At 42.2% G+C, this 72,089-nt stretch overlaps 1 protein-coding gene across 5 annotated transcripts; it reads right to left on the reverse strand.

Moving 5' to 3' along the window:
* Nucleotides 1–8,579: 8,579 nt before the first annotated feature.
* SPATA18 (spermatogenesis associated 18) lies at nt 8,580–51,642 on the reverse strand. 5 transcript variants are annotated; one of them, XR_013635723.1, is made up of 14 exons: nt 51,276–51,642; nt 42,965–43,070; nt 42,731–42,846; nt 40,853–40,971; nt 31,778–31,873; nt 21,797–21,931; nt 20,807–21,044; nt 19,501–19,659; nt 18,746–18,921; nt 16,218–16,341; nt 15,771–15,860; nt 13,323–13,368; nt 10,961–12,817; nt 8,580–9,131 (listed from the first exon to the last, which is right to left on the reverse strand). XR_013635723.1 is itself a non-coding variant. In XM_073342067.1 (13 exons), the coding sequence occupies exons 1-13, from the start codon at nt 51,360–51,362 to the stop codon at nt 9,076–9,078; spliced, it is 1,548 nt and encodes a 515-aa protein (XP_073198168.1). In that variant the 5' UTR covers nt 51,363–51,642; the 3' UTR covers nt 8,580–9,075. The 5 variants fall into 5 exon arrangements, 4 of the variants coding, with proteins under 4 accessions (XP_073198168.1, XP_073198170.1, XP_078708659.1 ...); XM_073342067.1 differs by lacking the exon at nt 10,961–12,817; XM_073342069.2 differs by having other exon boundaries at nt 8,580–12,817.
* Nucleotides 51,643–72,089: the final 20,447 nt, after the last annotated feature.

Here is a 72,089-nt window from a genome sequence, read left to right on the forward strand (position 1 = left end):
TGGGTATGTATATGATTATATGCAAGAATGCTTAAAGGTCACCAAGGCTTAACAGAAATCTTAGTCTCTCAATAGAATGCTTTCCTATCTCTTCAGTGTCGTATATCTCCCTCCTTGTATTTTATTGCTAGGAACACATGTATTGAAACGTTGATTTAATGGCCCATGTTATGATCATTATTATTAATCATAAAATCAGGGGTCACCATGGTACTGTACAAATAAGAGACAGTCCTGCTCTGAACATCTCACAATCTAAATGAAGAAAAGATGCAATGAATGGATGTAAGAAATACACAGAGGGAGAGTGGGCAAGGAGAGAATGAAGGCAACAGTAATAGGAACAAGTGGTTGCACAGAGATATAAATTAACAAGAGATAATAATGACACCAGCTATCCTTTCTGGTCGCTTGACTTGCCATTATCAATTGCATATTTCTCACTTGCAGTCACAGGGTCAAATCATCCCTAATCTGGGAAACCCCACAGAAGGGCTTTGAAACTCCAGAATTTGACCATCAGTTTCCTTTGAATTACTCCATCAGGTGGGATGCGGAGGCATGGTATGTCCTTCACAGAATAGGCAGGGAACATTGCTCTGAAAGTCCAGGGTGTCCTGAGAGCCACAGTGAGGTCCCACAGATCTCTAGACTTACTGAAGGCATTTGCATGGAGGCCTTTTTGTTTGTGACATCAGTCTTATATGTGTGTCGTGGAGATGATTATGATCTCACACAACTGATGAGTTTAAGGCATGAATAAGGAGCAGGAACAGATACTTTTGAGAAAAAACTATCAAGTGCTCATGCAATCAGTCCCAGCGAGAGCTGAAGGTCATACCATAAGTCATACAAAAGGTAAAATTTTTAGATTTGCAATAAGATATTTGATTTGACCTCTGACCCCTGCAACAAAGTATTACCAGCACACAGGTAACATATAGGCAGGCATACTTTTTTTGATGTAGCTTGGCTAGTATTTTTGTTAACTCTAATAGACAAATCATAAAGTAGCCTTATACAAACTCGCTAAAAATGCCGAGTCCACTGTTTTCTGGCCAGAAGTTTGGCCCGTGCTATATGCCATATTTTCAGTGTACCATGGCTTGTATTTCAAGTTTTATGATCATTCTTAGTCAGGCTTACTTCCTTTACTGGCAAAGGCTAGTCTGCATGTAAAATAGAAATGTTGTCAAAGAGAACATTGTTCTGCATGATTTCAAACATCCTGGATTTACTTTTACTGCTACTGAGCTGCCGTTGAGTAGGGTTGTTCTATGCACTTCATACAAGATGCCATCTCATGGTATTTGTTAATACACCAGGACCCTGATAACATGTATTTCTGTGCAGATGGCATTGTCATTTGCTTCTGCAGAAACTGAGGTAATTATTAACAATTAATTATGGTTGCTATGCTTCCATGTACCAGCTCCTCCCCTCTAAACATCGGAGGGAAGAGGGCCATAGGGTTCCCCTGATACCCATGAGATCCATAATAAAAAGAAGTTTAGAGAGGCAACCAATGTTCCCAAACAAACGATCAACCCAGAAAAACAGTTGTAAATGAATGAAGATCCCTATTGTACACAGCAGCAGCAGAAGACATCCTTAGACAAAAAGAAGTTAAATCACTCAAAATGCGTATTTGCCCTGGTCCATGAGGTAGAAATCAGCAGAAGGTGAAAAACAGAGATTGCTCCATAACAGGCTGCACTATTGAGGTTCATGTGGGGTAAAGGCAAGCAAAGAGCCTTGGCATATTTTTTAGGGAAAATACCTCTGTAAATCATAGGAGAAGGAAAAGACATGGCAAACAGATCATCCAGCTCTTAATCACAGTTAGGCAAGCAGCTGAAATAGATCAATACTGCAAGTTGCCACTTTCTTATCCTAGAAACTGACAAAAGACCTGACAGGCATTATAGCAAATCTCGGTGTTTTCCTTAGGCAGCTGTGATAGTATCTTTAATGATGAAAAGGAGAGCTGGTTGAAAATGCAAGTTTTAAAAATTTCCAACAAATTTTTTTTAGATTTTTCAACAAAAACAGTCATCCAAAATCTAAAAAAAGTTCAGTTTTCAGAAAAACATTTTGGTTTTCAAAACTGAACATTTTACCAAAAGCTTAAAAAAAAAATGGTGTTTTTTCATTAAACTCCATAAATGATGGCCAAAACTAAATTTTCAACCAATTGCCTTTTGATCATTGGGAAAAAAAGCTTTGACAAAATAATTTTGACCAGCTTTAATGAAAAGGCAATAGGAACATTACTCAGAACCTAATGTCAATGACAACTTGCTATCGATTTTCTCTTTCCAGCTTTTTAATAATCATCTGGTTTGTTGCTGCTGTTGTACCTAAACGTTCCTCAGGTTTTATCTTGTTCCTCATGGTCTATGTTTAACACATCAGTCAGCTGTCTGATTTTATATGTGTTGGTTAAACTCAGATATGAATATACACCTGTTTTTACTGCTTTCGTTTGTAACATTTAAAACTTTATTTGCAAACATTTATTGGTGGGGTTTTTTCCACTGAAGTTTTACTTACATACACACACACACACACACACACACACACCACAAATTCCATTTATACAGCAACAGTGCCATCTTGTGGGAAACAGTATGTCTATCTCTTGACAAGTTTTTCCAAAGTACAGTTATCTAACCTCACAGCCCCAAACCTTCTACCATGCTCTAGAATTTCCTTTAAAATGTATATTTGTCATGTTGACTGGAGGACAGTGTTCAAACAAAATCCAAGAGGAAAGTTGTGAGGGATTATTGCCTTCAATGCTCCTCTTCTCCCATACTTCCTATCTCTCAAAAAAAAACCTGGTTCCCTCTGGTTAGCACATGAACTACTCACATCTCTACAGACAAATATTGATTTAGCTGCCACATATGCAACATAAATTATGCAGATACAATTTTCCAGGGTGCTGTAGTAAGATTTCTCAGCGGCACTGGGGTATGGGCAGACACCCTTCTCTCCTTCAAACCAACCTACTTGAGTGGGACCCCAGGAAATGCAATCTGCATTCACCTCCCCATCCCTGCAGAAGCCTACACACCTGTGGAAGACCTAGAAAGCAGATGATTTTCTGAAATCTGATAATCAGGTCTTTTCCATCCTCTCCATGTCCACACTTCCCAATATTTCTCTTTGGATTATATCTCTTTGACTCGTTTGCTGCTGCACCCCTAGGTGCCACCTACCTTTTGCCATTTCCTCACTTTCCCCTTTTGGGGGATTTTCATCCTTTTGCCTGTTTTTGCATGTTTTGTATATTTTCCTCTTTTCCCCTGTTTAGTACCTCTTGGCTACCTTTTTCGTGTCTACAGAGGCAGAACAATAATGGCACTTTACACAGAGGAGAGCTCTGGAATCCTTTGCAATCTAAAATGTCATGCATTGTACACAGGGAAATGACTCAAATGAATTTGTTTCCTTCATCGCTGTCTGAAGAACTGAGGTGCCAGGGCTATGAACTGCCAACCATAGAGGTGCTAGGGCTCAGCTCTGGTAAGCCCTGGCAAAAATTAAGCATTTTGACTGTATGTGTAAAGCCCTTGATGTAGAAGGTAACTGATTGTTCTGAGTAAGTTTTCCTTTATGCTATTCAGATATTACACAGGAGCCTGCTGTGTGCATAAAGAGCTGGAGGAGCAATGCTTCTGCTGCTACTACCATGCTGTACAGGCAAGGCCAAAATTAAAGCAGGCCACAATCCAGATTTGGGCTGCAGTCCAGCATATTATACTATAATTCAGTGGAGTCATTCACAGCACAGCTAAGCAGTTTTTCTTCTTGGTCCTCAGATGAAGACTGTGTTTTGAGTTAGCTGTAAATAGAAACTGAATAGGAGCCCATGTTCTTAGCTAGTTTGCTTTTGCTGCCTAAGGACAGCCAAGTTCAGGGAGGAAGCTTAGCCCGATATTTATGTTGTGTTATTGTTTGAGTTACCAGTAAAGCAACAGGTCCATGCCAGGAAAGGGGTCAGACTGGACCTTAATTTGGGGTCTGTGTACTCTTGCATCAGTGAGATCAGCCTATTCACAGCTTCACCAAGAGGAAGCATAGATGTTGTCATCTGCTCTTCATAAACCTCTTTCTTGAGGGGTCACAATCACTTGTCCATTTAAAATAACAATAGATTGAAATGTGTTTTAGATTTGCATTTTAATCTAGATGCATTATTCTTTTACAAAGTTTAATTTAGATCAGACCTTGGTAATGTAAGATAGAAGGACTGTTTTGGGTGGGTGGTCAGTAATTCCATAACAAAATAATCTAGTGTTTTTCATGACAATTTTAGAGGTACTAGTGAAAACATGGAAATCTTGGTGTTTTGCCAAGAACAATTGGAATTGATATGTTATTTAGACTATAGTCAGTCATCTGTAAAATTCCAGTCTGAATGAGACAAACATATGGTCCTAAGTGGTATTAATCAACAAAGACAGATAGCGTTTCATTACAGGCACACACACAGAAAGTGAGCGCAACTGATTTGAAATTTTGAAGAATTTGAAATCAGAGGCTGATTTAAACTGTAAGGTCTTTCGAGCAGTAACTCTGGCTGCACTCAGAACACTGGTCATACTCCTATAATAAGATAGGAGTGGTTACAGCACAACCTTAAAGAAAGAGGATTTAACATGACACAATCTGATGGTTTTGAATTTAGAGAGGTCCATGACTGACCTACATTAGCACAGAGGAAGAATAAACTTTCCTTTCTGACAAAGGCAAGGTATTCTTGCTGGAATTGAAGGCTTTGACAGCGCACCTTTGAGAACTTTATATTATACCTGATAGTATCTCTCATTGCCTGACCTAGTTGCTTCCAAGGCTCAATGGAAGCCATGAATTTATTTTACTTCCGGGGGAATTCTGTCCCAAAAAATTAAAAATTCTGCTCAAAATAATTTAAAATTCTGCAAATTTTATTTGTCAAAATAACATTATATAATCAGGCCAATTTCAATTATTTTGATAATTTATTTCAAAATACCTGTCAGCAGGTATGTCTGTAAAAATAGAGAGACACAAAAAATTTCCTCCAGGGTAGAGTCAAAGAAATCCCTATGACATGGGTGGGCAAACTACGGCCTGTGGGCTGGATCCGGCCTATCAGGGCTTTGGATCCAGCCCATGAGACTGCCACCCCCATGGTTCCGTGGATCCCGTGCTGCTGCGGGAAACGGACGGCACTACGTCCCTGTGGCCCCCTGGGGAAGGGGAGGGCAGAGGGCTCCATGTGCTGCCCTTGCCTGCAGGCACCACCTCCCACCCTCCCCCCCCCCCCCCCCGCAGCTCCCATTGGCCGGGAATGGGAAACCGCAGCCAATCAGAGCTTCGGGGGAGGTACCCGCGGGTGAGGGCAGCACACAGAGCCCTCTACCCTCCCTCCCCCAGAGGCCACAGGGACGTGGTGCCAGCCACTTCTGGGAGTGGCACAGGGCCATGGAGGTGGCAGGGAGCCTGCCTTAGCCTGGCTGTGTGCCGCTGCCACCCTGGAGCTGCGCCAGGGAATCAGTGTCGGGCTGGAACCCGCACCCCGAACTTCTCCTGCACCCCACACCCCAACCCCCTTCCCTGAGCCCCTTGCTGCACCCTCCTGCACCCCAACCCTCTGACCTGAGCCCTGCCGCACCCCTCCTGCATGTAAAACCTATGCCGAGCCCCCTCCCGCACTCTGTACCCCCTGCCCTTCCTGCACACTGCACTCCCTCCCACACCCTGCACTCTCTCCTGCACCCCAACCCCTGCCCCAGTCCTACATTCATGGCCCTGCATGCAAATTCCCCACCCAGATGTGGCCTTCAGGCCAAGAAGTTTGCCAACCCCTGCCCTACAACAACCCAATTCTAGTTTCTCTGCCCTCTCCAGCCAGAACCCAGCTAGGGGGCCAGACACTCCTCCTCAGCGCCCCTCCTCCTCAGCCCAGACACTCACATCCCCTACCCTCCTAGATCCTAGGGATCCAGAGGAAAAAACAGCCTGATCATGGGTTCCAGGCTTGCACAGAGTTTCCTGTGAACTGCCTCCTTCCCTCAGGTCATGCTGGGAACTGCAGCTGCTGGGAACCCTCCAGTTCCCTCCCCCTCCCTGCAGCCCTGTCTTCTATTTGTGAGCTGGGTTCTGCCAAGTCTAGCAGCCCCTAGTGGTAGCCAACACCTCTACAGCCCATTTTGGGGGGTGGAAGGAAATTCTGCACACACACAAAGTTAATGTCTGCAAAATTCTGCATTGCGCCATGGTGCAGAATTCCCCCAGAAGTATTATTTATTTGGAAACTGCATTTAAGTTTGGTTTTGTACAATACATGAATCTTGAGAAATTAAATTTATAATTGAAATGTAAAGCCAATAACGAATTACACATAAAACTTAAGGGAAAGGAAACTGTCCACCCCCCAACCCTGCTAAATTGCAACATGTTCATGCCACCATGAGTGATGTCATAAAGCCAAGGCCTAACAAATGCAAATGAATCTGCTACTACTGCAAATCTCTTTGATTGGTAAACATTTTTAGTTTCTGATCATTTGTTGTTACGATCTTACCAAACTACGTGGCAAGTCATTTCTTATGCGTGTTGCAAACTTTTAAAATAAATATTTCCAGAAAGTAAATAAAGTTCCATTCAACATCTCAGTGCTAACTAATTGGATACAGTTGAGTCATTCCCTTTTGTGACAAGTATCAGGGGGCAGCCGTGTTAGTGTGTACCCACAAAAGCAACAAGGAGTCCAGTGGCACCTTACAGACTAACAGATTTAATAGATCAATAGAAACAGACTGAGGAACAAAGAAAATTGAAAACCATAGAAGATAAACACAAATGGGAATAACAAGGAGTCCGGTGGCACCTTAAAGACTAACAGATTTATTTGAGCATAAGCTTTTGTGGGTAAAAACCCCACTTCTTCAGACGCATGGAGTGAAGCTTATGCTCAAATAAATCTGTTAGTCTTTAAGGTGCCACCGGACTCCTTGTTATTCCCATTTGTGTTTATCTTCCATGGTTTTCAATTTTCTTTGTTCCTCAGTCGGTTTCTATTGATAGAAAAAAACCCACAGTGATGCAGACATTTTGCCTTCTTTTCCAGAAAACAGATTTTCAGTAATAAAAGAGAAAATATTCTTCACCTAATATTTTTTTCAGCATCATAGAAATCTCCAGATATTTTGATCATCTAACCTATAATCCTTTACCCAAAGCCTTCAAAGCATTTTACAAAGGTAAATTATCCTCATCTTAGAAGTGTGGAAACTGAATATTTTCCTCTAAGATATAATGCTGTGAAAAGGAAGAACTAGCTGTAGTTTCAAATTAGCTTTAAAATTATCTTTCCTTATAAAGTGTTTATTTTTAAACAAAGAAGTCAGTATATAGGTTATTGGGAATGAGGCCCTGTAAGATGGTCTATTTCACAGAAAGTGACACAAAGTTAAATAACATCTGCAAACTGACTTTTTTATTTAAAATCAGTTCTAATTTTCGTAGAGAATTTTGTTATAGCATTTCTTGCTTGCACAATCAGCTCTCTTAAAAGTCAATAGCCAGTTTTCAGATGTACCTTATTTGTGTTTCTACTTTGACTTCAAAAAGCAGAGTGCCAAGAACTGGTATAACAATGTGCTGAGTAGAATGTGTATTTCCTGAATAAACAACACATGCTGTGTCAGCAAAAAGGTGACAGATTTCCTCACATCATTTTCCAGTATCAGGAAATTTGAGTTCAACTGTGAATGCAGATATTTCTGTTTAAATGTAATTGCTCCATACTGCATGAACAAGAGATACAGTACAATCCAGAAACACAGAAAGCGCATTCAGCCTGAATGTACTGTGACAGGGTCGGGCCAGATGGCTACAGGAGAGTAATAGAAGGCAGATATATTAGCCCCAGGCTAAGTAGGTCCCTTTTCCCTGGGTAAGATAACAGGGAAGGTTCCAGAACAATCAGGAACCTTCTGGAGATAATTAAGACAGGCTGATTAGAATACCTGCAGCCAATCAAGAAGCTGCTAGAATCAATTAAGGCAGGCTAATCAGGACACCTGGGGGTTTTAAAAAGGCGCTCACTTCAGTTTGTGGTGTGCGTGTGAGGAGCTGGGAGCAAGAGGCACTAGGAGCTGAGAGTGAGAATGCAGACTGTTGGAGGACTGAGGTGTACAAGCATTATCAGACACCAGGAGGAAGGTCCTATGGTGAGAATAGAGAAGGTGTTAGGAGGAGACCACGGGGAAGTAGCCCAGGGAGTTGGAGCTGTTGCACAGCTGTTCCAGGAGGCACTCTAGACAGCTGCATTCCACAGGGCCCTGGGCTGGAACCCGGAGTAGAGGGCGGGCCCGGGTTCCCCCCAAAACCTCCCAACTCCTGGTCAGACACAGGAGGAGTCGACCTGGACTGTGAATTCAGAAAAACGGCCAAGCTGAGGGCTGCTGTGAAGCTCCAAGGCGAGCAAATCTGCCAATAAGCGCAAGACCCACCAAGGCAGAGCAGGAACTTTGTCACAATACCATATGCTAAAACACTTGCACACAAAATAAATTCCTTTTTCAAGTTTCTTTAATGTAAAGCCAGGCTATTTCAAATCAAACTAAGAACATAATTCTCTTGACAACTGCAATCAAAGATGAGTAAGTTATGACAAAGTTATATTATCTAAGGCTAAAGAAGAGAATTAATTGCTGATGGCACTTGTATATAAAGACATTCTTTGCAATACATTTAAAACAGACTGGCAAAAATGCAAAAGAAGGATTAAAGGGCACCAGCTGGTCCAGGAAGATGGAAGGGTGTTTACCACTTTGGGTAATTGGATAGCTTTTGCCTCCTCTGCAAAGTACTTCCTCTCCAGGTCCTCCTAGAGTGATGTATACTACCCTGGCCCAGCATCACCATCGCAAACTCCCACCCCAAGATAGGTGGAAAAGCAGCACAAGATTGCTTCTGAACTTGGATCTCCCACTGCATGATAGTAAACTGAGCCATCCATCTTGGTAATTCTTGATTGTATATAGTGATATTCTGGGATATATTAAAATCATTTGCTCATAGAGAAGAAGGGAAAGTGAAGGAGAATCCATATGTTGATGCCACAGTATCTCCTCAAAAATAGGTAATAAAAAAAGATATCAGATTTAGATTGGACTGTGGGGTGATCTTTTCTTCAGCCATTCAAAATCAGCTTTGACAGCGCTGATATACAGGGGAAACTCTTCAGCTATTACAACGTTTATATAAAACATACATTATGTCCACACAAATGCACTGGTCCATATTAAGTGCTGATTTACATCCCAGGCAATCTCATTTATCTGAGTGGGATTATATAGGGCTTGGATCAGCTCTGAATTTGGCCCAACACTTCAGGATTATCACTGACATCATGAATAACACTGTATTGGAACAATCGTGTAGCATAAACCCCACTGATCACATTCATTTTGCAGCTTACAAAAATCATGTCAGCAAACATTTCTGTATTTATGCCACCTGTATTATTTTGTTACGACTACCGGTGTGGCATTTACACTGATTTGTTATAAGACATTTGCTCTCCTTGGAGGTTTTTAATCCTTTATTAACATGTATGTGTGCTATACAATTCCTGTACGGTGATTCTTCCACTTAGCACTTGAGAGAAATTACAGAGCTCCCTTTTTATAAGGCCACTGTGCTTTATTGCACATGTAAGTCAATCATAGAGGATCATACACAGACATTGATCAGCATGTACAAATTGCACTGTTGTCAGGAGGAGTTGTGCATGTAGATAAAGGGCAGTATATAGCCTGTTAATGTCTGACTCATCACTAAAAAAAAAATCCCTTGTCTGACCTACTCACTAATTTAAATGACTATAAATGACCTGAAATGAAGCCCAATAAAAAAACATCATTCTCTTAATGGCATCATGCACCTTGCTAAATGCTATTGGCTCCACAGATCAATGCGGTAGAGAGTGAGAACTGTTTATCAAGCTTATTTTTTATTTAACTTTTACATTTTGCAAGGTATTTCTGAAGCCACTTTCTCCCTGCAAAACCTAGTGTGCACTCACTTTAATTCTTTTAAACTTTTCTGTTACTTTGAGACAAGTGACCAGAGTGCTCAGTCAGCTCATTTGGTGAATTCTGTATATGATGTGGTCCTCAAGTGTTTTAAATCTTTGTTTCTGAACTTGCATTTTTAGTTCTTTGTGGGATACTTCATCTAAAGGTATTGCTGAGGTGTGTCTCTAGGTCAATCATGGATCCCAGGCCATTAAATATGTTTGTGTCTCTTTTGTATGACATTTAATTTTCTAATACTAGGTTATGAAACTCTGCTTCTCTGTCAGAACAATATGTGTCAAATGACAGAGATTGTGATCTAGTGTGTCTTTGTAGTGAACATGTGGAAGTCAAATAATATATAAAACCTGAACAGTAATAGTACAAAAACCTCTCTCTTTGGCCTGAAACAATTATTAGATTCTGTAATATTGATTACTTAGGCATCCCGTTTTGAACATCTTGCCCTGTTAGGCACCTAAATCCATATTTAGACACCTGAAGAAGGGGTCTGATTATATCAGGCCACAGAAGATGGCTCACTCAATGATTACTTGTTCTGTTCATTCCCTCTGAAGCACCCGGCATTGGCCACTGTCAGAAGACAGAATACTGAGCTAGATGGACCTTTGGTCTGACCCAGTATGGCCATTCTTATGATCACTGACTTCAGTGCTGCAAGTGCTCAAAATCAAGACATTTATGTAGCGATACTAATCAAGGGATTGATGTGTAAGTGTACAGGATAACACTAACCTCAGCTCCCTGGCTGTAACTAACAATATAAGAACCTATAAGAAGGAACAAACTACTTTAAATGTTCATTTCAGAGGCTATATGTGCATTGATTTTAACAGACAACAAGAGAGCCCACCACTTACCTGAGCGCCTTTTCGGTGTGTCTCTCAGTTCATTCTCAGGACCTGTGGAAATGATTTTGCATATACCAGCCCCCATAGAGCTCTCACCCTCGTGTAAATCAGGAATAACTCTTACATTACATATGTATAAAACCAGGGTCAGAGCTAAATCAGGCCCACAGTTTGTGTATCCAGGCACCAACTGTGACATTATAGTTACAGTAGTGTATAGTGAAGTTGGGCTGGGCCGGTCTTAAAGTTTGTAAAGCCTCAAACAGCCCCACAGTTGTGGGGAGGAAGAAGGGAGTGTACGAAGTCTGCACAAGCCCCCCTATGAGAGGTCATGGAATTAATGAATGTAGGTGAATTTTTAAAGAGTTAAATACATTCATGACTAACAGCGTGTACAATTGTGAATTTTGTTACAATGAAAGTAATGAAATCTCATGTTTTGGGGCATAAGCTGATTGCAACAGGGGACAGGAAGGAATTCCTCCTGCCTGCATCCATTTACATTCCACAACAGTGAAGCTGAGTTATGGGAAATTTCCACTTTCCTCTGAAGCATCAGGTATTGGACTGAAACAAGATACTGGACTTGATGAACTAATGGTCAGATCTATTATTACACATCCTAGGTTCCTATGTAAAAGAGCAAGGCCCCAAGCAGTCACTTGTGTTGCTTGTACTTAAGGCTGGCCCTACAGATGAGGTTCAGGAGAGAAAAAAGAAAATCAGTTCTCTTAGAAACAAATATTCTGATATTAACATGAAGTTTTTACAAATGGACAAGAAATCCTTTAAAATGGCAGAAGAACCAAGATACTTCTGAGATCAAAATAATCAATTATTTAATTCAGAATGCAGCAAGTGACTGTCTTTAATAGCCACGTTTTTGTGATTGTGTTCAAATGGAGGCTCTAATTGTGTTCTGTATGTATTTGGAAGAGATACTGAATAGTTAATGCATCCCAAGCAAGTATTTCAAACCTCAAAATGTTCAGTGACACACTTTTGAAATATCAATAAGGTCCAAATTGCAACCACTAGTGAGATTCCTTTCTTCAGTAACAGGCTGAATTTAACAAGCATAGTGAATTCCATGGCCAAAACCAGCACACTTCATACAAACTATTAGCTATGTGCTTTCATAAATCAATGTAACTGAAGACATGGAGACTGAAATGCCGTAGTCACATGTGCCAGTCATAAACTACTGGTATTTCATCAGTCAGGCAACAGAGACCACCTTCAGTTGATACATCAACGACAAAACAATGCTACCCAAGTAATTAAGAGTTTCCCATCCTGAGATTAGGGCTGCCTTCTCGAAATGTAAATAAGCACCATCCAGTGACAATGCTACCCAAGTAATTAAGAGTTTCCCATCCTGAGATTAGGGCTGCCTTCTCGAAATGTAAATAAGCACCATCCAGTGACATTGTTTTCAAGTAACAGCTAATCTCAACAAGTTGTAATGTTCATGTGATGTTAAATATGCCATCAAAATAAATGGCATCATATCGTTTCAGGTAAAAATGTTCTAGATGTGATCCTTAGATCTGCTGCTCTATTTTCTGCAAGGATTGCTAAGAGCTGTGTAAACTCTATACCATATGAGTATGATCCTAAATGTCTATGCAATTTTTTTTATCAAATTGGTTCAATTAATTTCTATAATGATAAAAAACCTACTAAACTTATAAAAACATGCTAAGCGAAAACAACATTTAACCCTCCCTTTGGAGTAACACAAAACTGCCATTCACATTATCTTAAGTGAGGTTTGAGGTACTCTTGGAACAGGAGGAGGCACCACTGAAGTTGACTGATCCGGATGTACAGAATCACAGAAACACATCCAGTTAATTTAAAGTCCTATTGGAGAAAAATACACATTTCAGTATGACTAGTTTTCTAAATAACTACACTGAGTGGATTCAAGAAGGGACTTCATTTGAAATTTTGAAAAATTCCTCATTTCATCCTGGTCAGATAGCCAGTCCATTTGGAATTTGTAGGTATAGAGCCAGTAGTCATAGAGTTGCCTGCTTCTCTCATCGAAGAGGGGCCAAATTGTACTTACTATATGACAGTTCTGTAGGAAGCTGTGGGGATACTTGGCTGGCCATAGAATAAAGGCAACTAGCAGTCAGAGACATTGTGATAACAGTTTGGAAGGGATGAGAAAGAAGGTGCTCTACAAAAGTCAGAAACATCGGCCTTTTCACAAAACGAAAAAGTGAAGGGCCACTCATTTTAAAAACAACACAAGTGTGTCAGAGACAAAGACGTGCACAGTGTTATTTGATCTCTTTACTCAATCTTTCAAGCACTTAATGTGAAAACCAGGAGGCATTGTGTACTGAATACGCCCACTTACTTGGGCTTCCGCTCCTTATTGGGGAAGGGCTGCGACTTCGAGGTAACTGCAAGGCAAACAGCAAAGAGCAAGTCAGCAGACCAGGTTCAAAAAAGGCATTACACTCCAGACAAGCATCTCAGGGTCTGTCTACAGTCAGAAAATTTGCACTGATATTACTACACGAATGATGCAAAGTAGAGCTTATACTGGGGTGGATTTCAGAGATTTCATTGAGTCTAAGGCCAGAAAGGAGCACTAAATCATCTAGTCTGATCTCCTGTATGTCACAAGTCATTAAATTTCACCCTGGTACCCTGTACTGAGCCCAGTAACTTGGGTAAGACTAAAGCATTTCAGTCCTCAGAAGACTAGATGGTTGTGTGCCCCAGGCAGAGAACATGGGAGACTGAGGAGCTACCAATGCCTGCAGCCCCTCAATGGTATGGAATTGATTAAGTAGGATAAACCCAGATGATTCTATCACGTGACTTGTGCCTTATGCTGCAGAGGAAGGCAACAAACCACCAAGTCTCTGCCAATCTGGCTTAGGGGAAAATCCCTTCCCCACCAAAATCCGGTGATCAGTGGGACCCTGAGCATGTGGGCAAGACCCAACAGCCAGGCAACTAGGAGAAGGGCTCTCTATACCACCTTCAAGCTTAATTCAGCAAATTACCTCCTCTCATTCTTCTTTCATGACACCCACAAGAAGTGAGTCTACCAAGGCATTGTTAATGATAAGGCATTTATTTCTTATATGCACCCACACATATTTTTATACACACACACACACAGTATGTATATGTATATTTATATATAAAAATAAATCACCTCCCCACACACTCCATCTATATAATATTTATTAAATAAATACCTTAATGATAGATAGATAGACACACAATAAATATGATTCAACAATTTTAAAATTATATATATCTGTAACTAGTCAAATATCATTCAAATATATCAAATATCATTCAAAAATTGCATAAATCTTGCTGCACACTCCCATAATCTTATTTTTGGGAGCTCAGTCCTTTCTTCCCTATCCCCACCTCACTGATTTGTTGCTCCTGCCTTCCATTAGAGGATAAATTTAGACTGCTAGTTCTAAGAAGAAGGGACAATGTGCTGTTTATATGTAGTGTGAGGGCCCTAAAATTCTTCTGGGTGGTTGTACTTGATAATTTAGGAGAGACTGGAAGTCAGAGAAGGTGGAGACTTGTAGAACTGTAGGGTGACCAGATGTCCTGATTTTATAGGGGCAGTCCTGATATTCAGGGCTTTGTCTTATATTAGCACCTATTACCCCCCACCCCCGTCCTGATTTTTCACACTTTCTATCTCGTCACCCTAAGAACTGGACAGGGAGGACAGCAAATAATATACATAAGACCAACAATCTATCAATACTTTCATTAGTCTACACTTGATCTGCAATAAGGATAGTTTACCATATAGTTTTTCATTCTCACACACACACACGCTAGCCGTGTACGGTACTGATAAACATAGTAAAGGAAAATGGTTCTACATAATACCATTCTCTGGGAAGTCATCTTGTGCAGCAATTTTACATTCACCTTATGCAGGTGAGCCCCTAATACACACACACACACACACACACACACACACACCACACCATATAAGTATGTATTAAGCACCAATAATATTTTGCACAAATATTGTAATAGTGAGGTAGCCTAAACTTGCCTATAGCATAAGTGAACAGGATTATGGTAAGTATCCCATAATTCCTTGCAATTTGCTAAAGTAAGCATTTGGCATAAGCAAATAGGAAATTTGTCAAAATGAAGATACATTTATTGTGTGTCTTAATACAAGCCAGGGAAGTACCTTCATGGACCTGTACCTTAAATGCTAGTATCCAAAACAAAGATAAGGAAGGAACAGAACAAAAAGTGAAGGAACTGGAACATATGGGTTGGATTTCAGTGATATATCAAGAGATGTGTAACTTGTAAAATCATCATAGAAATAATGCCAGCAGAAACATGGAATTTTGGGAGCTCACCTTCTGCATAAGGTGAACGTAACATTGCTGCACAAGACGACTTCACGGAGAATGGTATCACGGAGAACCATTTTCCTTTACTCGGTCATTATTGGCTTAGAGCAATACACCTGACTGACAATTATTTTGGCCACTTGAATATATTTCATAACAAACCAAAGTGTGGTCAAGCAATTGACCACATTATTTATCAACAAATTTTACATATTTGACTAAAATGGTAACACTCAACACCTATTTTGCACCACGCAGAAACAGATGTATGTAAGTACCTATTTGTAAGTATAATGCTTCATCTTACTCCACGCAAGATTGTCAATATGAATGTTTATTTCCCAGGTTCAACATGTGCGTATGACTTGTAATGTTACAGAATGCCTAGATTCTGTTAATTATATTGAGTGTAAAATGATTGATGTGTTATACTGTACCAAGGTGCGGCTGGGGCTTGCAGAATGAGACAGAATAGGACTCATGCTGCGGCTTCTGCTTCTGCTTTTACTCCTGCTCCTGCGAGACCACTACAACAAAACACAGTATGACACAGATCTATATTAAGAAAAGTACATTCATTCAAACTAAATTTGGGAACAGCCTTACTTTGCTGAAGTCAAGGCTTAAGTATATGAATAGAAGAATATTTCCCTAACTAAGGCCCTGATCCTGCAAACATTTCACATGCTAACCTTTAAGCACGTGAGCAGCATGTTGAAGCCAATGAGACTACTCATATGCACAAAATTAAATGCATGGTAAGTGTTGACAAGATCAGGCCCTAAATAAATATCAAGATTTGATACACAATAATTCTGCCTATAGTAGAGTTGCATGAGAATTTAAATAGGATGACTTTCCTTAGCAAGTCCAAGGGTACATACCAGAGCACCTCTCTTTGAGACTGCCTCTCCCTTCACAATAATAGAATCATTTTCCATCAGAGCAGGCCACACATGATAGACCACCAAGGGAGCCGTAAAATCAGAATCATAGCTGCGACGGTATCTGTTCAAACACAGCAAAGAGGATATTACCATGTCAATGCTAAAAGAAACCAGTGATGGCTACGCTTGATAAGGCCAGAATATTTATTATAGCTTGTAAATATGTTTCTTAACAATATTTCAGTGGTACATGTAAAAATAAAGTATAAAAAGGAATGTACTTGTGTGAAACTCATCTAACGTAGGTATATGTGGCCTGCCAGTGCCAACAGAAGTTTTGTTACAATAATCTCTCACATCAGATGCACACCTGCTTAGCCCAGGTGCAAGCCCTTTCATTACTGACAGGCAACATGAAGTGCAGTTTTCGATAATCGAAGTATATTACATCATCCTGGGACTGCTTATCATTAAAGATACAACAATAAAAATGAATTAGGAATAAATATTAAATGGACAATATCAGTTTCCTTCAAAGAAATCAGTTTAACGGATTTTGGGCACACTAGTTAGCAAGGCCAGATTTAGGATTCTGGGGGCCCCAGCAAAGTTACCTTGGGAGACACCAATCCTTTCAATCTCTCCTCCTCCCAGTAATTGCTGCACTTTTGCACACTCCCAACAAATCCCTTCTGTTTATCTTTTTTCTCCCTCCCTGCCCACAGTCAGTTCCCCACAGTTCCATGTTAAACATAGGACTTTCCCTCAATCTGAGGCCTTGTAGACCAAAAGTCTCCCCAACGTCACAGGTTTCAGTAGGTCTATCACGGTAGCATCATAAAGTTACCCTCCATATTTAGTTTTGTCAGAAGCCACAGATGGCAACAATAAGCTGTTCATTCTATGCCACAAGAGAAAATTTATCATTGTGTTAAAACGGTTCTGTCAGCACACTTGTTTATTGATACTTGCATATTATATAAACACATATACACAAAGCTATCTACATCACATGTCTAATGGTGATATCAATGTTATAAATTGCACTTTTCATGTACCTTAAAACCTCTGAGTACTTTCAAACTGCTGCAATGCTTTCTTTTTAAATAATTTAAAATTTAACATTTCCACTCCCAAAGTTACCCTGGTCTTAGGTGCCGGATGGGCAATGGTCAATCCTGACTAAAAACATATTTAAGGTCTGGTATCTAATGATCAATGAGGGCTAGAAACAGGCACTATCTACCCATAGGCACTGGAGAGTTCCACCTTTCCAGTGGGACACATGACTTCTTCCCTGCCCTTAAAGATCCTGAGATAATGACCTATAAACCAGTGACATTTTTAAGTCTAGAAAAACTATTTTTGAAATTGTTAGGGGTTTTTTAAATGTATTGGTTCTATATTCTGTCTCCCTCCCTGGTCTTTTGAAGGCCAAACACATATAGTTGACTGAGAAAGGGTGATAACACTAAAAATAGTTAGGGGCCATTGCCCTTCTAATATAGCCAAAACAGCTGGCTGGTCAGCAGCTGGCTAACCCCATGTCTTCTGATCATGTCTGATTCTGCTTTTGTCCCGTTGAAGCTTCACCTTCTTCTCATTCCTCCTCTCTCTCCCTGACTACTTCACCTGTTCCCCTCTGCCTCCCTCCAGTTCTAAAGTAATTATTTTAAACCTTCTTGCTGTTGTTGCCTTCCTTTTCTCCCCCTTACTTAACTTCTTCCTCCTTGAAAGTAAATTTCCTTTGAGCTGTGGCCTCTGGTGCCTGCTTGGAAGGCCTCAGAAGTGCTCTGGGATTCTCTATCAGTTCACACAGCAGCCAACTGTGAGCCTTGAAAGAGCCCTTAAACCCTAGTTCACAAAATGTTAAAGAAAATCCCATTTCTACAAAGGATTTTCACTTCTCTAAGAAGTGGCTTCTCCTTCCATACTGAGCTGTGGCAGCAAGTAATGATGGGGCACAAGAGAGCTAAGAATCCACAGAACAGCTGCCAGAAAGGATGTGCAGAGAATCCTGAGATTTGTGAGACCCTTGAAGGCAGGCACCATCTGTCAGAGCTCACTGGAAATTTGCTTCTAATTAATTGGCCAAGTAACAATGGAGGAAGTAGCAAGAAAAATATTTTTAAAACACTGGAGGCAGAGGGGAATTTGGCAGTGAGAGAAAGGTAGTTCTTATATTTTTAGTAAAGGTTTTATAATCAAATATACACATGAGACTGGAGTTTATAGATAAAATTGTTGCCCTGTTGGTGGAAAAAGTGACTAATAAGTGAAATATATTGCCCAAAGTTTGCATACTTTGGAAATTATATTCCTCTACAACCCTTGAATTATCTACCAAATTTGCTACATAGTAGGGAAACAGGACTCAAACTAAACAAGTAAAGTTTACCAGCAATCTTAAACCTTAATGTAAATAGGCTGAACTGGCTGAAGGATGGGCTATGTGGCGTGATAGGTCATTTCCATCTCTAATTTCTATGGTAGGAGTCTATTACTGAATATTTCAGAGTTCTTACTTGCTCTCATTAAAAAGTTCTCCATCTGCACCAAATGCAATATCGAGGGGAGGAACCAAGGTCTGCATTGAAAAAGCTACCCGGCACAACTCCCGAACCAAACTGCTGATCATGATGAAGTCAACTTCTGGTGGGAATGAAATCTTAGGATTGATATTCATGGCACGAATTACTTCCTGAAAATAAACATAACATATCTAGTAACTCACTAGTGATGATGAATTTGAGCTTACCAAAGCTTTCTAATTACAGACTGGCCGATACTGAAACACTTGACCCTCCTAACTTTCACTACCACAAAACCCCATTTAATAAAAGGTACACAGAACACCAAAGATGCTGTCTTATGTTATTTCATGGACTATTACCTCTAAAAGATGTATTTCTAAAATGACATCACAGTGTCAGCACTAATGATGACATCAGTCCTATGACTGGTATACTGATTTCGAGTGCAGTACAATGCTCTCTAGACTACCACTGAAAGCATCATACAATTGTTTTATTTACTGTAATTAGATTTTATTTTCCAAATGGCATTACTTTTGCAAAAATAGACACAACAGTCACAGATAAAAATATATCAAACAGATACAAACACTAGCATGTTATATTACTGTATGAGAAAACTTATTGCTATAACAAAATGAAATTAATGCTGTTATCTTCTCCCTAGTAAAACTACTTCAAAGTAAGATGGATTGCAGGTTTGTACAAAATATTAATAGTCAGGCTTCACATTGCCTCTGACTTACATTGACACTGGCTTGAACATCATATAGATCCTCATGGCGAACTATATAATCCAGGACAGTGTCTTCAAGTGATTCAGGCCCTGAGTGAGTCAGAGACAGAGTCTTTCTCACACGCATTTTGAATTGTCTGAAGGCCATCTTCGCTGCATGGAAAGACTCCTGCAAATGTTAGAACAGCCATTTATAGTTAGAACTCTGTGAGAAAGAAAATAGGTTTGATTTTCAAACAATGGCTCAGACATATTCCCAGAGTAACCTCACTGATATCAAGGGATAAATTTGCCAAATGTCTTTATAGTTTCCTGGGGAGAAAAATTCTCATATTAAAATGGTGGTGTTTAGAAACAATACACCTTAGGGAAGGTATTCTCAGATACATCACACTTATTTTTAAATTCCAGATGACAAATCATTTTAGAATGCTTTAGACTTTCCAGCTAGAACTTTATATTTTTCCATAAGATTCCATCACTTGCAAAATCAAGTACTGCAGTTTAACACATTCAAAGATGTCAGTGGACAGGATGTTGTACTTAGAATCTTAAGCTCTATAGCATAACATGTCTACAGCAGTACACATTGTCTGTTAGTAAGAGGATTTGTAGTTTGATTGTGTAATTTGGTTGAAAATTGCTAGTTTGGGGGAAAATAACACTTTGCATTTACACAGCAATGCTTGCCATCAAGGCTTGGTGCTGAGCACTCACAAATCCCAGGGACATCCATGGGAGCTGCAGGTGCTCAATCCCTCTCAGGACCATATCCACTAAGATTCACAATATCTTTCTGCTATGGCTAAATACTACATAAATTTTACAGAGGGAGAAAATGAAGCACAGAAAAGTAAAACAACCTGCCACAGGCCATAAAGTGAGCTGTGGCAAAGCCATGAATAGAATTAAGAACTCCTCTTGACTCCCAGTCTCCTGCTCTATCTACCTACCTGGGTTCTTATATGATACCCAGAACAATCAGAAAACATGCATCTAGCTATCTCACGTGACTTAATGTGAAGCATCCTATGGACAGGTCTTAGTCACTCATAAATATTCATTTTTGAAACTAGTTTAAATGAAGTGGTGTGATTCAGAGTAATAACAATGGGTCCGGCAGCCAGGAGATGCCATGTTTTAGGGAAAAGATAAAAAGGATACTAAATTGAGGGAATTGAAATGAAAAATAGCAACAACAACAACAAAAAGTATCAAGTGAAGCAAGTCGTAATCCAGCCAGGTCATATTATTTTTACATAAAGTATTTGTCACGTGCACAAACTGTAATGGAAAAAACTATAAACATTTCATACCACAGCTGCAACATATATTATCCTCTGCACTATCTCCAGATCATCGATATAAGTCCTCAGAAGGGTCTGTGCATCCAAGCGTTCTTGAGCATAAATATCACTAAAGCGAGCCACCAGGTGGGCATGACGTGCAGCATTTGTAAGCCTGGCTCGGCCAGGTGAGCAGCTCCTGAGTGGTAGAGGACTAGGTGATCTACTTCGGCAGGGCCTTGGAGAAGGAGAGCGACTCCGTGCAAGTCTAAAAGAGTGATGAAAAGTAGTTTTAAGGTCACATCATTACCTTTAGAATGTTTTGGTCTGGTCTACACATAGTTTTTATACTAATTTAACTATTTTGCTTAAGGGTGTGGTTTTATACTGATATTGTTAAAGATGTACAAGGCCTAGTATGGATGCTGTTATACCAGATAAAGGTGTGTATCCCAGTATAGCTTATTCCCATAAACTGGTTTCTAAATCAATATAGTTAAAGCAGTTCCAAAAGCGTGTGGAGGTAAGCACTTTGTACCAGAGAAACAGAATTTTAAAAAGTAAAACTTCAGGAATTTGTTCCTCTTCCATTACCAATTTACAGTGACTAAAAGACACAGTTAGCAAACAGTCTTGTACTGGAATGGCATGGTGCTCCAAAAGCCTTATAGCAAGAAATAACGCATTGCTTCTGCCCATAAGAAGTTTCGTGGCTTCTGCAAGGCTGTCCTTTCGGTACATTTCCTGAAGCTCAACATAACAGGCTGAAATGAAAATATTTGTGCATTTCCCCGCTTTCTTCCTTCAAAATACATTTGGTGGAAAAGTTTATGTTGCTTCATTATAGGATGGGGAAATTTAATTTATGTTTTCTTTTCAGTCTAAAACTATGTATTTGCAATTTCTCTTCCTCTTCAGTAGCAGCTCAACTTATGTTATCCTAGCTTGGGAGAGTATAAATTCAGTTTTTGGTTTTCTTCCTGTTTATGTTTTAAAGATTTGTCAAATTAGGGTCCATACCTGCTGTGAAGAACAGATTTTTGGGCACCCAGGATGGTAATCTCATCCTTTAGTATTTGAACCTGTTGCTCATAATCATTCAGACGATCCAGATTCCTCAGAGCGCTCTCCTCCTGTGCTTGGGAAGCCTTCAGACTTAAACAACATAAAACTGGTCACAGGGGGCCCTTCTACCAATCTAAATGCCCTATTTATTAATCCACATTAAATACAAAAAGCTTTGTAAAAATAATAGGGACGTTAACTTCTAGAGAGAAACACAGGGAACCCCATAGTTAGCAATGAACTGCAAAACCAACCCAAAATTGTTTTTTCCCCCTTAACTGCTACTCTGTGTATACAGACTCTTGTCAAGTCCGGTGCCACTTTAAAGACTAACAGATTTATTTGGGCATAAGCTTTCATGGGTAAAAAACCCACCTCTTCAGATGCAGTAGGAGAACACTTCAGTCTTCCTGGACATTCTATAACATTTTATCCATGAAAGCTTATGCCTAAATAAAGCTGTTAGTCTTTAAGGTGCCACCGGACTCCTTGTTGTTTTTGTCATGTGACAGGGGATATTAATTACCTTTATGTATTCTAGGACCATGTCAGGTGAACAAGGTCAGTCTCTTTCCTGTGTGTCACAAATTAATTACAGGTTTCAGAGTAACAGCCGTGTTAGTCTGTATTCGCAAAAAGAAAAGGAGTACTTGTGGCACCTTAGAGACTAACCAATTTATTTGAGCATGAGCTTTCGTGAGCTACAGCTCACTGTCTCAAACTTTTTTAAAAAGGTGTTTGGGTTTTTTGTTTGTTTGTTTGTTTGTTTACATCAGGTCCTCCTTTTCCTCTCTCTGCAGGAGTACCTTGGCAAGATTTTTGGAGGCCCTGAATAATGATGTCACATGAGACTGTAACTTGAAGCTCTCCCTCACCCCAAAAGAGGGAGAGATAATGATGATTCTTAAACATTGTTATAAGCCCTGCAAAGCAATTTTATACATGTTTATATTGCCCTTTACTATGTATAACAGATGTCTCGAAGTTTTCCCCTTTGCTTCTCCCTACTCCAAAAACCAAACAAAACTCTGAATGTTTTCTATGTCCTTCCTTCCCTTTCTTTACTGGTGAGATCTTTGGAGGACTTGACTAGCGATACCAAATGAGGCTGCCACCTGAACTGCAGATCTTTTTCCCTCTAATGCAGGGAGGGAAGATCTACATGTAATGTAAGAACAGCCACTGTGGCAAGGGCAAGGGAATTTCCTGCCTCACATGAGGGGGACAAGTTGCCCATAGTGTTCGTTTCCTGTGACATCACTAGTCAAGTCCTCCAATTCCTTCAACAAGGAATTCCAGCAAAGAGGGCAAGAGCGGAGCAGATATTTCCAATGAAATAAATAATCAGGAAAGAAAACTAGTGGGTTTTTTTCTAGAGATGGGTGGGGGAAGGAAAACTTTTATGCATCATAATCCCTTGACAAGGGGGAATGACTAACTCAGAGGGAAAAGGGGTTTAAAAAGCTAGCTAATAACTGACCAGAGGAGCGAACTAACAGGAGCAGCAAACCAGGCAGTTTTGCAAGGGAGTTTAGCAAGGGCATGCGAGAGGCAGATATGCCAAACAAACATGCTCCTAACTTAGGCCAATAACACCCCCCCACACACAAACAAAACAGAAACAGAATAAATAAACCTTGGAAGAGTAAAAATAATGCAGGCAGGAGTCCTGCGGCAGAGAGGGGGCTATGCAGTTTATTGCACTAAATGCAGCATGTATGATTACCTGCCTTGTGGGCAGGTGATGTATGTGTGCATTTGGTGCAAGCAACTCATGGGCATCAAAGACCAAAACTGGGCTGTGAAGAGCAAAGCAGCTGAACTGGAGGAGCTAAGGGAGAAGTACATAGATGTGACTTTTAGGAACATAGGAGAGTGCTCATCCCCCCCTCTACCCCGCCTGTCTTAGGGAAGGAGAACATCAAGCTGGAGTGGAGGGAAACAATCTCCTAGTTGGGAAGTTCCTTTCAGATGACATCAGGGTATCCTCTCACATGGAGGATACCCCTCCAGAGGAGGGGACCCCAGTTACTAGGAAAAGACAGATAATAGTGATGGGGGATTCAATTATTAGAAATATATAATGTTGGGTTTGTGATGCCTGGAACAACCACATGGTGAATTGCCTGCTGGGTGCAAAGATACAGACCTCTCAAGACATCTAGATAGACATATGTGCAGTGCCAGGGAGGAGCTGGTGGGTCATGGTTAAGGCTATGTTTTAGTCACAGGTATTTTTAGTAAAAAGTCATGGACATGTCATGGGCCATAAACAAAAATTCACAGCCATGACCTGTCCATGACTTATATTTAGTCACAGGTACTAAAAATACCTGTGACTAAATCTTGGGGGGTGGGGGGGGCCTGCTGCTGGGAGGAGGGCGGTTGCTAGGGGATGACGTCTGGGGACTGCTGCTGGGGGCCGCGGACCATGGCTGCTCTGGATGGCCGTCCAGGACCGTGGACTGCAGCTGCTCTGGATGGCCGCCTGGGGACAGCTACCCAGGGGCAGCGCTGCAGCAGAAGCTAGTGTGGCTGTCCTGAGGGCCACCTAAGCAGCTGTCCCCGGAGCCAGCTGCATGGGCGGCCCTGGGGTCAGCCACACTGACCATTGCAGAAGTCACAAAGGTCACAGAAAGTCACAGAATCCTAGTCATGGTACATGTAGGTCCCAATGACATTGAGAAAGGTAGGAGAGGGGTCCTGGAGGCCAAATTTAGGCTACTAGGTAAGAGACTAAAGTCCAGGACCTTCATGGTAGCATTCTCTGAAATGCATCCAGTTCCACATGTAGGGCCAGTTAGAACTGCAGGGTATCATTGCATGAATGAGACAATGATTCTGGGAGGGAAGATTTAGGTGCATTAGGAACTGGGGTATGGAACAGCTTCCACATGAGGAGAAAGTAAAAAGATTGGGACTATTCAGCTTAGAAAAGAGATGACTAAGGAGAGGTACAGTAGAGGTCTGTAAAATCATGATTGGTGTGGAGAAAGCCAATAGGAAAGTGTTATTTACCCCTTCACGTAACACAAGGACCAGGGGCCAGCCAATGAAATGAATAGGCAGAATGTTTGTTTTAAACATAAGGAAGTATTTCTTCGCACAAAGCACAGTCAACCTGGGGAACTTGTTGCCAGGGGATATTGTGAAGGCCAGAAGTATAACTGGGTTCAAAAAAGACTAGATGACCTTCAGGGATCCCTTCCAACCCTGAGATTCTATGATTCTATGATTCTATGATCACAACAACATTCTGAAAAGCAGCTATGGACATCCATGTGCATTGCTTAAAAACTCATCTGTTGTTTAAAAAAGGTACCAGTTTACCACACATTCATGCTTACTTGCTGATTAATTTGCAGTTTTTAAGAACTTTTCAGTTAAAGGGTAAAAAAATTACAGTAGATTCTTAAACTTTTCTATATGTTATTTAAAAATAAAATGGACAACTTAAACTGCTGGAAGTTAATTTTTAAAAAATTGTACGGCCTAAGAAATTCTGTGTGAAGTGTCTAAAGCTAACGCAAATTACAACACCAGAGCTATAAGACCAAGAAAACTAGTGTTTAATCAGAAGGGCCACAGAATGTCAATTTCAGCAACTCAAACATGCTCCATTGTAGTATCAATAGCCCAAATTCAGCACTGGTGTAACTGGGTGCAACCATCTTTTCTTTATATGTTTATACAGCCCCTAGCACCATCAGGATGAGGCCTCTTGATGCTTCCACATTACAAATAGTTCATCTTCATCATAATCATGGTTTAATCACTCATAATACCTCATCAGTTTTTTGGCCCCTTGGTATTTAGCTTTCTTCAGGCTTTAAGTCTTCACATAAATTAGTTTGTAAAGAATGTTGTGAATTTTCTTTTCTCACACTCCAGAAATACCTCTCATACTGTAATCAGCCAGGCACCATCAATATGAGTCATAAAAACTCCATCACACACCAATGCATTTCTGGAAATGACTGAATTTGAATGGTCAATTGTGGAGAATCGTGGATCAATACAGAAAAAGTTAAAAATCTTACCAATTAACTATTTAAATAAGTTATTAATTATTATATAAAAATACAGAATATTATAAAAGCTGGCACTTTGTTCCTTCATTCTGTTTTATTCAAGCCTGTTAAGGTAAACTCATTAATCTTTTAACCAACATTGATTCCCCTCTATTTAGATGGAGCAGACTAAGTAGCCTCTACCTTGAACTAATGGATGCACGTCCTCTGCTCCTTTGTTTGTTCTGCTTATTGTACATTGTTCTAGCTGACCATTTCATCTTCATTTGTAAGATTTTTACTTTTTCTGTATTGATGTTCCACTCTCCTCAAATGACCCATTCAAATTCTGTCATTTCCAGAAGCGCATCAGTGAGTGAGAGAGTTTTTAACCCTCATACTAATGGTGCCTGGCTGATTACAGTATGAGAGGTAATTCTAGAGTGTGAGAATGAGTGGTCATTAAAAACTAAAAGTTGCACTATGAAATAATCAGATTTTTTTTAAATAAAAAAGGAATACAATTAGAAAGGAAGCCAAATTAAACAGTCAGTAGCCTTCCTTAACTATGATCAATTGAACAAAATAATAAATAACCCAGCAATAAAATTTCAAGAAAAGAATAACAGACTGAATAGGATTAAAATACAGTTTTAGACGCCCCCAAAAAACAGACACACAATGCCAGAATCCAGATTAATTATTGCTCTACTGACATAGAAGCACAGTGATAATAAGAGCGTCTTTGGAGAAAAATGTTGATGAAAGCATGCTGAGATCAGAGCAGTTTCAGTTCTTTCATAGGGTTAAAATATACATTAAAAATTAAGTCCTTTCAGAAATACTCTGGCATTTTTCATTTAAAGAAAAAACCAGACACGTAGAGTAATATACCATACATGAATTATTATAAAATGTTCAGTTGCTGAATGTGTTCAGCTGTTCTGGGCCATGAAACCAAAGAACAAATTTCTCTTGTTCATTTATGCATAATTTCTCAGTATCATTGGAAAACAAAAACAGAACAAAAACAAAACAAACAAACAAAAACCACAGTGCAGTGAAGGCAGGAAAGAAAGGAGGAAATCATGTATTTGTCTCAGGGCCTGATACAGCTCCCACTGAAGTCAGTGGAAAAACTCCCATTGATTTCAGTTGGGGTTCTATCCTGTTTAAGTTCCACTATACCAAACCAGATACATAGATATAGCTACTTCCTTCCAGCAGATAGAGAAAGAAAAAAGGCAAAGTTTTATGACATCACTCTCTCTAAAAGTGGGCTGCCTGGCTCTGATCAGTTTGGATCTTCTTCAGCTTAAAAAAATCTACAAGGAAAATTTAGAAAAAATCCAGGACAACTATCTGACATCCAGACACAACAACAACAGCAAATGGATGTCTGGGTTTCTATGTACAGGATTTGGAGAAATCAAATTAACAGATCAGAAATTACCAGTCTCCAAGATCCTTCTATGTCCTCCTAGGCAAATGGGAACTTCAGGTACCCAGTATCAGAACAGCGGGTATAGCTAAGAAAAACGGAGAAAATGGATGAACTACAGCATACAGGACCTGTCTTTCAAAGGAGGAATGCTCAAATCTGTAATGATCTGAAAGGTATACAAGTATCACCTGTTAGAGATCATGAGGTTAATTTTTTGTGTGGAGTAAGCCTTGATCAAAGAGCCACAGAACCTAAGATGTGGAACATATGACCTGCTTACACACAGGAAGAGCAAGATAACCATTCTAAAAAACTTCATGTGCACCTGCTCAAGAACCGGGCTGATAATCAATGGTGACCAGGAGCCTCCTGACCATCAGGTCTATGAATCAGAGGATCTGCCTCATAGTGTATACATGTAACCAACCGAGATGACTGCTGAATAGGCTATCCTTTCATAGGTGAGGGAAGTATCTACAGATGGAAGTATTCAGCCTCAGAGGCAATGATTCTCAGAATATGAAAAACAGAACTCTCGCTACTTTGCACTTTATTTAGGAACCTATAAGGTAATTTAAAACATATTAAGAATAAGGACTCATGCAGTTTCAATTCCTCTAGCTAGATCTGACTCACTGGGCCAGACTGCCATGAAATTCAGGGCTACTATACCCATGAATGACTGAGAATGGTAGAAAATTTCTCTCTTGCTGCAAGAAGATTTGGTGGGCTGGGGCCTCACGCATTTATCTTTATGCTTTCTGTCCCCAAACCTCAATTTATGCTGGTATGTTTATCTGGATCCCTACTACCTGGCCTTTAAGCTCCAGGTTGAAGCAATGAGTTGCATGATCTCATCTCTACCCAATAGATGAAGGGAGCCCATCTTTAGGAAAGGCCATAAGCATGGGTCCCTTTGTGCCCCAAGTTGGCACTCCATTCAAAAGGCTAGTATCTGAGAATCTATTCCCAGCACCTATTTGGGAATCATCGCTGAGTTCTGCCAATTACTGTTATCCTTCAAGCATCAGGTGAGATTATGTATTAGATCCAGGGACAAGAACAGCCAGACAGAGCTGAAACTGAGGTGATCAATGACTAAGCAACCATAGTTAGAGAGACACTTAGGAAAATGCATTCAGAACACAATATCCAGACATGTTGCCATGGATTCCAGACTGGCAGGCACACCTAAGGTGTAACCAGAGCCAACTGGATTAAGGCTGAAACATGATTCTCAGCCTCACAATCCATTGATTAGGAAAGAACACCTTAGTCCATCTTGGTACTTACATACCATGCTGATAGGTGTCTTATAAAGATATATGGCAAACCTTACCTACCCAAGCATGGAAATTTTGGAATGTTCCTAAAATCAAGAACTCTCCTTTTCTTTCCAGTACATCAGTTGTACAACAACCAGCTAACTGAAAGAATGGACTTCTTAATCAACCTGAAATACTGGGGTCAATTCTTTGGGCTGCAAGAAACCCCACCAGGCTTTTCTTCTGAGGGAGCAGGACGTGATTTAAAAGTTTTTATGGTCTGGTTTCTTGTCAGGAACAGTCCACTCTCTATCTTAAATGTCCTGAATGAAAAGGTGAACTGAAGAAAAGTTACACTATTTCCTACAATGTTATTAGGCATATAAGGTCCCCATTATTTTCAAGCAGTGGAGCACTGCCATTTACATTTAGAGTGCAGGCATCTTGCTTAACAAGCATGACTAAATCACCTCTTTTGAAAAGCCAAATATCAGAAGAATCTTACATCCTGTTAGATCAAAACTTCTTTTCTGCTAGTTAAAAGATAGCATTGACCTGGAGATAAGAAGGATGAATTAACTAGTCAACTAAGCTGTCACCGCTAAGGAAATGTGATCTGGATGAAATTACTATAGGTGCACAACTGGTTGAAAAACCAAACTCAGAGTAATTATCAGTGCTCTGCTGTCAAACTAGGATGAGGTATCTAGTGGGATCCCACAGGTGTCTGTTCTGGGTCTAGTACATTTCAACATTTTTGTTAATGACTAGAGCAGGGGCGGGCAAACTTTTTGGCCTGAGGGCTGCATCAGGTTTCTGAAATAATATGGAGGGTCAGTTAGTGGAGGCTGTGCCTCCCCAAACAGCCAGGCATGGTCCTCCCCCGCCTGAGACCCCCCAGGTCTCGCCCCCTGACGGCCCCTTGGGGACCCCTGCCCCATCTACCCACCCTGCTCTTGGTCCCCTGACCGCCCCCCTAACTGCCCCGAGCCACCCCATCCAACCCCTCCTCTCCTTCCTGACTGCCCCCCCCGGAACTCCTGCCCGCATTCAACCCCCCTGTTCCCCACCCTCTAACCGCCTTGACCCCATCCACACCCCTGACCACCCCCCAAACTCCCCTGCCCTCTATCCAACCCCCCGCACACTCCCTGCCTCCTTACCGCACTGCCTGGAGCACCAGTGGCTGCCAGCGCGGCTGCATCAGGACAGGCAGCCATGCCGCGCAGCACAGAGCACCGGGTGAGACCAGACTCTGCAGCCCCGCTGCCCAGAGCATTGCACCGGCGGCGCGGCAAGGTGAGGCTGCAAGGGAGGGTGGACAGTAGGGGAGGGGCTGGGAGCTAGCCTCCTGGGCCAGGAGCTCAGGGGCTGGGCAGGACAGTCCCGCGGGCCATAGTTTGCCCACCTCTGGACTAGAGTATGCCTATAAAATCTGTGGACGACAGCAAGCTGGGAGGGGTTACAAGCACTTTGGTGGACAGGATTGGAATTCAAAATTACCTTAACAAATTGGGGAACTGATCTGAAATCAAAACAGTATGAAATTCAGTAAAGGCAAGTGCAAAGTTACTATGCCTATGAAGGAAAAAATCAAATACAAAAAGGGGAAATATTGGCTAGGCAGTAGTATTGCAGAAAAGTATCTGGGGGTTATAGTGGATCACAAATTGAATATAAGTCAACAATGTGATGCAATTGTGAAAAAGGCTAATATCATTCTGGAGTGTATTAACAAGAGTGTCATATGGAAGATGTGGAAGGTAATTGTTCTGCTCTGCTTGGCACTACTGAGGCCTCATCTGGAGTCTGTGTCTACTTTTGGGAGCCACACTTTAAGAAAGATGTGGACAAATTGGAGAGAGTCCAGAGGAGAGCAATAAAAATGATAAAAGGTTTAGAAAACCTGACCTATGAGGAAAAGTTTTTTAAAAAAACCCTGTGAATGTTTAGTCTTAAGAAAAGAAAACCAAGGGGGGACCTGTTAATGGTCTTCAAATATGTTAAGGACTGTTATAAAGAGGATGGTGATCAATTGTTCTCTGTGTTCACAAGCCAAGAAGTAATTGGCTTAATCCATATCCAGGGAGACTTAGGTCAGACATTAGAAAAATCTTTCTAACTATTAGGATAGATGAGTATAAGAATAGGTTACCAAGGGAGGCTGTGAAATCCCCTTCATTGTAGGTTTTTAGGAACAAGTTAGATAAACACCTGTCAGGATGGTCTAAATATACTTGGCCTGCCTCAGTGCACAGGAATAGATATGAGCTCTGAAGCTTCCCTTCCATATATTCTGTGATTCTATGTCCCTTCTTTTCTCTAAAGAGGTCCTATTTTTTCAACCTTCTCTCAGAGGTCATGCTTTCTAAACATCTTATAATTTTTACTGCTCTCCTCTGGACGCTCTCTCCAATTTGTTCACATATTTCTTAGTTTGTGATGCCCAGAACTGCACACAGTATTCCAACTGAGACCTCACCCATGGCAAGTAGAGGGGGACAATTATCTACCAAGTCTTACATACAACACTCCTGGTAATACACCTCAGGTTTTGCATATGACACTCCTGGGAACTCTGACACATGATTTACTCACACTGGACATACAACCAACATGGGACCTCACACCATGGATCTACTTCCACTAAGTTACAGGGCCTCTCTATACACAGAGCCAAAGCTCTAACCAACTGGCTGTTAAGAGAAAGCCAGATGTGTCCAAACCATGCTTATTGTTGGGTATTCTCTGGCCAAGAGAGATAATGAAACCTACTGCAACTAATGGGCTATATCTCTAAATGCTCCAAAGAAAAGTGAGGTGAAAAATAAAAAAGAGATTATTAGTGAAGTACCCGTGCATAAATAACTGTAACTAAACCCAGACAACTGGAGAGAGGAACACAGAGGGAAAAATAACCCTCAAAGCCTATCCAGCCAAAAGAGCTGTATCCAACTGCTAGAGTCTAGAAGACAACTGATCAGGATCAGCCAGTCAACTTTATAAAGGGGAAAGACACATCATAAAAGCTTTGCCTTTTCCTGGTCTCATGTGTTAGTAGGAGGAATTATTCCCCTTTTTTTGAAGTAGCATAGGACAATGGGGAATTGAGCATTATAAAAATGTAAACAAAACACAAACAAATCACAAACTGTGTCTTTGCTTGCTGCCTTACTGCCACCACAAATAGCCCTACAGTACATCACATTTTTCTTACGCTGCTTTTAGATGAACAATTTCATCCTCTGCGGCCAAAAGGGTAGTGGCTGATTTGGTCTTTGTGTCTTCAAGAGCCATCTGGGCTTCTGCCAGACTGCAAGAGAAATTAATAACCAGAAATATACCTTTAAATTAAAGGTACAGATTCTCACATTGAATTTTGCATGACAAAGCAAATATTTTAGGGGTTTTTTTGGGTTTTTTTTGCAGGTCACCTGCATGCATAATCTGCAAAAGTCATATCTGACTAAACTATACCAGCAGAATTACTGCTCTGTAACCCATTACTATTCATCTTATACAGCTCCAGTTCCTCTATCTCCCTCCCTAATTTAGATGCCCCAATTTGTCTCCATTAACCATAATCTGGCATAATCTCTGAACACGAGCGCTCCATCTGCAAACCTGCCTATCTCCAGCTCCACAACACTGCCTGTTTTCTACTGCCTTCATAGCATCACCACCGAAATCTTCCTTAATTTTTCTTCTTGACTTAACTAGCACGTCTGTCCCCAAGTCCCCGCTCTCTAGACTCCTACATGTTCAAAATATTGCTGCCCACTTTCATACATGTATTGTACAAAGAAATGCAACTACGCCACCATCATCCTGTATCATTACCAATGATTCGCCATTCATTACAGGATCCAGCTCAAAATTGCCTTATTTTGTGTTAAAATCTTCTGCAGATTTGCTCCTGCCTACATAATAGACCTTTCTTTGTACTTCACTCCCTTCTCATCTAGCACTTCCTCCTCTCAGTCCCATTAAATAATCTCTTCCTGTTCATACAGAAGCCTTTGCTGAAATGCCTGTTATGTGGCCTTCCTATGTCTATGCCTCACTGTCTATCAGAATTGAAAATTGGTTGAAAAGTAGTTTGTTTCAACATTTCCAACTTTTTTTCTTTGTTTGTTTTGACTAAAACAATTCTCCAAAATCTCCACAATTTCTCTAAATGGTTTGGTTGATTCAAATCTGCCTTTTTGGGGGAGAAAAAGTTCTGGATGAAAAATTTTGACCATCTCTAATCACTGTGCTCATTAGTGTGATATGGGTGGGCATATGAGCTTGAGGATTGATGGCGCAAAAATGCAGAATAACTACTCTACTTGGCATCATCCCCCTGCAAACCCACAAGAATCAATGCTGACAGTTTCAGCATTAATTCCCTGTGTTATTCAGTGCTGGGGTCAGCCCACAGGCAGTCAGCACAACTCTTTAGTGAGCTGTACTGCCGGAAGTGAAAGGGGGCATTAGGTATAACACAAAGGGGTCTCACAACCACATAATTCTAAGAAAATATGTATAGTTTCATCTCCTCCTGCCACTTGGTCTTGGCAGGCCTATGAAACATTTCTGATATACTGTAGGGGCGATGAGAAAGGAACTCTATGAGGTAAACTCTGAAGGTTCATATTCTTGGGGTTTTCCTGTACCTGGGGATGATACACCCTATGATGTTTAGAAGACTTCTAAATATTCAGTACTCTCTTGACAGGTTTCAGAGTAGCAGCAGTGTTATTCTGTATCCGCAAAAAGAACAGGAGTACTTGTGGCACCTTACAGACTAACAAATTTATTAGAGCATAAGCTTTCATGAGCTACAGCTCACTTCATCGGATGCACTGAATGGAACATATAGTAAGATATATATATATATATATATACACAGATAAGTTAGAAGTTACCATACAAACTGTGAGAGGCTAATTAGTTAAGATGAGCTATTATCAGCACGAGAAAAAAACTTTTGTAGTGATAATCAAGATGGCCCATTTAGAGAGTTGACAAGAAGGTGTGAGGATACTTAACTTAAGGAAATAGATTCAGTATGTATAATGACCCAGCCACTCCCAGTCTCTTTCAAACCCAAGTTAATGGTATCTAGTTTGCATATTAATTCAAGCTCAGCAGTTTCTCCTTGGAGTCTGTTTTTGAAGCTTTTCTGTTGCAAAATTACAGGTTTCAGAGTAACAGCCGTGTTAGTTTGTATTCGCAAAAAGAAAAGGAGTACTTGTGGCACCTTAGACTTCATCGGATGCATACTGTGGAAAATACAGAAGATGTTCTTATACATACAAACCATGAAAAAATGGGTGTTTACCACTACAAAAGGTTTTCTCTCCCCCCACCCCACTCTCCTGCTGGTAACAGCTTATCATACACTGTCCTTACAATGTGTATGATAATCAAGTTGGGCCATTTCCAGCACAAATCCAGGTTTTCTCCCCCCACCGCCCCAACAAATCCACTCTCCTGTTGGTAATAGCTTATCTAAAGTGATCACTCTCCTTACAATGTGTATGATAATCAAGATGGGCCATTTCCAGCACAAATCCAGGGTTTAACAAGAATTGCCACCCTTAGATCTTTTACTGAGTGGCCACAGAGGTTGAAGTGTTCTCCTACTCATTTTTGAATGTTATGTTTCCTGATGTCAGATTTGTGTCCATTTATTCTTTTGCTTAGAGACTGTCCAGTCTGGCCAATGTACATGGCAGTACTCGCTTGGTGTTGCTTAGAAGACAAACCCCCGAAGTCCTGACTGAGGAGAACACTGTTTTGTCTTTCACATATTATTTTACTTTGCTCCAGTAATGAGATACTCATGAGTCATGAAATGTCATAAGCAACTTGAAAAGCTGAACATGTAACTTTCAAGAGAAGTTATGAAGTTATGAAAAAAAGAACAAAAAACATACATGATTTACTTCTCTTCATTTGGTCTGCTGAGTACAGCCTTAACAACTTTATCTTTAACCCCACTCTGGCAGACCACCCTTCCAGATGAGGAAGACCAGTTATAGATAGTCCCAGAAGCCCTCAGTGCCACAAATGAATTGGAAGGCATCATCACTGGAAAGCAATGCAAGCCACTCTTTCCCTCCCTTGCATGCCCAAACACTCTTCATATTTAACTAATATCAGCTGTATGATGTAGATTTAGCACTGATTAAATACAAGTCCCCCAGCCACTACTGTGAAGATTCATTTTCATTTCAGGAGAGTTTATGTTTGCATTATGCAAGCAAACTACAGTCAACAATTTTACTAAGGCTATGTCTACACTAGCAGTTTTGTTGGTATAACTTATGTTACTATGGGGTGTGAAAAAAACATCCCCCAAGTGACATAAGTTACACCAACAGAAGTGCCGGTGTGGACAGCACTATGTCTGCAGAAGATGCTCTCCCATTGGTATGGATTGGCTACACGGGAGATCTTACTGTGGCACAGCTGCATTGGTACAGCTGTGCCACCGTAAGGTCTCTAGTCTGGACATGGTCTAAGTGAGATCTTAGGGGAGATGTATTCCAGCATCAACAAGGAGCTTGAAAACCCATTATTAGTGACACTTGCTAATGCCTCCTTTCAAGATTAAAGGTTGCCAGCCACCTTTAACATCCAGTACTAAGTGCCTCACACTCAAGAGACTGTTTTGATGTTAACAGCTTTAGTGGTTACCATAAATCAATAATCTCCCTCTTTCTTCAGTCCCTATAACTCTAGTTTTTGATAGTCACCCAAGGATAACAATACCATCTATCTCCTTCAAACAATGAAGAGGGGTGATTTAGTTAGGCTTTTCATCAACCTTTGATTGTATTGACCAAAGGTTTAGATAGATCTGTACAGACAATTTGTTCTTTCCTCTGAAAGATCCCAAAAGGTAGCAAAGACACATTTTCTTTCCCAAGGGGCTCTCATATGGAGTCCTCCAGCATTCCATCTTATCTCCTCTCAGGTTCAATGTAGCTATTTGGCAGCACGAGGAGATTGTGAGATGTTTTGTCCTATAGTGTCATCAACATGCAGAAGACACTCAGATCTACATCTTTTTTCATCCAACATGGATACCATAGTCTTTGCTTACTCAGAGTTTGATAGAGGAGATGCAGACAGGATAAAACTAGTTTATGTTCAACCAAGATGAGACAGAATGATGCTGATATGAAGATAGAAAACATTCAGTGGTATGGGCCATAATTGTGACTATGCCATTTATTGAAGCTATGTCATGTCTGATTTTCACCAATATGGCTTACCATCTTGAGTTTATTCCCATTCTTGGAATTCCAGATGAAAGCAATTATATATAATGCTTTGGCTCAAAGACTGAGACCATTTCTTGCTATTATGATCCTTGCCACAGTTAGCAATATCTTTCTAAACAGTCCAGAACAGTGCAACATACTTTCACTGGGGCTACCATTGAAAAGCACGTGGAAGTTTCAACAAGTGCAGTGTGCTGTGATTTGCTTATCGAACAGTGTAAGTCATTTTGATCTGATAACACCGGCGCTCCATGCTCCACACAGGCTATTGTATGCAGTTCAAAGTGTTGGTTGCCAGCTCTTCAGTCCTAACTAGTTATTTGAGAGACTGTATCTCTTCCTCTGTCCTGTTACAGTGACTATGATCTGCTGAGATGCTCATATTATTGGTTCCTATCAGTGTCAGATTATCCAATGAGCCGATGGGGCCTGTCCCCAGGGGCCCGGCCAATTGGGGGCCCTGGAAAAATAGGCGCCCTGCCCCCAGCAGAAATCTGCCACAGAAGTGCCCAGGTGGGTGGAGTGCGGGAAGCCCCCATACCCGACCCCACTCCCTGGCAGAAGCACAGGGAAAGCCCCAGCATCTGGACCACTCCTGCAACCCCGGGACTGAAGGAGCTCTCACTCCCTGCCACAGCTTCAGGGCAGGAGTACTCTCACTCTCTGCTGTGGCCCCAGGTCCATGGCAGGGGGAACAGAGCTTCTCTGGTCGTGCCACGGTAGGGGGGGCAAAAAGGAGCAAACAGGTAGTGGGGCTGTAGTGGGGGGCCGAAATGGGGCAGGACTGTGGGTGGAACAGGCGTGGGGTCGTGGAGGAAGGGACAGAATGGGGTTGGGCTGTGGGCATGGCTGCAAACAGAAGAGGAAGAAGGGGGGGCGGGACCACAGGTGGAAGGGATCCCCCATTTGCTCTGGCCCAGAGCCCCATGAAACCTTAATCCGCCACTGGTTCCTGGCAGCAGGGCACTCTCAATAGTGGCTATATATCTTTGGACTTTGCTCCATCTAGTGATCCATGAGACTCTGGCACACTCCTGGAATAAATATAAAAGATTTACCTGATAGGCCTTGGTCACCAAGCCTCTAATTGATAATGGGACCACATCGAGCACAGCAAGAAAGATTTTATATAGTGGTTTGGAAAGACCTATTTTTGTAAGTGTTGTGTTTTTTTAAATTAATGAAATATATGCAAACAGAGCTGGTCCATTATGTCCCAACAGAACATTTTTCCAGAAAATCCCAATTTGTCAAAATTGAAATGTTCAACAGGAAGGTGTCGATTTTGATGAAATTTAGATGGAAAACTTCCTTATTTCCTTCCAGCTTACTAGCCTCCCAGGATCCTTGGCAGCATGCTAAACTGGGGTTCTCTGGGCTTCCAGGCTTACAGCTCCTGGGCAGCCCATCTGCTGAGCTAATGGGGAGCCACGACCAGAAATTTTCAAAAAATTCCCTTTCAGTTCTCCCAAAACAGGTTTTTGGGTTTTTTGTTTGTTTGTTTTTTTGTAAATGACCCTTTCATGGAAAGTTTCTCATATCTGACCTTTTGTTTCAAATTAAACTTGTCCATGGGAGCTCCATATCCAAGTGCAGGGATGATGTACACCTTCATAAATAATCTCTAAGATAATTAGCTGAATAATTGCTGACTTCACAGGCCCCTCAAGCAATAAACTATGCATATCTGTCTTGAAAGCAAACTAAGTTTTAAGCAAAATCTAAAAAAAAAGTTATTTTACTTTAACACAAAGAACCATTATATTTTCATCAACTCTAGAGCAGAGAAACATTTTGCATACATTTTCTATAAACAACATTTTTGTTATTAAAATGTGGTTTCCATGTGGTGTCCTTAAAATGCATAAAACACAAAGCAAACTATGAATAAGATTTTATACATACATAACCTCAGTAGTTTGATGACATCACAAACCAGACAAGCTTAAATTTTGTGGTTTACCATGATGACCTAAGGAAGAACCCTGCTAAGATATAAGCTGAGTGTCTAAAACGCAGGTGTCTAAAGCCTAATTGGTAACTGTGCAAAATTGCACCTGCACTAGGGACATCTTCTAAACAGCTCTGTGGGTCAGAGATCACACCTCTTCACACTCCGAACTCACAAATCTATGCCAGCAGAAGACTGTAAGGTAGACCTGACCTTACACATGAAGGAATACTTACATTTCTGATGATGTATTGACTTCAGACTTTTTATAAAGCTGACAGAAAGCAACAGTTGTGGCCAGATACATAGCTTGAATTGAGGAAAAACATGATGATATCCCTGAATTTTTTCCCCAAAGTCCCTCTTCCTTTTTTCCCAACAAGCAGTGGCAAGAAATTGGGGTTAGTATAACCAACTATCTACACCCCTCCCACCAATTCAAGAACCAGCTGCTTTTAATATTGAGGGTTTTCTTCTTGAAAATGGCTATTTGAGCACAGCTTATGGTGAAATACAGACTTTCAAGTTAAAGGGAGCAATTTAAGCAGTTAAAACATAAATGTGCAGAGAGTTTCACTCCTAGCAGCCATTTCAAAAGTTTTAGTTGCCTATGACAACAATGAAAACATTACAGGAAATATCTCGCTGTTCCTGCACACATCTCATTGCTGTTTTATTTTTAAATAATATGTTGCTATATTTAGCAAATATAATAGCTTAATTTTAGCTAACACTAAGGTATTAATCTTCATTTACTACCTTTATTTATTTGCTTAATTTAAATATCCAAAGATGTTACTGTTATGACTGTCCCCCACTCACACTTAAAAGGCAGGAGACAACTGGAGGTAATAGACTGTTACATGTCATTACTAAGGGAACTAAAATATGGTGTCCCCTAAGCACCTATTTTGCTACCCATATGTTGCTTGATATATACAAGAAGGCCCTGGGTGAGACGGGGCCATATCCTGGTCCCATTGAAATCAATGGAAGTTTTGGAACTAACTTCAATGGGAGCAGGATTGCAGTCATAATTTCTGAACACTAGAGTATTAGTGTGCTGATGATATGTAACTATACATCTCTTGCCCTGCAGAACCTGTGATCTCAGCATCTACCCTAGAAGAGTGCTTGCATGCTATGGATCACTGGATGCACAGGAGCAGCCTCATTCTCTACTTAAGAAAGACAGAAATCTTTTTAATAGATAAGGATCACAATTATGCAAGGTTTTTCTCTCTTTCTTTGGGAGACACGGCATTCAGAGGTGTGATTACAGCATGTGTAGATGTACCTGAGCTAGCTTTGATCTGGATACCTCTAATAATGATAGCAATGAAGTTGTAGCACCATGAGCAGAAGCACAAGCTAGCTGCTCACTCTAGTAGAGATCCAGGGTTCCAGACAGGTTTGTATAAACTGTGCTTCACTACAGTTGTTATTCAAGCTAGCTAGATCAAAACTAGCTCTGGTACATCTACACATGCTGCAATCATACCTCTGATTGCTAGGTAGACCTACCTGTTCCTAGCTGATGAGAAGCATATTTGGCCAGGATAAGAATATTGAGCATTCTTTTCAACCATACCTTTTCTATGAAATGTCATATTTTGGATATGAGAGAGACAAGGTAGGTAAGATGATATCTTTTATTGGACCAACTTCTGTTAGAACATAAGCACGGCCATACTGGATCAGGCCAATGGTCCATCTAGCCAAGTATCTTCTCTTTTGACGGTGGCCAATGTCAGATGCTTCAGAGAGAATGAACAGAACAGGCAATCAGCGAGTGATCCGTCGCCTGTCATCCACTCCCAGCTTCTGGCAAACAGAGGCTAGGAACACTCAGAGCATGGGGTTGCATCCCTGACCATCTTAGCTAATAGTCACTGATGGATCTATCCTCCATGAACTTATCTAGTTCTTTTTTAACCCCGTTATAATTGGTGGACGGTACAAGCTTTCAAACTATACCAAGTTCTTCAGGTCTGGGGAAAGAAATCAGAATGTCTGAACTAAATACAAGTGGGTACAGATACCTAAGCTCTCTTAAGGAGTCAGAAAGAAACAGACCCTAAGATGAATCCACTACAGTTTGGCTAGTGGTTTACTCTGGCTTGACCAGAATGGACTATGCTTGAACCTTTATTTCACTATGCTAGCCTAAGGACTTCCAATGCTGTGTAATAAATCCTACTGCACTTTGAAGTCACTGCAAATACTTGCTGAGGTGCATTAGTCCCTGAAGAGTGTACAGGTCTCTACTATCTTCACTGGACTCACTAGACAGATCTCACAATATGAAGCAGGAGTGCTGGAGCCCAGAGGTTCAGATAAGAAGGAGGTGAGGCTGGGTGGCCTCCCCTGAAGCTAAAAAGAAGGGTTCCCTGGAGGCCTGTCACACCAGAGTGGCTCCTCCAGAAGACTATTTAAAAGCTGGGACACAGCAGAGATCTTGTGGATCTGCTTAATTATCTGTCCCAACTTATATTTAGCTCAGGCTTCTCCAGATCTGGAGAACTCTGTGTAGTTCAAAAGTTTACTTCCACCAACAGAAGTTGGTCCAATAAAAGATATTACCATACTTACCTTGTGTCTCGCATATCCTGGGACCAACACAACTACAACAACAGTGCAAATAAAAAAAAATACATATATCTGGCTATATCCAAAATGTGTCATATGTGGCATGAAAATTTCCTTCTGTGCAACTTGCAGTACAGAATCTGTATTAAATAAGCTACCGGTATTATGACCAAAAGTTTTCAGGGCAAAATGTTTAATTTCTGCCAGGCCTGTTGTCTTTCAGGCAGCCAATACAATTTTTTAAATTATTTTAATTACAAACAAACCAACCAATGTTTAACTTACTTACTAGAAGACTTTTAATGCCTTGGGTATACAGTCCCACATCATTCAAATTCAGAAAATCCAGAGTCTAGATAGATTTTAAATTCTTATTTCAAAGCAGAAATGAAACATTTTGCAGATCTCTATTAGAAGTGAGGTGTGAGAAGAAAAATAAATTTGTTGTTGAAAAATACACAGTTAATTCTCCTACTCTTGTTGCACTAAGTTGAGTTGTAAATGAGTTGAGTTCAGTTCTTTCTCCAACTGTTGTATTTCGTGTTTCCGAGTGCTGGCAAATTCCCTCAGCTGTCTTTCTTTCTCAATTGACTCCTACAGTGAAATACAAATAGCACACTGTTTGAATGTTATGCCCAAAAGTTATACAGCATTTCTTTAGAACAGTGGTTTTCAACCCATGGTCTGCAAACCCCTGGGCATGCACAGACTATTTCTAAGGAGCCTGCGCAAGGTTGTCGTTACCATAAAATGGTAGTTTTCAACTTGGGGTCCACAGACTAAGTCTAAGATTTCCAAAGGGGTCTGCACCGCCATTCAAAATTTTTAGGGGTCCACAAATGAAAAAAGGTTGAAAACCACTGCCTTAGAATGTCTCATGACAAGCTGTGCATTTCTGAACTGATGCAGGAAAGAATAAATCTAAATTGATCTTAAACAAAGAAAACATTGTACTTGTTCAAATAGAGAGATAGCATAAAACAGCCAGAGAGAGATTAAATCACACTGGGGGAAAAGTTACATATAGTAGTGGTTTACTATTTCATTGTAAGATAGATAGATATACATATGGATATGCACACAAATACACACACTACTAGAAAGAAAAAATATGGACAAAAAGTAAACTCTTAGAACTAAATATGCCAACAATTCTTTCTATGCCTGCATTAATTAACTTTTTACACATTACTGGGAATGCAAAATAATGGGGAAAAATCATAAGAGCAAATTAAGCAACTAATATAACTGATAAGGCTACACCCTTGCACATGCAACTCTGCTTTTAATACCACATTGCATACCCTAATAAAACTGTAAATAAACTAGTAATTGTGCACTGGGTTTCAATTCTGTTTTGAAAGGCTTTCCTTTCATTTGCACATGCAGTTGAAAACCCATAAATTATCACATAGATTATTTCTTTCACTACAGCTTTTTAAATGTTGTCATTTGTAAAAACAAATTAAGAGAAAACTGCTCTATTCTCTGTACCAAGTACAGACCCTAGCCAGATTAATCCTAGTCCATACGGTTGGATGTCACTTTACCCAGGGGAAACAGCTTATTCAAACTGTAAACAGTGATTTTTGTTTGGAAAAAAAATTAAAATGAGAAATCAGGGAGAGCATGAAGACATTTGCTCTCATCTCCCCACTAGCTAACACTACTGTTTTCTTCCAAAACACACAAGAGTGCCACAGAAGGTCTGCATCTCCAGCTGAAATATTGTAAACAGCACCTTCTGCAAATCTTATGAATCATGCAGGGGAAGAGAAAGGGAACACACACCCCTGCTATCCTAGTCCTCAAAGCTAGGTGCATGGTGGTATCATGATTTATATTTATGATTTATATTTCTTTCCTTTAAAAAAATTTCTCACAACACATGTAATAGAGCCCAAGCTTCAGAAGAACAAAAACTAACAGTTCAGAGGGCATGGGACCTTATGCGCGCCCCTCAGTTCTCATGAAGAGTTTCACAAAACACTAAGTTGCTTCCAATACAGGTCTGGTGTAAAGTCTTAGGGTGATGTCACAGCAAACTTATAATTAGCATATTTCTTTACCTTGATATATAAGAAACTAGTTTCTTGGACAAGACAAAAGAGCTTAAGGCTTGCTAAGCTAATTTAGTCAAATTAACTTCAATGACTTATTTTATTACGCTTTTAAAGCTTTTTTTTTTTTAATGACATAATTCTCACAGTTAACAATGATGGCAATAGTTCAGAAGGCAAACTGTGTGAAAACACTGTTTTAGTTAGTAAAACAAGCCCAACATTGATTTTTAATTGCAGAAAGTCTTTGATTTATATATTTTTATCATCTTAAAAATAAACATTCAGCATACCTGAATGAGAGAAAGACTGGTTTCAAAGGGCCTTCCCGAAGTAGTACTGGAAAAACAAGTCCCCAGCCATGGCAGGAGACGAGATTTTATTGTCTCTACACCTGCATAATGCCCACCTAAGAGAACACATAAACCAGGTATATGTGAGAAAATGCAGAGCTAAATCCTTAGTCTGAACTTAAAAAGAAAATGGAGGTGATACGTACAAACCATAGAGACATGGAAAATTCTCACCTTCTCGAGCTGTTTGATTGAGGATTGTGAAGAGTTGCCCCTGAATCATGGAGTTCATTTCTATGATTTCACAACATCTGTTCAGATTCTGATCACATGAGTTAATCTGTAAATCAGAAGAATTAAAACATATGTTTGGGGGTTTTGTTTTATTTCGTTTTGACTTTTCTAAATAATTATGTTTATGATATACATTGAACATGATATAAGAGCTTTTTCTATAACTTTGTCTATGACTTCTCTACAGCTTCCTAAACCACCATTAGAGCATTCAGATATTTCCAGGGGCCGGAAAAATAACACATGATGTTAATAGTTACAGCAAAGTGCTGGGAGTCAGGAATTCAAGGTCTGATTTTCAACTCTATCAATGACTTACTAGGTTAAAGAAACCATTCACCCTCTCTATGCCTCAGCTTTCCCCATTACTAAAATAGATACAATAACACTTACCTACCTCATGGAAGTGTCATGAAACTTCATTAATGTTTAAAAGGTGATATAAAATCATTGGATGAAAAGTCCTATATAAATGCAAAATATATTTCTACAGACTAAAATAAACCACGCTTATAAGGTTACTTTGTTGCACCGTCAATAGGCACACATAGCTTTCATGTGATTTTATCTGTTTTTAATACATATTGAAACAAAGAGTGTTCAAGAACAGGAGGAAACTAGCATTATGTCCTTGATACAAAAAGCAGGAAAAAAAATTACGGAAAGCTATAAACTATCTCATGGAATTACTGGAGCTGGAATTGGTCCAGGATATTACTGCTAATGCTACATCTGTCAGGAAGAGCTCTAAAGCTGCCAGCAATGACAAGTGGTCAGAATTTCTGTTTACATATCACATCTAAAATAACTTTACCTCCAGGAGTACAGTGCCCCTAACACTATACTGGTGTAGTGGTACAGTACTGCCTCAGCAAGGCGACCACAATGTACTAGCAAAAATGGTTACTTACCTATGTATTAACTGTTGTTCTTTGAGATGTATTGCACATATATAATTCCTCTGCAGGTGTATGCATGCCCTAATGCATGCAAGCTGCAACCTACACCTGCAGTAGAATGTATGTGAGCACAATCATTCAAAGGAGAATCATCACTTTTTATAGTGCAAGGGCTTTCTCCAGAGGTTTCCCCAACCAATTAATTACCTTGACTGATCCAACCTATATTTTCAGATCTGATAAGATGTTGCCTTGGGGTGGTATGACTGTAGATATGAATGTTGCCTAAAATTCTCCATGTTCATATCCCCATCTCCATGGCAATTAGCATGGAGGTAGGAGATTGGGGTATGGGCCTGTGAACCAAAATGAAAAGTTGGACACCAATCAGCTGAATTAATTACCAAAATTGATTATATGGATTTTTATGATAACGGAAATGTTCTTGATTTTAATTAACCTTTCAAATCCTTCAATTTTTGGTGTTTGCTGAAAGGGAGCTTAGGACCATTAGTTCTTAGGGTGCTGAGGCCAAACACCAAGTGCATGGTGGATACTGAGCTCCCTTAAAGCTAGCTCTTGACATGAAAGCCAGCCTTTGAAATGGAGCCTTTCTGTTGCCTCCCTCGAAAGAGGGCCCAAGGAACAAGACAAAGGCCCAAGATAATGCAGTGTGGCTTTTGTCTCCTTTGCCTTCTGTATAGAAGCCACTATCTGCTCCCAAACAAGTTGTCTATAAAGTAAGACAGGTCCTTAAGTTCTCTGGATTTCCAGGCATCCACTATTGAAGGCAGTGGCCCCCACCATTGTATCATCTGCATCAAAAGTTACCCATACCTGATGTTCTTATTACCAGCTTCTTAAGCTTCTGGCATTTCTACTGAGGAAGAAAATCAACCAAAATAGAGGCTTCTTCCATTATTCCACCTGACTCTTGGTCACGAAGGACTGGTGGTAAATGACTTAGAGGATTGCAGTCACACAGTGATAAACCTTCTCTCTAAATGAATCCCAGCACTGCAGCTGAGGATTTTGGGTACAGTACCATAAGTGTGTCCAGCCTCTATCACCAAGCTCCAAGAGGCGTGGGGGTGGGAGTGGGGAAGACATAGCATGGGGCAGTCTGAGGAAAGGGTGTACTGTTTACTGAACTTTGTTCAAGCCTGGGACAGCTCTGTAAGGGGTCTGCCATAGCTTTATCACCAACTTGTCAAAAATAGGGTGCAAGGGTACAGCAACGCTATTGGATGGATGTGGTTTCCGGTCCAGTTACCTCCTAACTGTGATCTTTGTATATTTCTGACCTGGTTTTAACGGAAAAAAATAATCAGTGGTCATGGAAAACTTCTGTAAAAATTGAGGAGAAGTAGGATCCTCTGCCACAAAGTCACTGTCTTGGTATTCTCATAGTGGAGATGTATTTGGCATCAGGAGAGTCCTCTGGCTAATCTAAATGCAAAGACCATCCCCCATCACCGTGATCCTCAGCTTGATTCTGCTCCAATAGCTGGAACTGTACAGGTAATCGGGGAGCCTGGAGTATCATCAGGGTTCTGGGAAGCATGGACACTGGTGGCCAATGCAAGAGGTGTCAGTGTAAAGGCCAGAGCTACTTGCCCAAGGAGTACTGACTCTTGGGATGCAAGAGTAGATTTTGGTTCAAACAGAGTTCCAACTGCACTGAGATTTCTTGCACCCAATAACCAAGAAAAGGAATGCTTTGAAGCCAGAAGTGATCAGACCAGATTTCCAAGCATACATGGATACCTGGACTCACCACCTCCTTCTCCTCTTCAAGCATCTGAATGCAGAAGTGAAAAAATACAGAGGCCTTGATATAGAGCAACCAGGAGTCAGAGGCTTTGGCAAAGGCATGTCAGGGAACTGCTAACTGTTGTGGTGCCCGCGTCTCAGACTCCTGCATAGAGGTTCTGCCCCATTCCATTAGCCTGAACTCAGGACCACCTCATCCTTGGGCTACACTGGTGATGATGCTGCAGGAGACTTTTGAGTTGAAACAGTCTGACTGGGATTACTGGAGTGAGGAGCAGGTCTGAGCAAACCCGGCTGCCCCTGGCATGGTGTTCCAGTGTTGAGCAGTTGTAGAAAAACTCAGCTTTAGCTTCAAGGATTCACCCTTTGAATCACTCCGTCCTAGCCAGTGTCATGCCAGACTTATAGGAGTCTCTATTGCAGGGGTGGGCAAACTTTTTGGCCTGAGGGCCACATCAGGGTTCCAAAACTATATGGAGGGCAGGTGCAGTCATGGAACAGGGGGCAGTTGGATAGGCATGGGAGTCCCAGGGGGCCTGTCAGGGGATGGGGGTGTGGATAGGGGTCGGGGCAGTCAGGGGACAGGGAGCGGGGCAGGGGGGTTGGATAGGGGCTGAGGGTCCCGGGGGGGGGCAGTTAGGGGTGGAGTGTCCCAGGAGGGAGCAGTCAGAGGACAAGGAGCAGTGGGGGTTGGATGGGTCAGGGATTCTGAGAGGGGCAGCCAGGGGATGGGAAGTGGGAGGGGGCAGATAGGGAGTGGGGGCCAGGCTGTTTGGGGAGGCACAGCCTTCCCTACCCCTGTGTAGTGTGTTAAATTGTTCCCCATAGGAATGTGCTACTTACCGCTGCCAGTCCTGGTGCTCCGTAAGTAGCACATTTCTATGGGGAGCAATTTAATACACTATACCCAGCGGCTCTCGCAGCCCTGCTGCCCTGCAGGAGCTCACAGCCCCGCTGCCCAGAGCGCTGGTGGCACGGCAAGGTGAGGCTGTGGGGGACGATCCAGGGGTTAGCCTCCCCAGCCAGGAGCTCAAGGGCTAGGCAGGACGGTCCCATGGGCCGGATGTGGCCCGCGGGCCATAGTTTGCCCACCTCTGCTCTATTGGGTACCTCCAGGAAGACTTAGAGACACTCTCCACATCAGGTCATGTAGTGACACATGTAGGCAGTCTGGTACCCCTGCACATCATTGTCAACATCACAGATATACAAATTGTCAGTCTTTGACACTGTTGTGCTGACAAGAGTTTGAAATCACCAACAGTTTCCTCCCATTTTAGATGCCACAGTTGCCAGCATGGGTGTGTGTTGAAGGAAGTGCCAGAACAAGTGGAAAAACAAGCACTATGAAAGTTGCTAGGTACCCTAATAAAAAACTGTGGCACCCTAACTGAAGCGTTGGTGCGCAAAGAACAGTGCTGACACTGAGGTACCAAGGAAAAAGGAACCCAGGTGTTGTTTAGAAAGTGCTGAGGCACTGAGAACATCAAAGCAAAAAAATGGCGAGCATCAAAACCTTCTCTGCACCTATGCACAGAGGCAAGTGCCAAAAGCTGAGAAAAAACAGACACAAAAAGTGGGAGCAGACGATCAACAGATGTGTGTTGAGGTGGTCAAGGCAAGAGCCTCAGTACATAGCACTGATGAACAAGACCTGACTGGAAGTCAGAGAAGGGATGGTAAAAGATCCCTGGAGACTGTTGGGATTTCAAAGGAGCTGGAGCAATGGCTAATGAGGTGTAATCTTCTGTAGGGAGCTCCTTCAGTGACCAAGGTCAAAAAGGAACTGGCTAGTGTTCAAAGGGCTGCATTTCTTCTCAGCTCAGATGGTACTTAATCATTATCTACCCCACTATCACTCCCCTCAAGGGCTAAAAATCCTTAGATGCCTGGGAGCTCTGCAAGTCCCATGTTAAGAAGCTAAGGCCCAGGAATAAGAATCTTGCAATGACAGCATCTTTAGGGAAAGTTCAAACACATTGTCCTCACTTTTAAGGCTCTTCATAGCTCTGCCTTTTATTTAAATCTCATCTCCCCTTTGCTCCCCACCTTGACTGTTCTTTACCCACTCCTCTCTCCCTATCCATTCTCTCTTCCTCCTCCCATTATCTCCTCTATCTGTCTTCTCACACTGCCCCCCTCCACTCTTCTCCTGCTCCATTTCTAAAGAACTCTCTGTTCTTATTGAAACCTGGATCTCTCCTTCTAAACTTCCCTCCAAAACTGCACTCCCTCATGGTGGTCTCTCTTTCTCTAAAACATCCCACTCAAAGATGACCTAGAAAGATTGTTTGGCATACCATTTAGAGAAGTTCTAATGCACTGTCATCCTATTTTCATATTCCTCCTACTTCCAGCCGTCCCTCCCTGCCTTCCAACTTCACTGCCTTCTTAACAGACTCTATTCACCCCTCTTCCTCTGTGTGGATGTTATTGTCCCCTACCCAAATCCTCCCTCCTCCTTCTTTGATTTTGATTCCCTCAGCAGCCTTCCTCTTCCTCAGTGTCCTCAACTTGTCCACCACCTTAAGTTTGAATTTCTCATTCTTCCCTTCAAATCTATTGCAATATACATCTCAGCCTTGTCTCTTAAAACATGCCCACTCGTCCTGTCTGTTCTGCCAACCACACCAGCCTCCATGCCTCATTTGTCTCCTGCCACTATTTCCATGCCTTTTTTCACACAGCCCCCTATGCATTGAATGTCTTCCCAATCACAATTCACCAATCTACTACCCTGTAGCATTTCTCCAAACTCCTAAAAACTCACTTCCTTCAATGATGCCCACAAAAAGCAAGTTATTAATTAAATGGGGGAAGGGGGGGAAATCCACCCTCTTCTTTGGGTTTCCCAAAGCAACATTACTTCTCTGCATCTGTCTTAGATTTGCACATTCTTGGGGCAGGGGTTGTCTTCATTTTTATGTTGTGTATCGAGCACATTGTCTGGGCTCAGTCATAATAAACAATTTCCAGCACCTGGAATGTCATCTTACTCAATGTGCACCAAGTAGCCTCACTCTCCTTCTTCAAATCTCTCTCTTTGACCTTGCTTTCTCACTGTTAACTCATGAGCTATCTGCTTCTTCCCTCTTTTCTCAGTCTATATTTTAAAATATCAGACCTTACAAAAAGTCTATATAATTCATGTTATTTGTATTTGTTTTAGCTCTCAGCCCTACTTTCTCTGTCCACTTCCTTTGTCTTACTTTCATGTTCTATGTTTGTCTAATTTGCCTTTTTAATATCTGTTTTAAGCTCCTATATATCACTTTGGTACGTAAGCACTAAATTATGGTATGTATAAATATTACCTCCCCCAAACAAATTATAAATAAATCATTTTCAAACAAACAGACCAGAGATTAGACTATAGAACATTAGCAGCAAGGAGAATGTATTTTACCCTATATTTGGCTATTTCCTTGAAAATGCATTTTTATCTCAAATGTGCTACAAACAGCAGTTACCATCTGCTCAGGTTTCTGGAGTTTATATCACAGTTATAATTGCCCCATCTCTGCCAATGACAAGCCAGCCAGCCAGTCAATAGTCTGGGATTTAAGCCAGTTAAGAGAGCAATTGTATAAATCTACTATGTCACACCACCCTTACTCAGCCAAGAATCACACATATTCCTCTTAGTTTGGGTAATATATGTAACTTTACAATTAGAGCATCTGGTAATGTTGCAAGATCAGATATTGCAGTACATTTAGGGCAAAAACTTCTGTATTTAAATATCTGAGATTGATTAGTGGTTTCTTTGCTCTTCTGCTGTGAAACGCATTTTAGGTTAATTGTTTCTATTTGATAAAAGAAATTGCACACATTTTACATGACCGGAGACCAAGTCAAATCCTTTCTCCCCCTCAATAAGCTACTTCAGGTCAGCTGTGTTTATTTTACAGAGTCAGCTTTCAAACACTATGGAGTAATAACAATTCTGTACTAATAAAAAATAAAATAAAATAAAGGAACTCTGTAAGTCACTCCATTCTCAGACAGACAAGGCAGGCAGAGCACTGAACAGACAGTACTATAATAAAATAGAATGCACAATACTGAAATAAAATAAAACACATATATTATGGCTTCATTCAAGACAAAAATAAAAAGAAGTTTTAGGAAGAAAAGAGAAAAAGCCATCCAAGTCAACAAAACAACTGTTTCTTGTGGTTTGTCTTATTTACCCACACACAAAACTTGGCACAGTACCACAGGTAACATTTAATAGAACAGCTACAAAGAACATTCAGTACCATGTTCAACAGTTATGTTATCTGCAAGGTATAACTTCATTTTGGTACTCGGTTATAATTGCAGTATCTTTTCAGTTATACAACAAAAGCAGTTTAACAAAAATGTTTCAAACATGAAATAGCTGTAAACTGAATTTGCTCTCAGAAAACAAGTCATTTGTTCTGGTTTTGAATTTCTAACCATTATTAATGGGTCTGATTTTTTTTAATGGGAATTCATAGTTCTCACACTGATATGCCTCAAATGTGTGACACTGTCACCAGGTACAGTTAAAAATATCTAGAAATTTTAAAAACTAACAAAAAAAATCATATTCCATTTCCACAGCAGCAACTGGAGATGGGGAGATTCTTACCAGAGGCCTTTGAGAACCTTAGCAGAACAAGCTATATTATCTTGATGCACAGTATGGTTGCAAGCAATAAAATATTTCTTGTTTAACTTTTCTCTGTATTTAAAGGTCTTCTTATATTCCTTGATGTTTATGATATTCAACAGTTTCCAGTGCAGCTATTGTGCTTGGATATCTAACACAAAGTGTTTTCAAAAATATTTGCACATACAAGAAGTTATAAAATCAAATGGAGGCCACTGTTATCCTTTCTGGGAAAATATATTTTTGATAGAGTATTATTCACTGTGAAAGAGTGTAAGTGGTCCTGATGAGTTTGCAAAGAGATGTAAATTTGCATTTTGGCAACTGATTTTTACTTTAATCTGATCAGATGTGTGTATCAGAGCACCAAGAGGAGATGAGGGGGAAATCAGCAGTCTCTGCTGCAAGTTGTTTCTGGCCTGATACGATGCATTTATAGTGTCAATGGGTGTCAGTAACTATAGCAACCACAACAATGTCTGAAAATCAGCGTCCTTGGTTACTGCTTTCCCGGGAAATCACTCGAGGTATCCAACACTTAGCGGAGCCGCTTCACACAGATTAGTCCCGCATGATAGCCTTTCTCCAGTAGCCTAAATTTACAATCTGAAACAGTCACCATTATACTGTGTATTCTTCCCCCATTAATTTAACAAAGTAGAAATGTTAATTCCTGATCTGGCTCACTCTACAAAATCCCTTTGAAAACACAAAAGTAGAGACAAGAAGCAGCACGTTTTCACCCCACTGTATGGGGTGGGTGGAAGATTTTTTTTTTCATGGCAAAACACCTTTGGTAGAACATTAGGCGAGTAAATGATCTAAGGCTAGAGCAGCATCTTCAGACTCCCAAAACAAACCCCAGTGAATCGAATCGCTTTACAGGCTCGCGGCGGCGAACGAAGAGGAGACGTTTGCGATGAACCACACACATACTCACGTGGTAATCTTTATACCAGTTCTCCAGCTTCTCCTGCAAAATCCTGCAGCTCTCGTTGTTGATTAATCTCCGCAAGCTGTCGGCCATGGTCACGCACCGACCGAGAGCCGAGGTTGACCGAGGCTGGGGCTGGGTTAGCGAGGGGAAGGGGAAGCTGTTGTTTCTTTTCCTACGGGACTAACAGCATAGATGGATCCTCCCCCTGGGTACTCTACATCAGCAGCCCCAGGGCACTGACCGGGAGAGGTCAGCGAGGGGTTCGCCGCGGCTGCTGGTGCCACCGCCTCCGGCCGAGGCTCAGCGCTGCTTCCTCCTGCAGCCGCCCCGCTAATTTGAGCATTTATACTCCACGATTGTTAAACAAACTGACGTTTGCTGTGCTCACGACTGCGCGAAGGGGGCACTTTTTAGTTGTAGCAACGCGGTAAACCCGCCTCCCTCTGCCCAGCCCTCGCCCCTCCCACGGAGAAGCTTTAACTCGGGAGGCGGGAGGGCTCCAGCTAATCCCTGACTCCGCGCCGGGAGGAGGAGGATGTTTTCAACTGGGGAAGGGGCAGGTCAAAGACGTGTAGGTGAGGAGTTTCCTCAGGACCCATCCGATACCGCCATTCCCTCCCCAGCCTGTCTCCTCGCCTCTTTTCCCCCGTAGAGACACTCTCGCTTGGTTCAGTTCAAGGCGCCTTTAAGGCACAGCAAGACAACAAAGTAGCCTTTATTACGCATAAGAGATGCAATTTAATTTGGATAAACAAACACCTATTGGGACTTTTGTTTTTTTAAGGGAGTATTCTCCCCTTGTTCCGCTAGCAGATCTCCCATTCACACCCAGCCTGGATGATCCGGCAAGAACATTTCCCAAAGGATGAATTCTGGTCAATTATGTGTAGGTCCGCGGGACCGAATAAGCGAGCGGCAGCTGCTGCCTTTGCTCCAGCTGCCTGGCACTTCAAATGCCCTGAAGTCGCTCTAATTTGGCCAAAGGATTTCAGGATTTCTCTCCCTAACCTAAAGTGTGATCTCCTGAGACTGAGAGTAAAGGGATCAGCTCATTCAAAAAGTGTTCCAGACAGGACTTGACTGATTTGCTGTCTGAAAAGTATCGGAACTCCTTGCTGTTGGCTTTCTGAACACTGTGAAATTGCCTCTCATAGCAAAGAAAAAATTCTGCAAAGCTTTCCTCCCTTGTGCCTTTGATGCTTAAAGCTGAGTTCAGACCCACAGGAAATGGATCGCAGATTAAGCAGACAAGATATAATAGAACCCCACCCCACAAAAAACTAGTCACTGGGCCACTAGTGGTCTACAAAGCACTTCTGGTCACAGTGTTAATGGCTCTCCTCCCTATTTCCACCAGAAAAAAACAGAGCAGATGGGATGGGGAAATGAAATGAAGAGCAAAAGTAAACCTGTGATTAACTTTCTTCAGAAAGGACAAGATCCTACTGCACTTAAAGACAGCTAAAATAGCTAATTATTTTCTTAAAATTACTTCCCTATATAAATAATTATTGTAGTTGCCATTGGAAAGTCACAGGAGCCTGAATGAGACAGAAGATGATCCTCAATTGCAAATGTATATGGATATCCTCCATGTAACAATCTCTCTAAATTGTGGTCCACAATGTGAAAAAGTTTGAAAGCCCATAGTCTTTGAGTCAGCACTCGTAAATGAAAGACTTCTGTTATGAACGGGCTAGAGAACAAGGGCTCATGTAAATTTCCATCTTCTCCATTCATTTTATACATGTACAGGTTTAAATGAAACAAAATAATAAGTCTATTTCAAGAACCAAATTAATCCCTGAGAACCACACTGAAATCTTCAACATTTGGAAGAATCAAATGTGTTTTATGGCCTTACATCAGACAGCATTTTCCGGTTCACGAACGATAAAGAGTAGATTTTCACTTAGGATGGCAGAGTTCCACAATCGGTGTGCCTTCACCAAAGAACGAGTGCGTGTGTGTGTTTGGGAGAGCACAGTAACAAAAGAAACAAATCAATTGTCCATTTGAATCAAGTTGAATGCTAGTCTATTGAGCCAGATTCTGTTTTGAGATCTTCACATTAAAGACCCAAGAAATGGAAGAATGTGTGCTTTACTAATTATATTTATATTTATTATTAATTATTATTATAACTGAGAGAAGCCTCTGCATTAAAGGATTGTTCTGCCAGAATCCTGTTATCCTTCAAAAAGTGTGCTAACACAGAACTATGTGTTCTGCCCTTGCAATGGAATAGCTTAAAAACAGGGTGTGGGAGATTTTGGCACTGCATTTACAAAAACTTATATCTATTTTTTCACCTGCAAAATATCTAGAGCACACTATTTAAGCGTAATTTATCCCACACTGTAGAGGTAATTACTAGCATTCTCAGGTCTCTATAGATGTGTAGTCAATTGGCAGGTGATTTTACTTATCTTTCAACTAATTCAGCTATTCAAATGCAAATGGTAACAGAGATAGGACAGATATACTGTATCATACAGATTTGGGACATTTACTGGAGAATTTGGATACAAACAGCAATGAATGGGATTAAAAATAGAGATAAATATTACTTGGTTTTAATCTGTGACACACAATGTTGTTCCACTAGATTTCATATTACTTAAAACACTATATCCATTTTTCTCAGCCCCAAGAAAGTTAAAAAAGGTAAGCACTTATGAGCAGTAGTAAAATGTAATGTATATTAAAATAAAGAGCCATATGATTCTTGCTGTTACGGGATGTGGAAGGGAGTAAAAAGGGAGAGAAAAGCCTTCATGGTGTAAAAAGAGTGTAATCTGTCTATCCAAAACATGTGCCCCCTGCGTCCTAAACTGGTTTGCACAAGATCTATGAGGTCTAAAAGGGAATGGACATAACGTGCTGCCTTTTGTAGGACATGGATTTTCCAGCAGAAATGTACATAGGAATTGTCTCTGTGTGATTCTCTTCTTTGTCCGAAACCACTCTCTAAGAAGAGAGTAGAGTGCAGGAGTCAGCCAACCAGAACACAGTTTAACAGGTGTCAGAGTAACAGCCGTGTTAGTTTGTATTCGCAAAAAGAAAAGGAGGACTTGTGGCACCTTAGAGACTAACCAATTTATTTGAGCATAAGCTTTCCTGAGCTACAGCTCACTTCATCGGAAGTAAGCTGTAGCTCACGAAAGCTTATGCTCAAATAAATTGGTTAGTCTCTAAGGTGCCACAAGTACTCCTTTTCTTTTTACAGTTTAACAGCTATTTACTGCTAGAGGGAAGGGAATTCTGGCCCTACGTGGCCTACTACAGGGATGGGCTAAGATCCTGGTGGGTCTGCATAGATTTCTCAGTAGTTCTAATATGGCTTATGCTCAGATAAATTTGTTAGTCTCTAAGGTGCCAAAAGTACTCCTTTTCTTTTTGCGGATACAGACTAACATGGCTGCTACTCTGAAACCTGTCAGATCTCAGTGGTTCAGAAGCCAAATTAGCAATCAACCAAAAGAGTCATAGTGGAGTGAATTCATTGTTTCATTTACTATTTATATATACAATTCTCACAGCAAAATGACTGACCAAGTATTATTATTTTATCAACTACAATTGGTTAAAACATAGTAAAAGCATCCTGATTTAATTATTAGCCAATCACACAGTGTTTTAATATCATGTGCTGCAAGGAGCAAAGAGACACACAAAAGATCCACTTGCAGCTCTGGAGCCTCAGTCTGAGTATCACCATTCTAATGGATCTATTGATTTTACAGGCACCCATTTTCCCTTGCCCTGACCCAAATCCTTCCCCAAAGGCTAAATTGTCCCTTTAATTCTGTGGGTGCTAAATCAGAGTTTGGGGCATGTTTTACGCTCCCATGGACTTATTCCAAGAGGACAGCATGTGAAGTTCTGGAACAGCCTTCCAAGGGAAGCAGTGGGGGCAAAATACATATCTGGCTTCAAGACTAAGCTTGATAAGTTTATGGAAGGGATGATATGATGGGATAGCCTAATTTTGGCAATTAATTGATCTTCAACTATTAGCGGTAGATATGCCCAATGGCCTGTGATGGGATGTTAGATGGGGTGGGATCTGAGTTATTACAGAGAATTCTTTCCTGGGTGTCTGGCTGGTGAGTCTTGCCCACGTGTTCAGGGTCTAGCTGATTGCCATATTTGGGATCGGGAAGGAATTTTCCTCTAGGGCAGACTGGAAGAGGCCCTGGGTTTTTTTCACCTTCCTCTGCAGCATGGGACACTGGTCACTTGTTGGAGGATTCTCTGCACCTCAAAGTCTTTAAACCATGATTTGAGGACTTCAATAGCTCAGACATAGGTTAGGGGTTTGTTACAGGAGTGGATGGGTGAGATTCTCTGGCTTGCATTGTACAGGAGGTCAGACTAGATGATCATAATGGTTCCTTCTGACCTTAAAGTCTATGATTCTATGACCCAAAGTTTCTGAACCCAACTGCCAGCAGAGCACATGCAGACAGACAACAGTTTAACCTTATACACTTCTTTTTTCAAAAAGGGCAGAATGGCATCTCTAGGCAACTATTTAAAATCAGATCCAAGTTGGTAAAGACCAAAACTTAATATTTACTCTTTGGTGACCATTATGCACTGACTTGGTGATTGGGGACATCATCAGTATGATTATGCAGTTGCTCAGTAAAACTATTGCACAGCATGCTGGAACAATTTTTTTTTTTTCTGACAGAATGAGGAAGACTAGATCTAAATTAGGAAAAGTGGCTTGGCTTAACCTCAGGAAGGGAAATCCATGCCAAGAGAGGTCTATGGAAGAAAGCCCTGAGATGGTTGTGGAAGAAGCAGGCAAATGAGGCAGGCTGGACATCACAGTGCAACTGTATTAAGGGAAGAGCTAGAGAAGGATAAAGAATATGGAAAAGAGAAGAGAAAGGAAGATGTTGTCTTGTTATCTCTGATATCACAATCTCACTGGGGAGAGTTAGACAAAAGGAGAGAAGAGTGATGGTTTGCTGACTTACCTCTGATGTCACAATCCCACTGTCCAATGAGATATTCATGGAATTGAAGCAGAAGATATACCTCTGATGTCCCAAGTCATCCATCCATCAGTGAGCTGTTAGAAGGGTTGACTAATTTTCATTCTTCAAAGTGAAGTACAAAAACTGAGCGACCAGTATTGACTGGGAATAGCAACTTAGATTGTTTAAAATTATTTCACTTTTAATCATCCAAAATATTAGTTACATGGAAAAGGGCATTTGATTTTTTTTTAAATATATGATTTTTAACCTATGCCCCTTTTCAATATAAATCATTTATAACATAACATTACTTCGATGTTAGATATTTTCTAGCAGTTAATGATTAGCTGGGTTAAAAGACCAAGACATAAGAGATCTCCAGCAAGTTATGAAATTGTAGATGTAAGCAGTGTCAGGATGAGCTCCACCCTGACATCTGGTGGTGAGGTGTGGCAAGTTGTGGAAAAGAACTTCAGGGGCCAATCTCATTTGCATAGGCACACCCACCCCGCCTAGAATGAGACCATAGCTGCCCAAATGGTCACTTTGGCTGCTGTGGGATCCCCAATGTCTCTGTTATTGGGACAGGAAGAATAAATTGTTATTACCCTGATTATGGGAACTGTGCTTGGAACTGTACGTGGCCTTTTGTTATGATGGAGGGATTCACCATCAACTAAGTAGCACTCGCTAGGCAAGGGTCATGGGTTCCAAAACTCTGTGAAGAGAGAGGGGCTGGGGACAAGTATTAATACTTGGTGGCATGGGCCCCTTGGTGAGGGCCTTACATGCTAATTGCACTTCCTTCTCTCTCCACTGTAGAATATCAGAGCTAATTTTGATTTCATTAGAAGTCTAGTTATAGGCTGCTGAGCTCACTTTGGGTTAACAGTGCACCAGCACTGGGGCTCCCCCACTACAAGCTGAAATCACTGAGTGTTGTGTTAAGTAGTGGGGGAGCCTGAAGATATATTGTGGAGCAGTTTGTGGGACGGCTGGAGCGCCTTGTGGACCGGCTGGTGAAGCAGTTCGACGCGGAGCAGTTTGTGGATGGCAGGAGCTGCTTGTGGGCCGTGGAGCTGAGCGAAGGAGTTCGTTGGGCGTCTGGCGGAGCGGAGTGCAGCTAAGCGAAGGAGTTCATGGGGCGGCTGGCGGAGCGGAGCACAGCTATGGAGCGGTCAGCTTCACATCACGTAAGGTGCCTCTTACCCCCATCCCATCTCCACCCAGGTTGGGAGGTAAAGCTCCGCAGATAAACTTTTGAACTCTGAGGCTGCCCTGACCAGGGATAGAGACTTTTGGGTCATTGGACTTTTGGGACTTTGGGGTTGCTGGACTCAAGAACCAAAGGGAAAAGGGCATGCCCCAATTTGCTTGGGGTGGGTTTTTTTTTTGCTTATGGGTTGTGTTATGAATCCTGTTGGTGGTGTTTCCCCAACATAATGCCACATTGTTTCTCTCTGTTATTAAAAGGCTTTTGCTACACTCAGACTCTGTGCTTGGGAGAGGGGAAGTATTGCCTCTTGGAGGCGCCCAGCGGGGGTGGTATATATTTGTCCCAGGTCACTGGGTGGGGGCTCGAGCCGGTTTGCATTGTGTTATTGGAATGGATCCCCTAGATATTGAACCCGGCCCTTGTTGCTGCCAACTCTGACGGGCAGAAGGGTTACATTTTTGGGGGCTCGTCCGGGATCGCCTGGGTCAGTACCCCTCGCAAGCACCTGTTGAGTGATCCACTACATTGGGAAACAATTTATATATTTTTTTGTTTGTGCTTATATTTTGAGGAAATTACTGTTTGTATAATGGCTAATATGTCAGGTTTGTTGGGCCCTGGCTCAGCAGCTTCTAGCTCAGAGGCTGCAGCCTCGGCTGATGATTGGACAAAAGCTCTGGGGCAAACATTGGAAAAGGTTGTGCTGCCCCATACTGAGTCAGACTCTTGTTGTAAGTTAAGATTATTTGCTGGGGAGGAGGAGTTTGAACCCTGGTTAGAGCATACCACTGAAATGCTGCAAGAGTGGGCCGTACCAGATGCAGAAAAGCGAAGATGCCTTATAGAGAGCCTTGGCGGCCCAGCATTAGATGTGATTCGCACCCTGAAGCTCATTGACCCTGGGGTCAGTGTGAAGGACTGCCTAGAGGCCCTTGAACACAACTTTTGGAGCGTAGAGGGCCCTGAAGACAGCTACTGTAAGTTCCTTAATTCCCGACAACAAAAGGGCGAGAAGGCTTCAGCCTACATACGGAGACTGGAGAGACTGCTTCAGAGAGCTGTCATGAGGGGAGCAGTGACTGCTGAGCAGATGGATCAGACCAGACTGGCTCAAATTGTAAGAGGAACTCAGTATCAGAACCCGATTCTACTTCATCTCCAGCTAAGAGAACGACGGGAACATCCCCCAAGTTACTCCCAGCTGATAAAAGAGGTCAGAGAGGAGGAAGAAAGGCAGGCTGCCAGTGAGTTTTGGGAAGTCCAAACATCGGAGCCAGCCAGCACAACACCACTGCAAATGGCCAGTGTACTGATGGTGAGCACCAGAGAGGAACTTGCCCAACAAATGCAGGTCCTGACGGAACGGATAGCTGAGCTGCAAAGTACCGTTGACCGAGTTAAGACTTCCAGGAATAAGAAGCCTCAAACTGGCGATTGAGAAGCCCGCACTTAGAGCCACCATCCCCCCAGGCGAAGGGGGAAAGGTCAATTCTTCTGCTACCGATGTGGTCAGGATGGACACAGTGCTGCCAAGTGCCGTAATGAAGAAAACCCCTCCTTAGTGTATGGAAAGCTGAGGATCAGTTGGGAGAGATCCGGTAGCTGCCAGAGGGTCTGGGGACGGGGACCCCCCAGGTCTGTAGGATTTGAAGATTCCCCCAGAAAAGACTGTCCAGCTGGGATCCCCGCAGGACTGATAGGGCCTCGAGCAGAGGTCACGGTGAGGATCGAAGGGGTGGAGTGTAAAGAGTGCTTGACACTGGATCTCAAGTGACTATTATATTTCAGTCATTCTACCAACAGATGCTTAGTCACCTGCCTATACAGCCACTGACTGGCCTTGGCCTGTGTGGCCTCAGCATGGATGAATACCCCTACCAAGGGTATGTCATAGTGCACCTGGAATTCCCAGAGGAGGTTGCTGGGGTAAGAGAAGAGGTAGACACAGCTGCCTTAATAGGCCCTGACCCTAAAAGGACTTCTGATGTGTCTGTGCTGATAGGGACCAACTCCAGTCTCTTCAAGGTACTCGCGGATTACTGCAGAAGGCGGGCTGGGGACCAATACCTGAATACCCTGATGATCCATACGCTTTGTGCTGAAGCCTATAGGAAAATTGAGAGCGCTAAAAGGGACACATCTGAGCTACCGCTTGGGGCACTGAAGTACGCAGGCACGACCCCCTTAGTAGTGCCTGCAAGGACGGAGCAAGAAGTGCTTGTCATGAGTACCTGTCTGAAAGGCAGTAAACAGACGTTAGCAATGATAGAGCAGCCGATGGGAGGAGAGCTCCCTGAAGGAGTGCTGGTCCCTAGTGGAGTCATAACCCTACCTGCTGAAGCCCAGGAAAGGGTGACTATACTGATTGCTAATGAAACGAGTCGTGATGTTGTTGTGAAGCAAGGACAAAAGATAGCAGACCTCTTTGAGCCTGAGTCGATTGTAAAACCCCAGTGTGAAACTCAAGTTCCGACAATAGACCCAGCAAAGTTTGACTTTGGAGATTCACCAGTGTCCGAGGACTGGAAAGATCGCCTGAGGAAGAAACTTTGTGAAAGATCCAAGGTGTTCTCACTGCATGAGTGGGATGTGGGATGTGCAAAAGGAGTAAAGCACAATATTAGACTACATGACTCTCGACCTTTCAGGGAGAGATCTAGGAAGATTGCTCTCTCTGAGATGGAAGATGTGTGACATCATCTTCAGGAGCTGGCTGTGAATGGCATCATTACAGAGTCCCGCAGCCCATACGCATCACCCATTGTGGTAGTCCGTAAAAAGAATGGGAAAATCCGGATGTGTATTGACTACCGCACCCTAAACAGCCGTACTGTGGTCGACCAGTACACTATGCCTCGAGTGCAAGATGCCTTAGACTGTTTGCTGGGAAGCCAGTGGTTCTCTGTGTTGGATCTTCGAAGTGGATACTACCAGATCCCTCTGGGAGAAGAAGATAAGGAGAAGACAGCCTTCATCTGCCCATTAGGGTTTTATCAGTTCGAACGCATGCCCCAAGGGATTTCTGGAGCACCTGCCACCTTTCAACGTCTCATGGAGAAAGTTGTGGGAGACATGAATTTACTGCAAGTGTTAGTTTATTTGGACGACCTGATTGTGTTTGGAAGAACCTTAGAGGAGCATGAAGAAAGACTTCTTAAAGTGCTTGATAGGTTGGAGGATCATGGTCTGAAGCTTTCAATTGACAAATGCCAGTTCTGCAGAACCTCAGTGAAGTATGTGGGTCACATTGTGTCCCAAGAGGGTGTGAGTACTGATCCTGATAAAATAGAAGCACTCACTACATGGCCACGTCCAAGTAACTACAGAGAACTCAAGACCTTTCTTGGATTTAGTGGCTACTACCGCAGATTTGTGAAAAACTATGCTACGATTGTAAAGCCTCTGAACGATCTTACCAGGGGACATCAGTCCAGCAAGAACAAATCTAAGTCCAAGAATAAGGGGAGGTCCCCAAAGCCTCCTGTGCAGAGACACTATGGCCCCTTTGCACCATTTGGGCCACGGTGGGATGAGAGATGTGAAAGGGCTTTTCGAGAAATCATTACTTGCCTAACTCATGCTCCAGTCCTAGTTTTTGCTGACCCAAGCAAACCATTTATCCTGCATACTGATGCCAGTTTGGAGGGTCTGGGAGCAGTCCTGTATTAGGAAGTGGAAGGCAAATGTAAACCTGTAGCCTTTGCCAGCCGAGGATTGTCTGATAGTGAAACTCGCTATCCCACCCACAAGCTGGAATTTTTGGCCTTGAAATGGGCCATCACTGAGAAATTTCGAGACTACTTGTACGGTGCTCAGTTCCAGGTGTGGACAGACAACAATCCACTGACGTATGTGTTAACAAGTGCTAAGCTGGATGCTACAGGGCAGAGATGGGTGGCCGCCTTGGCTAGCTATGAGTTCAGCATTCAGTACCGATCAGGGAGAAGCAATGCAGATGCATTGTCCAGGCGTCCGCAGGCTCCAGAAGTTGCTGTGATACCCACAGATGGAGTGAGAGCTATTTGCAGTGTGAGTCGCCGAGAGCCAGAGGCCCGTGAGAGCCTTCAGGGATGTGTTGCAGAAGCTTTGGGCCTGCCCCCTGAATGCATGCCTTCTGCTTCAGTGAACTATATTGCATTGGACGAATCTCCTTTGCCCATGCTCAATGCGGCTGACTGGCAAGAAGCCCAGCGGCAAGATATTGACATTCGTGATACACTACTTGCCAAAAGGGAGGGGCGAAGCCCAGCTGCGGTTGTCCCACCTAACCCGGAGGGTAAACTACTATTGAGAGAATGGACCAAACTAAAACTGATTCAGGGAGTGCTACACCGAATGACCACTGACCCTTTACAAAAACAACGAGCACAACTAGTACTGCCAAAAAAGTACAGAGCCCTGGCCATGAGGGCCCTGCATGATGACTTTGGGCATTTAGGGACGGAGAGGACCCTGGAACTTATTCGTAGTAGGTTCTATTGGCCCTGAATGGCTGAAGATGTTCGCAGGAAATGTGAGACTTGCGCTCGATGTGTTCAAAGGAAAACTCTGCCCACGAGGGCTGCATATCTCAAGAACATCACCAGCAACAAACCTTTGGAGTTGGTATGCATTGATTTCTTGTCTGTAGAAGTAGACAAGAGGAATGTTGGGAACATTCTAGTAGTGACTGACCATTTTACACGGTATTATTTAATTTTACTGGTATGCTAGATGTCTTCAAATCAGACAGAACGTATGATCCCTGCTTCAAGGTGCTTATCAGCTAAGGCTCTGATCCTGCAAACACTTATATACATGCTTAACTTTACTCATATGAGTAGCCTCAGTAAAGTGAATGGGACTACTCAGATTTTTAAAATGAAAACATATGCATACATGTTTGCAAGACTGGAACATAAATTAAACATGAAGTAACAAAAGGAAAGCAATATAGCAGAGAGGAGTGGGGATGAGAGCAGGAGGGGGTAACATCAATATGATTATTATGGTTGCTCAGTTCACTGAGAGCTAATGCACAGCCTAATGTAGTAATGAAGCTTTTAAAATTTATTTTATTTTCCTAATGAGTGGTTCAGTTGGCTAATTTCATATAGACTTCACAGCGGAAGTGCTAGAAAATTTCTTGTCAAGTACTACTGTTTAAATGGAATTATGTCTGTGCCCAGAGGTAAAAAACCATACATGCCCATAACAATGCCCTAAAGATACCCTTAATTTTCCCTGTCAGTTGCAGTGTGATTAAAGTACCGTAATGACTTCCTAGCAGGACATATGTCATATCACAAAATCATCATCATAACTGACAACTTGTGGACCATCTGAGCAGAGAAATGTGGGTCTGACTTGATGTTGAGTGTTGTATTGAATCTCTCACTATTAAGAACTACACTATCCTTCTTGTCTCTCTGGCTTGCCATTTTAATGTCAATGTTTACTTTACTTGTTCCTTCACTACCCATCTCTAGTTTTGCCCTAAAACTATCTGCTTCTTTCACTTAAATAAAACAAAACTTATTCTGGAATAAGAGTGCCTTTTTCTGGTTTATCTTATACTGCTTGCAAAGCAACATTAGCAAAACCAGGGAATGGCACTTTTATTCTAGAATAAAAGCATCTACATAGGGAGGTATACAGGTATAATTATGTCAATACATTTCCTCATATAGACAAGCTTAGTCTTCTTGCACATTGATTACTGTAAACGTCTAGTCCTCATACACCTTTCAGGATTCTACCACTACTTAGTGTACAGCTGTGATCTAAAAAGATGTTAGGATACATAAAGAACAGGATGGAGAATAATATGGGAAAAATATAACGTTATATAAATCATTGGTATCCCTTCATTTGGAATACTGTGCAGTACTGGTCACTCCATCTGAAAAAAAGAGATTGTAGTATTAGAGGGAGTTAAGAGTGGTAACAAGAATGGTTAGAGGCAAGGAAAAACTCTCATATGAAAAAGGTTGAGATTATTTACTTTAGAAAGGAGACAAGTAAATGGAGACATTGTAAAAGTATATAAAGTGATGAATGATATAAAGAAGGTAGATGGGAGCTTATATTCCCCTTATCTCACAATACAGGAATAAGGGGACATTCAATGAAACTGAAAAGTTGAAAATTCAAACCTTTTTTACGCAACACATAATTAGACTGTGGTCCTTGCTGCCAAAGATTTAGCAAAGTTCAAAAATGGATTGGACATTTAGATGAACAACAAGAATAACCAGTTTTATAATAGTTAATTAACATTAAAAGAGAGTATTGAAAGGGATATAAACCCTCATGCTTCACGGTTTAAGACAATTTCTACCTATTAGGGATTAGGATGAGACTTTCATGGGAAGCAGATTATCCCACAACTGCCTATTATGGGCTTCTTTGACCTTCCTCTCAAGCATCCGGTGCCATTGTCAGAAAGAGGATACTGGATTAGACGGACCACAGGTTGGACACAGCATGGTAATTCCTATGTTCCTCACTTCTCCTCCTTTCAGTCTATGCAAAATACTATTGTCAAAGAGAACTTCCTTTCCTGGTACTCCAACCACATTGTACCCTTCCTTGAACCTCTTCACTGGTTTCCCATCTTGTAGGATTTGTCTAGATGGGGAAATTGACCAACATAGTGTAGCCAGACAGCCAGCCCCCCCTCTCAGACCAGCATTGCTGGGAACACAAGGGAGCCAAAACAACAGGGCACTTAACATCAATTCCAGCACAGCCTTTGAAGCTGTGAGAAGCACAGGTGTGCTGCTACAATGTGCCTCTGGGAACATATACAAGGATTAGGCTCACAGCAGACAGAGAAGCTGTGACAGACATGGCTCTTAGCCCCTACTAAATAGCGTGATGCACACACCCCAACATCCTAGGTGGGAAAATATTTACCCTAATAAAAGGAATGTCCAGTAGTCGAAACTTATTGTTTCTCTCCCTTGCAAGTGTAAACTACTGACAGACCAGCCCCAATTTGGCATAAGAAAGGAGAAAGAGAATAAAGGAGTACAGAGGTATAAGTATGGGACCTACAGCACCATGATTTTTGAGTGCTTTTCACTATCTATCTGCTGGTCAGATAAGTGACAGCCTCCCAAGGCTTCTGCAGCTAAGAGGGTCCCTAAGCCTTGTCCCTTATTCGTCTTTCCGCAGAATTGAGTGACCGATCCTGGCTTGGCACCGCTGGAATCGAGAGATGCAAGGAGGGTAAGAAGCACCCACACCTGATCTCCTATCTTTAGTGTACACATATTTTGAAATAGAGCTCTATACTTTGTTTTCTTTCTTTGGGATTGTGGCTTCAGTTTTGTAACTTGTTTGTGTGTGTAACATCTCTACATTTAAATAAGTAGGCACTAGCAATTTTGTAACCACATGATTAGAATCTAGTTTAATAAATTTTTGTGCATAAGCCTGACTTGTTTCTCTGGTTTACTGTAAAGCAGCCGACACAATTAAAGAACCTCAGCCGTTTTGGCTATAAAGCCTGGCCATTAGGTGAGAGTACTAAGAGCCTAGCGTTGAGTTGTGCCGCCTCCACGGGGCAAACTCTTGGGGCGCCTGTCAGTCAATCCTGACTGCCCACTGCGAAGGAGCTCTGAGCTCTAGCAGTTAAAGTCACGGGTGTTTAGGACCTTGGGGCATCCGTCAGCCTAGCCCGGGCTGCCCGCCACAAAGGGACAGTGCATCCTAGCGGTTAAAGTCACAGATGGTATAAACGGGCATAGCTGGCACCTCACCAAACATCCTTGGCCATCGGCTAACACATAGTTACAGTGGAAAAATTATATGCCCCGTTTCGAGAGAGGAGTAATTATTCCAGAATAAAGTGTCCATATAGAAATCTTGCACTGTGGTTATGCAAGTCAATTCCCCATATAAACAAGCCCTTACAAATCAAATCCAAGCTCCCTTTCTTGTTCTTCAAAGTACTACAGAAACTTGCCTCCAAGTTGCAAAGTTAGTTAGAGTTATCACTTGAGTGTTGTCCCTATCTTGAATCGCATTCACACACAAGAATCCTTAACTCCAGCGTGGTGGTGTTTTTAACTAAAGCTGGCTGGTTTAAGGGGGTATGGACTAAATCTCAGTGAGTGCAACTTGTCAGCCGCTAACACAACCTCTTGAGTGCTACTAATCCTCCAACCCTTTCCCAAAATTCCCCTGTATGCCCATAAAACAGAAAAGTTCTCACACAATTCACAGGGAAAGAATTCATGGTGCTGCTCATTTCAGTGCCATGCTAAGAATCATGGGATGTGCGCACCAAAGTCTTAATGCCACACACAACTGAATGCAGCAACTCATGTGTTATTCCTCAGCATGACCATTCTCACTCAAGCTAGGCTAACTCAGGACAAGAAAAGTAACTCTGACTGGAACTTTAAGTTGATCTGAGATCTTCTACAAAAAAAAAAAACCCAAAAACCTACACCTATGTTATTTTCTGGACCCCAAAACTGAGCCCTGGGTGGGCTGAGGTATCTGTGAATTTTAGGAAGGATAAATTATAAATTTTCAGCCCTCATGATTGGCTTCCATTGGTTTATGATTTTCAAAACTAGTTTCACCAGGAAAAGGGCTAAAATTTACAAAGAAAGAAAGGCAGCTGAGATTCCCCCTTACATTCCTCAAATCCATAGATGCAGTCTTTTGTGAAATGGCAAAGGTTCTCTCCATAGGAATTCATAATTTACTTTTTATTGTGGTATATAACTATCAATCCCAGTAATTTTAATGAGCAGTAATTTAACTTTTAAAATACAGAAAACCTTTTACAATTTATAAAAGTGATGATACCCTTGTCTGCACAGAATTACAGGTCAAACTCAGCAGGGTGGAGTGTTGTGCAGAATTTAGACTCAGCTGGGTGTTGTGGGGTCTGTGGAATTTGTGCATTGGCCCCATTCAGGTGAAAATCACACCTACCTCTGGCAGATGCCTGAAGCGTTTGTCTCTTCTGCACGTTAGCAACACCTGTATAGTTTGTCAAGACAGTAAAGAGGGTTGAAGGGGAATCTGTGTGTCAGATTCACCTGGGAGCAGAGCACTGAGATAGGAAGATTTGTGTCAGACCCCTCATGCCAGTAGAGATTCACATGGAAGACTCACCACAGGAGCCAGTGCAGAATTTTAAGTAAATTTACATGTCAGACTCATTAGGGGTGCAGGTTTGAAATGGATGGTGTCAAACTCATTTGTTGTGTGTCATAGAGGCGGACTAGTTGAGTGTCCCACTCACCATGGGGAGATGACTGGGGAAGAAAGGTAGTTTGCATGTCATACTCACCATGGCTGCTGCAGGTGGGAGCTATGGCTCAGCCTCACCCTCGTATGTATGCACTCTCTCTGGGAGCTATCTAAGAACTTCACAAACATTAATGATGAATTTATCCTCAGAACAGCCCTGAGATGTAGGGAAAAGGAAGTTACTCATCTTGTGCAGTAACGAGGGTTCTTCAAGATGTGTGTCCCTGTGCCGCAGATCAGAGATTTTCGGTAGCACTGATCAGTAGGGGCGTGCATGCACAGTAGTGGTCTCATGATGCCGTTGGCACCTCATATAGCATGTGCACGACCTGACCTGTTCATTTCCTTCTTTACAGCAAAGCTTGAGGCACAAACTCCGAAGTAGAGGTGAGGAGGGTGGGTAGTGGAGCATCCACAGGGACACACATCTCAAAGAACCGTTGTTACTGAACTAGGTGAGGAGTAACTTTCTCTTCTTCTTCAAGTAGTGTCCCTGTGTGTGCCCCACTGTGGACAGTAGGGGCTTTGGAGTTGTGTGTGTTGTTAGAAAGAGCTCGGTAAGACTTAATATAGCGTCTGACATAGAGCTTTGGGTGATGGCGTAGTGTTTTGCAAAGGTGTGCTCTAAGGCCCTTGTGGCAGTCCTACATATGTTTAGAGGGACATTGTTCAGGAAGGCTATAGACATAGCCATGGCACACGTAGAGTGGGATCGGATCCCTTGTGGAGGTTCCTTGTTATGCAGTCGGTAGCAAAGTTGGATACATGTCGAAATCCATTTAGATAGTCTCTGGGTTGATATTACACATCCCTTAGAGACTCACCTGTGGAAATAAACAGTCTTGGGGACTTCTGGAAGGGTTTGGTTCTGTTTAAATAAAATGTTATGGCTAGTTTGACAATGAGTGCATGTAGAATGGCCTTTTGTAGGTTCCCAGGCAGTTTTGGGTAAAACATGGGAAGGTGTATAGGTTGGTTTATATGGAAGGATGTCGACACTTTAGGGAAAAATTTTGGGTGTGGCAGCAATGTGACCTTGTCTTTAGTGAACACAGTGAAAGGGGGCTCGACCATGAATGCCCCGATTTCGCTGACTCGACTAGCAGAGGTGATCGCGACCAAGAATGCTACTTTCATAGACAGATGAAGGGGTGAGTAGGTCGCTAAAGGTTCAAAGGACATTCTGGTGAGGCATTTAAGTACAAGGTTCAAGTCCCATGGAGGTGTAGGTTGATGGATTCCTGGGTACATATTCTGTATACCCCCTCCCCCGACCCGCAACATGCTATAAAACTCCATGACTCTCCTATGCCACAACAACTAGGTTTCTGCATATAAAAGCCAGAGCCGGTGTTAGGGGGTAGCAAGCAGGGCAATGGCATGGGGCCACACACCACAGGAGGCCCCATTAAACTAAGCTGCTCAGGCTTCGCCTTCAGCCCCAGGTGGCATGGCTCAGGGCCCTGGGCTTCAGCCCCATGCGGTGGGATTTCAGCTTCCTGCCCTGGGCTCCAGCAAGTCTTGGCAGCCCCACTGAAACCTACTCTGGATCCCTGGTTGAGAACCACTGCCCTAAGGCATGGGTGCTAGACCCGCCCTGAAGCAAAAGAGTGGGCATATGTGGTTTGTTGCTGATGCAAACAGATCCACTGATGGAAAGCCCCATTCCTGGAATATTGATAGGAAATACACAACAGTGTTTTCCAATTCATGCTCCTGGGAAAAATGTCTGCTTAGTGTGTCTGCCATCATGTTCTGGCACCCCAGGAGGTAAGATACTGAGATGGTTATGTTCTGGATGCACCAGTTCCATAGTTTCATGGCCTCAGTGCAGAGTGAATGGGAGCGAGCTCTTCCTTGGCAATTGATATAGAACATGCATGCTATGTTGTCAGTCAGTATGCAGATTGACTTGTTTCATATGATTGGAAGGAAGTGTCTGCACATATTGTATACCACACGGAGCTCCAGAAGATTGATGTGAAGCTGGGTTTCCATCGCTGACCATCTGCCTTGTACACAGGCTGGGGCGCTCACTTGGACCAGCACAATCAGTGACCCATTGGTCGTGATTATCAATGACGATGGGTTGTGTTGGAAAGGGATCCATGTGCATATGTTTTCTGGCTTCATCGACCAATGTAGTGATGTAATGCCCTTTGGAGATACCCTCACTCTTTTGTTTAGACTGTGTTTGAGGGGAATGTACGCTGTGCTCAGCCAGCTCTGTAGAAAACGCATATGCAGTCTCACGTGTCACATGACAAATGTCATAGCCACCATATGACCTAATGGTTGCAGACAAGTTCTGATGGACGTTTGAGGACTGCTGGAGACTGTCGAGATGAAGTTGGTTAGTGTTATGAATCTGTGGCTGGGCAACAATGCTCTGGCCTGTGAGGAATCGAGGTAGGCCCCCATGAATTCCAGTTGTTGCACTGGGGGTCAGTGTGGATTTCAGTACATTTGTTCACAATCCCAGTCTGGAACAAAGTGATGGTGGTCTGCACCATGCCTGTCGCTTCTTCCTCAGTTGTACTTTTCAGGAGACAGTCATCTAGGTACAGAAAGATCATCACTCCTCTTTTCGCAAGTGAGCTGCCACTACTGTGAGGGTTTTGGAAAAAACTCAAGGGGCAGTGGAAAGGCCAAAGGATAGTACTCTGTACTGGTAATGATTGAGCCCCACCATGAATTGTAGGAATCGTCTGTGCGCTGGGTGTATGGTAATAGGAGAATAAGCATCTTAGAGGTCAAGGGCTGAAAACCAGTCCTACTTGTCTAGCACTGGTATAATTGTGGCCAGTGTGACCATTTTGAACACGCAATTCCACACAATTATTTGTTGAGCTTCTGAAGGTGTAAGATGGGTCTCCATCTGCCATTTTTCTTTTTGGTGAGAACATAATGTGAATAAAACCCCTTTATCTTGTATTGAGTTATAACTTGCTTCATGGCACCCAATTGTAGGAAGTGGTTTACTTCCTGTTGTAAAAGGTACTCGTGAGAAGGGTCCCTGAAAAGGGATGGGGAAAGGGGAGGGAGAAGAAGGGGACAGTTTATGCAGATTTTATAATCTCCAAATCTCCAGTACCCATTAATCTGTTGTTATTGCTGCCCAGGCATGATAGAATGGGCGCAGGCAGTGGCCAAAAGGTTGGGTAGCAGTATGTGAAAGCACTGTATTACAGGGGAGGTTGTTTAGTGGTGGTAGGGCCGGTGCAACCACTAAGCAAACTAGGTGGTCGCCTAGGGTGCCACGTGGTTGGGGACGGCCAAAAGCGCGCTCTGGGGAAGCGGTGGAGCGGAGGTGAGCTAGGGCAGGGGGGCGCAGGGAGGGCCGCCTGCAGCAAGTAATGGGGGGGGGCGGCGCACAGGAGAACCACTCCCCGCCCCAGCTCACCACTGCTCCACCTCCTCCCCTGAGCACACCTCCCCGCTCTGCTTCTCTCCCTCCCAGGCTTGCCCGCCAAACAGCTGATTGGCGCTGCAAGCCTGGAAGGTGGGAGAAGCAGTGGCATGCTCGGGGAGGAGGCAGAGCAGAGGTAAGCTGGGGCGGGGATTTGCCACACCCACCTCCCCAGGCCAAGGGAGGGGGCGGTGGGGAGCTGCCTCAGGGCAAGGGGGGGCGGGGAGCTGCCACAGGGCTGGAGGGGGACGAGCGCAAGGTGGAAGTTTCGCCTAGGGCATGACACATCCGTGCACCGGCCCTGCTTGGTGGTAGATGGTTGTGAAAACGAGGACTGTGATTGAGGAGCCCTGTATCTCTGTGATTGTTGTTTATTTCTGTTGTGGTCAAAATGCTGTTGTTGTGAGCAGTGCAAAGAGGTGTCTTTGCCCTTTTGGTATGGTTGGTACTGATGCCTTTTGTTAGGTGGCGTATAAATGCCTAAAGTGCGCAAGGCGGCCTGAGAGTTCTTCACAGTGTGAAAAATGTTGTCTGTTTTTGTGGAAAAGAACTTTCCTGATCGAGGGGGAGATCCTCCACCTGGAGTTGGAGATCTTTTGGGATACCGGATGACTGCAACCACGAGGCCCTGCACATTATGACAGCTGTCACTGTCGTTTTGCAGCAGTGTCTGCTACATTCATTGAGGCCTGTAGGGCTGCATGGGTAATTAGTTGTCCCTCATTCATGATGGCAGTGAACTGGGGATGTTTTCCCTCCAGTAGAGCCTTAAGGAATTCTTGCAGTTTACTGTAGTTGTCAAAGTTGTACTTTGCAAGAAGGGCTGAGTAATTGGCAGCCTGGAACTGGAGTGTTGCCAACAAGTACACCTTTTGACCAAAAAGGTCTAACTGTTTGTGTTCTTTTTCTTGTGGGGTGGACCGGAATTGGGGTTGTTTGCTGCAATGGTTGGCAGCTTCCACAACCGGAGAGTTGGATTGTGGGTGAGAGAAGAAAAAGTCCATCCCTTTAGCTGGGATGAAGTAGTTTGTCAGCTCTTTTAAAGGTGGTATGGTTGTGGGGTTCTGCCAAATATTCTCCGCTGGCTCCATTATGGCATTGATGATGGTCAGTACAATTTTGGATGAAATGGATGTCTAAGATTTGTAGCAGCTTGTGCTGGTTTTCTTGCACCTCCTCGAGTGGAATGTCTTGCCAGGCAGCTACTCTTTTTAAAAGTTCCTAAAATTGTCTCAGGTCATCTACTATGGTTGGAGGCAGTGGTATGACTGCGTCGTTAGAAGAGGAAGATGAGTTGTGGGCTGGCAAAATGCCTTCATGATCTGAGTCTTCTTCCTTCTCATCTGCCAGGCTCTCGGGTGCCTCCGAAGTGTCCTTGCTCTCAGGGAAGGTGGAGAAGAGCAAATTTCCCCTTGGGCTGGAGTCAAGGGTCTAGTGTAGTGAGCCCTATATGCCTATATGCCCGGGGTCCCAGGGGGGCCACTGCATAGGAAAGGGCATTGGAGAACAAATCCAGGGTTGCCCATACCAGTGCTGCATCTCACGAGGTTAGCAGGACTTGGGTCTTAATGGCATCCCATGGAGGTTTCTGCTCTGTGGGTGAAGAGTGCTGGGAAGAGAAATGGCTCCCATGTAAGTCCTCCTTCATCACTGGAGATGGGCTGGGGAGCAGGTGGAGTGGGTAGCTGTTGCGCTACGGAGATCCCTCAGTGCCGAGCAACGGCAACTGCGGCACTAAAGAGACCTCTATGTCTTTGTGGTGTAGAAACTGTTGCAGAGCAGCTTGTTTCTGTGGCGGCAGTGCTGTTGGTGCAGATGTGGTCTGCTTTGCTGCCAGCCTTGGTTGAGACTGTCAGTGCCATTTTCAGTCTGTCAGTCGGTGCCAATGATTGAGTTGGTGCTAGCATTGCTAGTGGCACAGGTCTCGGTGCCGAGCCCCACAC

The sequence above is a fragment of the Lepidochelys kempii genome, chromosome 4, assembly GCF_965140285.1.
Source record: "Lepidochelys kempii isolate rLepKem1 chromosome 4, rLepKem1.hap1, whole genome shotgun sequence".
In the NCBI taxonomy this organism is placed as follows: domain Eukaryota; kingdom Metazoa; phylum Chordata; order Testudines; family Cheloniidae; genus Lepidochelys; species Lepidochelys kempii.

Bases quoted from the DNA above. Each gene is read 5' to 3' on its own strand.
- SPATA18 (XM_073342067.1), bottom strand. From the start codon at position 51,362: ATGGCCGACAGCTTGCGGAGATTAATCAACAACGAGAGCTGCAGGATT. The intron at 21,045-21,796 runs GTATGGACCCTA...TCACTCTTTTAG, and splicing joins AAATCTGTTCTTCACAGCAG to ACTTGCACGGAGTCGCTCTC. The intron at 15,861-16,217 runs GTATGTACCCTT...GTTTTGTTGTAG, and splicing joins TCTCAAAGAGAGGTGCTCTG to TGGTCTCGCAGGAGCAGGAG.